Raw genomic sequence first — 60,948 nt, 5'->3', positions numbered from 1 at the left:
GCAAGAGTTATTCAACTTTGGATTTCGAAATTAACATTCTGACATTGTTGTTTGTGTTAATACTGGTTTCAAGTTAGACGAAGTTATCTACAACTTCGAAGTTATGACTGTAAACATTGATGTGGGGGCAAAGTCTCGAGTGCGACGACTGTTTGTTTGATGACAGGAGATATTTTAGTCTTAAGAAAGTAGAACTAACGGCACAGGTGTTGGGGCCAATATCATCGACGTACGCCAGCAACTGTATACTCCCTCCTATAGAAGATTGTACCTTCTCTATTCAGCTCTGCTGATCCAATTATTTTCTCCAGCAGTAAATTGAAGAAGTCGCACGATAGGGAGCCGCCTTGTCTGAAACCTCGTTTAGTATCGAACGGCTCGGAGAGGTCCTTCCCGATCCTGACGGAGCGTTCGGTATTGCTCAACGTCAGTTTGCACAGCCGTATTAGGAGGCAAGCGATCTTTTTGAACATATATACCGCCCTTCAGGTCTTGTAAACGAAAGAAACGCGCCTGAAGAAACACTCACATATTTATTGTAATCCTAACGAATTTTCTTTTTAATTTCAATAAGATAGTAAGATCTTGCGCTGGATCTTTCTGACTTCAAACTTAAAAGGAGATAAAAAAAATATATATTTTAAGTTTCCTACAAGGCGTTCTCTATGCGTTAAAGAAACACGTCTGAAGAAACACATCAGCATTTTCAACCAAATTATTGTAGGCCTCTACTACGCCACTAATTAATCACCAAAAAGTTTATTTACTAATATTCCATTTGTTTCGGTGAGATGCTGTGAGTGCAACTGACCTTAACCATTGACAAAAACATAGTGCAGAAATGTGTTTTCCCGTGAAGACAGATGCCGTTAGAGCTTCAATAAGCATATGCACAAGCCGTTGAAAATGTGACTCAACATTTTCGAAACGCTAAACCGCATGAACATTTGCGGCTGCTGCACACGCGGGACTCCAGTTCAAGGCGCCAGGCAACACAGTCAGTCCCTACAAATGCGCATGCCATTGCGACTGCAACGTATAAATTCAATTCACGCTCAACAAAGTTGGTAATCTCATTTTGCGTAGCGCGTCAAACGCATTGTCTTCAGACAATAAGAAGGTACACTGAAGAAAAAATCCACATCAATATGGTAATGTCTAAAGTTACTACCAAAAACTCTAAATATTGTATTTATATCTGCTTACTCTGCAGCAACAGCAACTTTTACTTGTTCTCATCGCCAGCTTTGCTACATGTCGGGCTGGCTTATTGGCCTTGTCACCAGAAGATTTCCAGCAAGCGGGTGACATTAAAATCGCCACCATTGTGCATAACGCACCCTCGGCCGTCTCCCACACCACATTCACACGTGTGCATAACCATCGTGACAGCAGCCTGACCACGCTGCCACAACTCGCCAGCACAGCTGCCACACAAACGACGGAGGTGCATCAGCCGAAGCCGTCCGTTGCCAGCCAACCCGTCTACACGCCGCAACAGTTGAGTGTCTTCCCAACGACAATTATAAAGCATGAATTGCCAAAAGCTCCGTTGCTAGACAGTGCTGCGGCTACAGCCGCAGCGGGCAACGGTGGAACGCCAATCATCAACTCATTGACACATACGCCGGCACATTTGGCCTACTCTGCACGGCCCGTAGTGTATCAGACGCTTCCGGAAATAAAGCCGGTGCGAAAAATTAGTTTTGAGGAATCAGTGCCTAGTCCAAGGAATAAGCAATACTACGGTACCCATTAGCATTGAGAACTGAAATAAAGTAATGCTATAGATAAAATAAAATTCGTATTCAAATAAGCTGGAGAACTTTATAATGAATTATAATATTATAGTTTGGAAAGAATTTAGAGCAGCGCAGATGCTCTATGCATAGTTTTAACTGAAAGCAGAATTATGTAATCTATTGAAAGGAATAGTTTCGTAACCGTAGATTAGGTTAGGTTAGGTGGGAAAGGCATTGATTGCTTTATATTGTTGAAAGGAGATACTGGGAGCAGTGAGGTCTCTCACCAAAAGTTGTGCTTTGGTTTTCCGAAACCGTAACAAAGCCAATACGTCGCGGAACCTATTCCATTTTCTATGTATCGAAGTTTAAGGGGAAGGTTGGAGAGGGGAAGGTTCGGAAGCTCTTAACTCTTGTTTCAGACTGCCAGACTACTGTAGTGTCTTTCAAACGGAAATGGCAGCCACCAAGGTAGATGTCCTCTCCGGAGTGCTTTTAGGGAGGTATACATACATTCACTCCGATAGCAGAGCTGCTATACTGGCCTTGAGTTCGCTGAGTATGAGCTCAAAGCTAGTCAAGGATACATGACCTTACTAACAGTAGGATGCAGCTAATTCCATATTAAACCTGTCTGGGTTCGTGGCTACAGCGGAATCATTGTAAATTGTAAAGCTGATGAGCTAACAAAAAAATACACTCATACACAAATTTCATCAGAACGGAAACAAGCAGGAGTTCTCCTGATCAACACCCAGCACTTGTGGGGTTACTAAAGCCTTATGGCCGCAAATGGAACGTAAAAGGTCCATTGTACTGCTAACTCTTAGCAAGGCTCACGTCGCCGCAATGATAGACGTCCTAACTGGACACTGATTTTGGAGCACTCTTTTTGTCAATGTTGCAATAAAGACCGTCCAGCTTTCGCAAGGCTAAGGTTAAAACATTTCGGTTATCATACTTTTAAGGAACTCGGCGAATTGGCTCGAATTGATATTAGAAACCCAATAAATTCGTAGCAATTTGTTATTCATCCATACCTAGGAGTTCTAGACATCACAACAAACAAGAGTCTTTAGCTGTCCAAGTGAGACTTCTCGTGACCTCACGAGATCAGTCAATTTACCTAACCTTACCTTCGTAACCAGAGATGCATTTTAATAAAAATTTGATCAAACAAATGAGTAACCAGAAAACGGCCTGGTTTGACTCTTCAGACTATAAGAAAAAGAATTGCGTTCATCTAAGATTAGTGATATTGGTGTTCTAAACCAGCTTGAAAAGAGAGAGCTTATTAATATTTATGATAGAAGAGAGAGCATTTCGTCAATCTCCAGTCAATCGTACAAGCTTAATCTTCTTTTTCAACTTTAGGATAAGTTAGAACTATGGACATCAATTATTGACAGCTATCAGTTCCTATTGTTGTTGTAGAGACATAATAATTTTTCGAAAACATCTGTGCCCGAAGATAAATCCGAATCCATTCCGGTAACGTAGACTGTCATGAGAAAAGGGCTTATTAATAAAACGATTTGAATAGAGTTTAATTTTGTTATTCCAAAAAATATGAACTTAACGAAAATGTTGAAGCCGAAAAGCATGTGCGAACTATAATTTTGAATTTTCAATTTTTAAATAAATTTCTTACAATATTATCAGCCTGGAACACAGTAAGCAGTTTCAAAAGATTTTAAAGTAAATAATAGCTAGATCAGCGATGAGAGCATCCATTGGCTCATTGTTTGTATTTGTAGTTGGCACTGCTGTTGGCGATGTTTGCATTCGAGGTGACGCTAGCGCTGGCGCTTGCACTCGTCTTTGCATTACCTGTACGGATGACCGTGGTTTCAGGTGCGAAGATGAGCGGGGTGTGATAGGCGCGCAATACTTGTGACGTGATTGTACGCACTGCGGGTGCCACAATGGGTGTGACCACACGCGCATGCTTGTGCACCACCGTCTGACTCTGATGCGACACGGCGGTTGGTATTTTCTGCACCACTTCACCCACCTTGGCAAGAGTCGGCTCGTGAATGGTTATTGTTTCCGGTGCGATAACAGTACGTAAGCCTGGCCGTGTCGAGATGGTAATAGGCAGCGAGAGGGTCTCCGCGGGCAAGATTTGATGTTGAATGGATGCTGTGGAGCTGCTGCCCGACGGTAATTTAACTGAAGACGATACACGTAAGGAGGAACGCGATGCCGATGCCGATGCAGAAGCCGAACCAGCAGAAGCGACAGCTTTTAGGCGTGCTAGGGAGGATGGAGCCGGCGCTTTAGTACCTGATACTGGTGCAGAGTTCGCTATTGCTGTGACTGATGCGGGCGCAAGTGGTTCCTGTTGCTCTCCTGTTGCGGGGCCCGTCACGTCGTTTGTCTCCTCGTCTTCACCCGATGTGACGGCGTTCGATTGTAACTGTTGTTGCTGCGGCTGTTGTGGATATTGGCTTTTGGCTGTCAAGGATAATGTCTGCGAGGGCTTAATGGCTGCGCCGCTGCCGATGCCGCTGCTGATGATGTTGTACAGACCGTCCGGCTCTGGTGAGGCAACACTGCACACAATGCAAGTGCTTAGTAGTAGTGGCAACTGCGGATGGAGATTTATGAGTTGGAATATGTGTATAAGCAAGAGCTCTTAAGTTATTTAATTAAGGCTCACCAATTTGAACATTGTTATGTCGCACAATCTTTCAAAATGTTTGCTTTAGAAAATACCAGTGTCTTACTGATGCTCCAGCATTGTTTTCAGGAAGCTTTTATACTCATAAAATGCCGTTGCAGCTGAATGATTCCACGTCAATCGTTCGCACAGAACGTCTTGGTATTGGATTTCATATAAATTTATATATGCGCTGGAAGTGAAATAGAATAATGCTATATTTTCATCGCCTCAGTGGGCAAATGATTGAAGCTTTCAATAGTGGGTGAAATTACGTATCTATAACCTGTTTGTGTATTATGCCACTGACACAATAAGTGTGATATAATTTTTACAACAACATAACTTCCACAGTATTGCATACGTGGTTGATATCGCAAATTTTGTCATTCCGGTACAGTTTTTATTTATTTTTTGACCATGAAACAAGTCCTTTTTTACTTCTAAATATATACTATATATAGCCGAGCCGAGTTTACAACAGCGCGCCAGTCGTTTTTCCATTTCGCTGTTCGGCGCTATATTTGGAGACTGCAAGAGTAGCCAGATCCTTCTCCACCTTGTCTTTCCAACGGTGTGAAAGTCTTTCTCTGCCTCCGACGGCGGGTTCTGCGTCGAATACTCTCATATCTGGAGCGTTTTCATTTATTCAGATGACATGACCTAGCCAGCGTAGCCGTTATCTCAATGCAAAGGAGCATAAGTCAGCCGCAAAACCTTTTTCTCGAAAACTCGTAACGTCGACTCATCAGATGGTGTCATCGTCCGTGCCTTTGCACCATATAGCCGGTAAGGAATAATGATACTCAATTACCTATTCAGTCCAGAGTAGCACTTGGCAAAAATTATTCTGCATTTGGTTCCTAAAGAGACGAAATTATCTACGACTTCGAAGTTATGACGGTCAACCGTAACATGAGAGTCAAGCTGCAAGTGCGACGACTGTTTATTTTAATGACAGGGGATATTTCGTCTTCCTTATCCAGCCTGGAGAAAGCAGAACTAATGGCGCGGTTGTTTAGGCCAATGATATCCATATCATCGGCGTACCCCAACAGCTGTACACTTTTATAGCAAATTCTACCTTTTCTATTCAGATCTGCAGCTCGAATTATGTTTCCAGGGATATATTGAAGAAGATAGAGAGTCCCTTTGTCTGAAACCTCGTTTGATATTGAACGGCTCGGAGAGGTCCTTCCCGATCCTGACGAAGCTTTTGGTATTACTCAACGTCAGTTACATCGTATTAGTTTTGCCAGGATGCCGAATTCAGACTTCAGAAAGACATAGCGACATAGAAACAGCTTCTTTTCGTGCTATCAAAAGCATATTTTAAATCGACGAAGAAGTGGTGTGTGTCAATCCTCTTTTCACGGGTCTTTTCCAAGATTTGGCGTATGGCGAATATCTGGTAAGTTGTTGATTTTACAGGCCTAAAGCCACACTGATAAGGTCCAATCAGTTTGTTGACGATGGACTTCAATCTTTCACACAATACATTCGATAGAACTTTAGATGCGATGCTAAGGAGACTTATCCCACGGTAGTTTGCGCTGATTGTGAGGTCTCTTGTGGATTGGGCAGAGCACACTTAAATTCCAAACGTCAAGCATGCTTTCGTCCAACCATATACCTACAGTAAATATTTTCGAACTTCAGCGTGGTTTTATACCGTATATACTCGTATTGGCCAATATGTGAGTTATATTAATAAAATTGAGAGACCGTGATTTTTATATAACAGTGCATATTTGTGTTTAGAAAGAATCAAATCGGGTGACAACTCGCCATAAAACTTACAGGCTTTATCTAATTGAAGGTACATTTAATAAGTAAGAGTATAAAATGTTCGTTTAAACCCGAGCTTAGCTCTTCTCTACTTGTTTTTTTTATTCTTTAGTGTACATTTTTTTTCGCTTTCGAGGACTATTCGATATTTTGCAGAAGCACTTATGTATTTCAATCGTCGAATCACTTCTCTAACTCGATTTTTGGAATAGCCTATGACCTAATAGCCTCTATCAACGATGCTTATATATCTAGTAAATCGTTTTTGTTTATCGCACCATCACTCGTTACAATGATACTGGTAGCATCGCAAAACGCCATGGAGGTGGTCATCAAAAGACTGCAACGTCACGTGAGATGGTTCGGAAAGTGAAGAAGCGACTTCAGTGAAATCCACGACGAAGTGCCAATCAAATGGCTAAAGAACTGAAAATATACGACCGCAGCATCCGCCCATATTGGAAAATGAGCCTGTGGTCAAACCTTACAAGTTCCAAGTTTTGGAGGCTGCTTTGAAGCCGTGGGCAATCAAACATTTCGGTCGCAAGCCATGGATGTTTCAACAAGACTCAGCACCATCTCACAAAGCGCAAGTGAGCCAAGAATGGCTGAAAAACAATGTTCCGAACTTCATTACGACCACACAATGGCTTTCGAATTCACCAGATGCGAATCCAATGGATTATTCTCTCTGGGCCATTTTGGAGAGCAAGGTCCGAAGTAAAAAATACACCAGTCTCGAGATGCTGAAGAAAGCCATTGTCCGTGAGTGGGCCAAAATACCGGCAAGTCACATTCGGGCAGCTTGCGATTCGTTTTTTGACTGTCTCAAGGCCATAGTTAAGGCAAAAGGTGGTCATATCGAGCAAAAGTGAATTGGTCCTGAATTTATGATTATTTTCACACATTTTGTACTTTAAAATAAATAAAAATAATTTTCCAAACCGAATTTATGGCTTTTTTAATTCGTTACACTTCGAGTGTCGGACCCTCGACAACACCGGCCTCTGGGTTTGACAATCACCTATGAAGTGCTAAACAAGTGCACCCAGAATTACAAGCCAAACGTGGTCCTATAAGGATTCTATGAACCACAAACTTAAGGCGAACATATTTACATACAATTATGCACAAGAAATTCAGCATAACACATTCATTAACTATTGATGAGGTATGTAAATTTAATACCTCTTTTATTGTATTTATTATTGATGTCGCGACATCCACATTGTTGAGTCTGTCGTTATGTTCAAAACCATAGTCACAGCCGTCTGCGCCTTTGTTTTTTGTTTCTCCCACAGTAACAGGCAACACAATGTCTCTTCTAGAAAGGCTCATAAGCTATATACTTTTAGACATAATTTAGGATGTTCATACTTAGGTGCCACAAAAATATCACACATCCTCATACAGACATAGGTACACACGCCGAATTTCTTCATTACCTTTTGTTACACAAAAATATTACGAAACATTTGTTATGATAGATGATAAAGCTAAAAGCAAAATGAAGTTGAAAATATGTTCATGTAAATATGTCTATACGCCCACTTCAAGGCTTCAATTTTCTCAAGCGCATATCTAAATTTCACGTTTTACCTGTGTATAGTCAAAAATGTGTCTGTGTTATGCAAAGGTATCGGTGTTAAACGGTATCGCATCGCAAAAATTACATGCTCACATACTCATATCATGACGGATATGTGCGTGACCCTTAAGAAATACTCACATTAAAGGGTAAATATTGACTTCAACAATAATTTCATCTAAAAACGGCACACCATTATGAAGCTTTCTTAAGTCATCTAATAAGTTATGATAAGTTATGAACAAGCGAAGGACACCTTCGCAACGGGATAGAAATTGTAGTTAACTATTTAGCTGCCATCATATTTTAGAAAACTGTTCAGTATTTCAAAAATTAAATTATTATCGGTAACGAAAAGGCAGACGAAATGGCAAAGCTAGGGCCCTCTTTAGACGAATCTGAGGCGGAGTGAATATCAAGCCCACTGGGAACGATCAAAACAGAACTTTTTATGCAAGATAGCAAAGCATATATGGCCCAAATATGACAAATATAGAACAAAGGAATTATTAAATAGGTCCAGAAATACATAGCATAACCCCTTGAACAGCATGCGCTAAAAGTAGGCCTGCCATAGAAGAATATTTGTCACAGCTGCAAGCTAAAAAGGAATAAAGAAACGGAACTCGAACACAAAAAACTGGGAACCCAATAGGCATTACACCTTAAATAGTTGTCAACAAAAAGCATTGCGGACATTACTAGTTTTATTGAGAGTACCAAATATTGCGGTTTGAGCGTAACAATGAAACCGTTCCGACGATGGTCGGGTCTACGTAACCCGAACGGAATCTTATCCAGCCGAGGACTGCCAACTCGGCAGATTTCTGCCACTACAACAAAAACAACATAATGATGAAATAGGAAAGCAAAAGTAAAAGAACCGACGATACTGCATCAAAATTGAAAGTTGAACGCTAATTAAGCCCATGTGGGCCGCACTCCTACCTTCTTATATTTCCTTAAAACATCTGCATTTTTAATTAAAATATACATTTTTTGTGTCAGAAGATCGCTACTAGGGCACGAATACGATTCTTCAAAAAAAAATTAACCCTGGTCGGTCCAACACCGAGGTGTTCATAGTTCTTTTGTGTCGAACTACCTTCTGCACTTTTTAGAATAAGTTAAACTTCACATAACCTCGCAAAAAATTATCTAACGATGTTAAATCACAGGGTCTTGGAGGCTGCTTCTCAGGCCCAAACTGTCATTTACCTTACGTTCAATGCTGTTAAAGGAATGCCTAACCTTGTTATCATTGGCAACGAGTCACTTTGTGGTTAGACTAGTATGGGTGCCAGGTCACACCGAAATCGCAGGTAACTGTAAAGCTGATGAGTTTGTAAGCAAAGGTAATGTAGCAGTAATCAGTAGAATGTTATCGAGTCGGTGCTCCCTTCATCCCGTGGTTAGCTGGGCCTCGCGTGAGCTTGGTCAGCGCTGGGCTACCTTTGCTTTATGCGCTTACGCAAGTTCCTTTTGGTCTAAGATCAATCGTAAGAGATCCTCGTATCAGTCGATTGCCGCATCATTGTTATCTTACCGGACGCCAGCTGCAGAAGCTGTATGGAAGAAGTTGGACTAGAAACATCTCAATATTTCTTGCTTGATTGTCCAGAGTTACCGACATCAAGGCTTAAACACTCGGTAGCCCATACTTTTAGGCATCCCACCAAACTGGTGGGAATAGAAATTATAAGCCTGTGCATATTTTTATTGGCCACTAGGCGCTTAGTTGATTTGTAATATCGAACATGATACGTTCCACTAACCTACTCTTACACTGTAAAGTTTATATTGTATATTTGTGTCCTTCTGGAATTAGAAGTTTCCTTAATCGTTTTATTCTCATTCTAGTATATTGAAAACTTTATAAGGCTATTACATAACTACCATGTGTCTAGGGAGTACATTCATATATAAATGGTTTTTAATTTAAATCACCCATCAAACTTGCAATACCTCTGGCATCTATCTGTTATATAAACTCCTCGCATTTGAGTCCACTAAATTTAAACAAAGTGATTTATATGGAAGTCTTTATAATTGCACTCACAGAAGCTGGAACATTAATTAAAATAATTTACCTAACCACAATTCTCTCAATTTCAATGAACATACCAGCCACGCAACGATGACGTAAAAGAATATAAGAAATATTGCGTTTACGTAGACGCAATCACCATACAGTGCGTTCAAAAAATAACCTTTTTTCAAGTATAAAATCGTTTTAAAGTATATTTTCTAATAAAACGTCATAAAGGTTCAAAATTTTAACATTAAAAAACTGCAAAGTATTTAAATATGAGTGAAGAGGTAGTCTGACAATTATGGAGAAATTGGAAACATAGATGACAAGCCAGAAAGAAGAGGAATCACGCGACATCTAAAAGTGCGGACAACGCTATTGTTCTTCTTTTTGAGGAGAATTCACTGCTCAGTCTAAAAGAAGCTAAAAAATTTTTGTTTCCAAAAGGGATTAAATATAAAGGGGTTCCCTAAATTCTTAAAGAAAAAACACAGAAACTTAAAATGTTTGAAGAATGTTTATAATCATGCGAAAGAGCATCTTTGGCATTTGTTTTTTGGAGATTATCTCTTTCAAATGTTGGCCGCGCCTACGTCACAGATGGTCTATTCGTTGAGTCCACTTTTCGATGACACGTACAAGCGTTTCAATTGATAACTGGCGAATTACAAACGTGATCTTTCGCTGCGATTCCTGAATGAAAGCGATATTGTTCGCATAGACTTTATACCTTACATATCCTCACAGGACCAGCCCATAACATAAAATTATCTACTCACCACAGGATTCACTCAATAAATCCATTGATTGTTGCGATGTGTGTGAAGTAGGGCCATCTTGTTGAAACCAAATGTCGGACATCAATTTCAGACATCAAATAGTCGGTTATTATGATGCGATAACGGTCGCCGTAGACGGTTACGTTCTCACCGGCATCATTTTTAAGGAAATATGGACCATTGATTCCACCGGCCCACAAATCACACCAAACCGTTGTTTTTCTCGATGAAATGGCAGCTCTTGAATCTCTTTAGGTTGCTCTTCATCCCAAATGCGGTAACTCCTTGTTGAGTATTATTAGTTAGTAGTTATCCAATAATAAATGCTGGGACTCAAAATGGGTAATGGTGAAGCAAATAATGCGCTCAGTAGGCCGATTATGTTAACCATAAGTTGAGCGAAGCGCGCGAAACACATTCTTTATAGAACTTGAATTTTCGTAACAAAGTTGATCGATTTGTTAACGCTTTTCAGACGTAAGTCTTTCCATGATGAAATGGCAAACAATACCGAACAAAAATAACTTGAGAGCTTGAGACGACTCTCTCGTGATTTGAAGAAGACTATTCATAAACAAATAAGGAAGGGCTAAGTTCGGGTGTCACCGAACATTTTATACTCTGGCATGATAAAGTGATAATCGAGATTTTATTATCCGTCATTTACATATTTTTCAAATACCGTATTTGTGTAAAGTTTTATTCCGTTATCATTATTGGTTCCTAATGTATATATTATACAGAGAAGGCATCAGATGGAGTTCAAAATTACGTTATATTGGAAGAAGGCGTGTTTGTGAACCGATTTCACCCATATTTCGTACATGTCATCAGGGTATTAAGAAAAAAATATGTACCGAACTTCATTAAAATCGGTCTAGTTGTTCCTGAGATATGGTTTTTGGTCCATAAGTGGGCGACGCCACGCCCATTTCCAATTTATAAAAAAAGCCTGAGTGCAGCTTCCTTATGCCATTTCTTCCGTAAAATTTAGTGTTTCTGAAGTTTTTTGTTAGTCGGTTAACGCACTTTTAGTGATTTTCAACATAACCTTTGTATGGGAGGTGGGCGAGGTTATTATCCGATTTTTTCCATTTTTGAACTGTATATGGAAATGTCTGAAGGAAACGACTCTGTAGAGTTTGGTTGACATAGCTATAGTAGTTTCCGGGATATGTACAAAAAACTTAGTAGGGGGCGGGGCCACGCCCACTTTTCCAAAAAAATTACGTCCAAATATGCCCCTTCCTAATGCAATCCTTTGTGCCAAATTTCACTTTAATATCTTTATTTATGGCTTAGTTATGACACTTTATAGGTTTTCTGTTTTCGCCATGTTGTGGGCGTGGCAGTGGTCCGATTTTGCCCATCTTCGGACATAACCTTCTTATGGAGCCAAGAAATACGTGTACCGAGTTTCATCATGATATCTCAATTTTTACTCAAGTTACAGCTTGCACGGACGGACGGACAGACGGACGGACGGACAGACAGACATCCGGATTTCAACTCTACTCGTCACCCTGATCACTTTGGTATATATAACCCTATATCTGACTCTTTTAGTTTTAGGACTTACAAACAACCGTTATGTGAGCAAAACTGTAATACTCTCCTTCGCAAGTTTGTTGCGAGAGTATAAAAATGATCTGAAACATGGTATGCGCACGTTGTACTAAATGCAAAAAAGAAAGCTATATTGTTACTATGGATTTGGTATCACAGGGCGTGATGCCAATCCAATAGAGAATATTTGGGCTTTAATGAAAGCCAAAATATCAAGAACATAGCTAAGGTCCTTAAAAGATGTTGTTTGGCTACAACATACCTGGAGGTCGCATTCTGTGGAATATGCGGAAAATTTAGTTGCAAGTTGCCATCACAGATTTCAGGTAATAATTCCAACCGGTTTAAGAGTAGATTGGAGGAAGTATTGAATAAACGAGACTTATAACGAAACAATTTCCTCTAATTGCAAAATATTTCCCAATAAACGCTGCAAACACTTTAGAAAACGAAAACGGTACTTTTTGAACGCACTGTAAATATGTATAGATAAGTATTTAATTAAGTTTTATGGTCGGAACATGTTGTTAGTGAGCAGAACTGAGTCGACTGATTTCTATATTTAGAAGAATCCGACAAGAAAGAAACTCCATAAAAGCCACTGGAAAAACAAGCCATCTTCCTCACTTGACATAATTTGTATGAAGGTTTATGCGGATTACGAGAGCTTAATTATGCCGCAGGACAAACATAGCAGACAATGTGAGCGAAACTGAATGCATAATGAGAAGAAACCACATACATAGATAATTTACAAAACATTTGTATGCATTTTATTTACAGAATTCCGGATTTATTGTTTTTTCCAAACGTACATTTATGGGTCGCAAAAGGGAATAAAGTGTGGAAATCAATTAAAAATATTCGTCCAATAAGCCGCACGTCAGAGTTGTTGGCAATTTATTTCTTAAATTCGGCAGAGGTATAGACCAGCGGCTGACCAAAAGCGGAGAATCCATAAGAGCGATAGACCGGTGCCGGGAATGGAGCAGCCGAAGCGAACGAGCGCACCTGTACTGGAGCGTTGGCGTGAACAAAAGCGGCAGCTGGACCTAAACCGAATGGTATTGTGCGCAGTAGCGGTGTGTGTTGCAAAAACGGTGCGGCAGCAGCAAAAGTTCGAAAAGCGGGTGTGGCATATGAGCGGACGGCAGGTGTCACTAACGGTGTAATGCGTTGAGCTTTGCTATGCACAACTGTTGAACTCTGATGGGAAACAGCAGTGGGTACACTCTCAACCAATTCGCCCACTTTCGCCAAGGCGGGTTCGTGCACTTCAACATGTGTGGGTTCAGCAACAAGCGCGGACTTGTAGAGCGGCAGCGCGGCTGCCAGTGGAGCTGGCGGTAGCACGGCTAAGTTATCGGATGCTGCATTAGCCAGCGCACAAACGAAGAGGATGCTGAACTGAAATAAATAAAAATTACAGAATAGTATAATTTATTTCTCTTTCTTTCGTGGTTAATATTTTAATTCTAGCATAAGTTGAAGTGTTTCAAGAATACTTAACAAAAAGTTAAATTATTTTATTGAAAGGCAGTTGATATGTCAACAAAACATTCGCAGTTCAGATAATCAGATACTAAAAAGAACCAACGACCATAAATCGTATGGCCTTGCTGAACCCTCTGCTTGAGATATATTGTCAAAATTAAGGGTTTGAGTTGTTCTCTATACCAACCATTCTAAAATTTTACGTCAACTCAACTAATTACCTTCACTTCTTAAAAGTTTTACTTCTTTACAAGAACGAACCAGATCGATCATGATGTGATAGACGGAAGACACATATCCAGTGTTTTAAACGTGCCTACGCTCCGAGGTCCAAACATCGACTTGGACCACTATCTTGTTGCAGCCAAGATAGGCACCCGCGTCTATGCAGAAAAAAACAGTAAAAACAAACGTTCAGCTGCAAACTCTACGGAAAAGCCAAAAGAACATCTGGTAAGATGAAGAGGGAAGAGAGGCGCATTTGCAGACAAAAAAGAAAAGAGAGACACCGAAATACGTAAGTACGAAGAGCTTGGCAAGCTTGCCGACAGGGTATGTACGAAAATTCAACGAAATGATGCGGCGACTGACAGAAGGTTTCAAGACCGGAGCACCCCAGAGGTGATCTAGTGACTGATGCCCAGAGCATACTAAAATTATAAAGGGAACACTTCTCCAGCCTGCTGAATGGTAGTGAAAGCATAACACCAGGAGATGATGAACGAACTCCCAATCGATGACGATGGAGCAGACGTTCCATACCCTTCTGAAGAACAACAAAGCAGCGGGAGTCGATGGATTGCCGGCCGAGCTTTTCAAATACGGCGGCGAAGAACTAGTAAGAAGCAAGCATGCACAAAAAGGGAGACCACACAATCTGCGCCAAGAAGAAGTTGAGAAGTAAAGTCCATTCACGACGAACAATCCGCGAAAACGAAGAACGAAGTTAACACTGGTTAGATCTCATTAGAATGAATCGTGGGACAAGGCTACATGAACCTATGTCAAGATCGAAAGAGTGCTGCCAAATTTTACTATGAACTCCAGAAAAGCTAATAACATTTTAGAAGACTAATCCAATATATTTTGGCTAATGATCCGAATATGAAACAACGCCCAAAAACACATAAAATATCGAATAGTGATCAGAAAAAGATAGTCTGATCACACATTTACAAATTTCGAAAGAACTGACAGAATCGTCAACCAATAACGACGCACACGGATTCTAAAGTATGCAAAATTGTATTCCTCCAATTCAGTTCGTTTTTTTCGAAAGTACTATTTTCAAAAAAAAAAAAATTATTCCTTAAAATTAATTTAATTCAATTTTATGTGTAGCACTCACCACTTTGAACATTTTTCCTGCTAAAAAACAAATTGGAATCTAAATTGTCTTGAACTAAGTTTCTTACTAGAAGCGTACACTTGCACTGATTACCTGCCACAAGTTTCTAGCGCTTTTATAGAACCCACTGATACATGCGAAAACCAAAACAGAAAGCAAAAAATTTAACTCCTAGAATTATTTTAAGAATGAAACTCAAGTGGCATAAGAACAAGCTGAGCTGAAAAACCTCCGCCGGAAGACAGGCCTCTAAGCTTCAAACACGCGCGCCATCAAGATAGCAAATAAATCCAAATGATCATATTTCAGCCACAACAATAAACTAACAAACGCTACAAACGAAAGAATCGCGCAGAAATCCTCTTAAGTAACGCCATTGTCAGCGCCGAAGCTTTGTGTCGGTTGGACGCGCAGTCCTTTTGGCCACGAGCTGAGATTTCACTTTCGCTGATTCAGTTAAGAGCATCAATGCCGATTCTACAATTACGAATCGTAAACCAACACCTCCATTGACTTGTCCTAACCAATGCTTTGCGGTTGGTGGGTGTGTGCCTAGGTTCTATGCTCAAGTGTTGATAGTTAACACTGATTGGCAAGAGCGCAAGAGCAATTGTGTGTCACACTTCAATCGCTCGACCCAAAGTCATTAGTTATTGTGGCAATCGTAGCGCGAATACCTCAAGTTAATACCTAAGGGCTTCCTTTGGAATGCACATATGGTCTGTAGCAACATCATCCCGAGTAATATGGCGTTGAGTGTATTCCATGTAACGCCTACGCTTCAAATGATCACAATCACAACTCAGCGTAGACACACCGCTGAGTGTTGAATGCGCGCACAAAGCTAGCGTTGTTGTAGGTTTTTGCTCTTTTTGCAAACTATCGGCTTAAAGAAGTCCGCTCTAATCCTATTGGATCGATTTAACACATCATGCAAGGGCATTGACAGCTGAAGAAACACTTAGAGAAATGATTGCGACTGTAATGTTCATAAATGTATAAACTTTCATTCATTATACTCGTATGATGCCAATTTCAACAACAGAAAAATCTAAGTCCTTATCCTCATGCGCTTTGCCACACTAAGATTTATATTTTTAATCTAGCGTAACAAGTATCACGAAATGGGTGTTTCTCAAAACCTTAGTTACATACATAAAGTTGTATTTGTATGTGTTTTCTTATGACATATTCCTTGTGAAAATAATAATTATGTAGAGATAGCTTCACACATTTTCAAACACCTTTATAATTGAAGTATGCACAGTTCTGCATACATTCTGCAGGCTCTCGTACACCTAGAAAATATTACTGTTTGTTGGGGTTTGCATGCCAAACACATTATTGGTACCGAAGATGAGGTCAACGTTACCATCAATGATGAGCAAGTGCCGAACAACTATTTCGACCTTCACGTAATATCAATAGCTCATCATAACAGGTGACCCTAACAAGATGACGGAGCAACAAGCCTTGCAGCACTTAAAAAAATCACTACGTAGTGACAAACGTTTCATGGCCGAATAATAACGTGAAAAGTCAGACCCATTTAATCATTTATTTAACTTCTTCACGGCAGCCATATTAAACCGGGACTGGAGCCTTTGCAAATGGTAAGAAGTGTAAAAATAAGAATTTTTCTATCACTCATACATATTCCGGCTAGTAGCTGCATTTTACACTGGGCACCTTCACACCTGTTCAAAATGGGTATAGCCGCTCCTGCAAACTGTCGCTTTCGCGACATGCAGCCGAAGAATCTCATTTTAAATTGCAATGCAATCTATGTACACCATTTCAAGGCTCTTGGAATAGGAACCACACTAACCATCTCCTTGGAGTCGGACTTAATTTTACTTAGAACCTTAGCAGGAGGCAAGATTCCCATTTTTTTGAGTTCGCTATCACTTGGGGCTTTGTTTTCAGCATTTTCGCAGTCTTTTAGTTAGCTTTCCTAGCAACTATGCTTTACGGTTCCTTCATTGAACTTGGTGTCCTTTGTGTCAAAGGGTAGCAATTAGTCCCTTGTGTTGTCTGTGTGCCTAATTGAGACGCTGGTGGCGACTTTTCAGTGCCTTTAACTCTGGTTGATTTGATATAAGTGACTTTAAACTGGCCAGTTAAACTTGTTCTCGCCCGAGTTTTTGCCGAATTAATACATGTCCGTTTCGGTCGTTGTTCAGTCTCCTCCTCTACTATTGGTTCATCAGTGCACTTAGTGCGGCCTCTTTTCGACTGAGTGATCGGGTGAGATGCCAACTATCTCACTTCACTTACTACTTGTTTATGCAGTTTACATATTTTGTCTATTATATTTCGCATGTGCTGACTTACAAAAGTGTCTTTGTTTATGGCCGTGGAGAGAAATTAACTCATGTATTAGCTCTCCTAGAGCGGAGGGTGCGTTTTTTTCTTCGCTCATAATTATCTTGAGTTCACTGTTAATGATGTGACAGTTGTGTCTTCAAGATGTCATCGTTGGACAATACTAAACTGAAAGCTCTTTATAAAGGAAGTCGGTTCATATCATTCTGGAGTAGCTAAACTCCTTTTAAAAAAATAATTGCATACTTTTCAAGGAAAATTCCCAAGGGATTTAATCCTCAGGAATTTCCGAGTACCATTGCTGTAGAAAAAGCTGATAAAATGTCAGCTAAATGCAAATCGGCAGATACCATTTCTGGTAACAAGGAAGAATTTGGCAATTTCACTCGGAGCAACAAGACTCCCCGATCGCAACTAACCCAAGTTGGCATAGCAACTTCAATGCTCTGTGTTATGGGTATTATAGTCTGTCGGTCAGGCGATCGGGGAGTCTTGTTGCTCCGAGTGAAATTGCTAAATTCTTCCTTGTTACCAGAAATGGTATCTGCCGATTTGCATTTAGCTGACATTTTATCAGCTTTTTCTACAGCAATGGTACTCGGAAATTCCTGAGGATTAAATCCCTTGGGAATTTTCCATGAAAAGTATGCAATTATTTTTTTAAAAGGAGTTTAGCTACTCCAGAATGATATGAACCGACTTAATTTATAAAGAGCTTTCAGTTTAGTATTGTCCAACAATGACATCTTGAAGACACAACTGTCACAAATCTTAATTTTAATATTTATAACGAGTGAGTTAACTAATATTTACTCTCGCATTTAAAATATTCTAAAAAACACTATTCCTCACTATCACAAATACTCTCATAGCAACTACCTGGAGCTGATTGTGCAATTATAATCCTGTAGGGTTAGGGACACTGGCTACAAAGTAAACAGCAAAGGGCTTTGGCCTTTGCTTCACTCACAGCTGGACACCGCAGCGCAATGAGCTCTCTCCAAAAAGACAAAAGAAGAGATTTAAAAATAATGCATCCACAATGTAAGAAGTGTACGTCAATCACAACAGTGTTGCCAATACAATGTCAATACACTCAATACTCGACGAACAACAGTTCATTAAGGCCAATATTGCTATTGTGCTTTTGGCTTAACATTTTTGCCTCATGCCGCACGTATAATATAATTTTTTCCACACACATAAACAATGAAGCACACGCGTCAATTTTACGTATTTAAATATGACTTTAGGCTTATGAAATTTCAAGGAAATTCAGTGCTCGGTAACAGACGGTAAACAACACAATTTTATGGCCGCTGGTCAACTGCCTCGAGGAGAGTAGGATGGCAATACGTAACAATGCAAGCAGCAAGCACAACAACACACGGCGCAGTGTCGTTGCACTCGCAAGTGTCAAGGATATCTCAAAAACAACACGCAGAATTACAATTGGCGCCCAGTGCCGTTCGGACAGTGCATTTACAAAAGCGCCAGCGTTTTTGTTTACTGGAACCATAGCATACATATAGGCGCGTGCAAGGCTCTCTGTGTGTGTTTCTATATCAGTTTCCATAGAGGTGAACGCTACTATATATTCGTAGAAGCATAATTTTCCATGCACACATATCGAGCGTTTGGCTGTTGTCCTTTCACCTGCAACATTCTGAGAATTTCCAATGAAAACTTAATAAACAATTGAATAAATTGACCTTTTGCCCGTATATTGGCGAGGGGTAATGAAAGCATATGCACAAAAAGCATTCACACTGGTCAACAGCAGGTCACACCGGTCGGTGTGAGGCGAAAGCAGTACTGGCATCTCCATGGCTTTTGTGGCAGTGTACATGTCATTAGCCAACGCTGGTTGGAAACAAAAAACGTTGCTCTGATTTGACTACACACTGATGAAGACTTTGAAGCACATATGTATGTACGGTATGAGTGCTATACAAATTATCTAGAGAGAATTTAAAGGAATTTTGTTCGATTGACTATGGTTTCAATGAAATTTTCAGATATTTTAAGGGGGTATTCTGGTCTAGACGCATGAATTTTAGGTATTTTTTACAATAAGATAAAAAAAAAGTGAAAGACATTTTTAGTATCCATTTTTTTATATGTTTTTTATTGGCATTTTAATAATATAAAAAAAATTGCAAGAAAAAAAACCAAAATTCGTCGAGAGTGGGGGCTTCAAAAAAAAACGGTGCGTCCTGGTTGACGTGATTTCAACCGTTGTAGAGATCTAAAACACAAAAAACAAGAAGATTCTTCATTAGTAAGGATGTTGTTATCGGCTTGACCTTTAAAAAAAAAAATAACAAAATGGTGTCAACTAGAAAAAAAAAATTGTTTTGACCCGATTTTTTCGACCTTTTCGAATTTTTTAAAAATACTTCAAATCAAATTTTTAGAAATCCACGCCAGATACGATAGAGCATTGTATAAAAAAGATATGTATCTACCAAATTTCAAAGGAATCGGTTTAGTAGAACTCAACTCATATCATGTCAACCACCTAAAAAAAAGTAGTTTCGAGAAAAACGCGTTTAAAGTTTAGGAGACACGGTGACACTAGTGAACACGGACGCCACGTCACAAAATCGGCTGTATCTCCGAAAATAAGTCGAATTTTGAAAAATCCTTCCACGGTCATATTTTTGAAAATCTAAACTTTCAAAATATGCAAAAAAAAATCTATTTTTTCAAAATCCTAGACCAAAATACCCCCTAAAATCACTTTAGTTATTTTTCACAAATTAGGCAGAAATCGAGGGTTTTTTGGGAAAATCCTTGTGATTTTTTCATCGGAAAGAACATTGGCAACAGTGTAAATAAACTGAGAAACATACTCATATAAAAATCTAAGTAAATATACCTCTAAATCAATTTTTAAAATCCATTTTCGAAATTCAGTTATTGCAGTATGAAAAAATATGAGACTAGAGCTGTGATATTTTCAAAATGTTGATATAAAAGACAAATCGAAAGAGTTTTTTTATTTTTACTTTATTTATTATTATTTTAAGGGGATGCTTGGGTTTCCTCGGGTAAAAAAACAGCCTTTTTTCAACAATTTTTTCCTCATATAAAAAATTAAATATTTTATTAATATTTTTTATTGTTACAAACATAAACTATTAGCAAAACAATATCTGAAATTTTTGGAAAAAATATTTTAAACTCGGCCATTGCGACGCCATTTCCGATGAATCCTCAGAAAAAAGATGCGCCAGCGTTGGCAGGATAATTCCTTCGTCAAAGTCTTTAAGAATTGTATCTTAAAGACCTGTGTAAAATTTTATGAATATCGGTTGAGAAGCTCTCGAGGAATCTTGCCAGCCCACTTCAAAAACACAGTTTCGAGAAAAATGCGTTTAAAGACGGCGCACTTAGCCCAGCCAGCCTAGAGCACACATGTTCTCAAGGCTGTATCTTCGAAACTATTACTCGGATCAACTTGAAAATTTAGGGCAATATTCATGAGAATTTAATATGACAAAAATTTGTTTAAACCCGTAAACCCTTAAGGACACACCTAGTGTGATTGCCGAAAAAGGCGATTTTTGGCAATTAAAATTCAAACAATTGTCAATTTCAAAGGTATATTTATACATTTTTTTACAAATAAATTTTATATTTTGCGAGTTATATGCGATCTCCCACGGCGCTGGAAAACATATCCTCCACTGCTATAATGATTCCGAATTACTCCATGGATGACCTAAAAACAAATCTAAGTTTGTTTTGTAACATTAACCATAGTAATGTATCAGTAAACAGATATAACTAGGACGCCGCTGAAATTTTGTGTATTTTCTCAATTTTAGATCAAGAAAGGAAATCCTGAATCGCTTTGTTTTCACTTTTCGCTTATTTATTATTATTTATTTATACACCAACTTCAACCCTTTTCGGAACATTTTGCAGCACATGCAAGTTTTTCATACAACGTTAAAGTCATTTCATTATATTAAATTCATATATTCTTGAACGTGTAAAAACTGCGTGTATGTTAACATTAAAATAAACTAAACGGTGCTTTCGACTACACTTTAAATGCAATAGGAAGGGTCATTTTAATGCATTTGTAAATAAGACCGAATACTGTTGCCATGATTGTACTGCTGCTTGACACGTTCGAACACAATAACCATTATATAGACGCACAGAATATCAACATTGAATGTCCTTCGCAATTGCTGTTATCATTTTGTAGATATATATGTATGTAAGAAAATGTCATTGGTCACATATGTAAGGAATAAAGCCAAGCAACTGAGCAAATGAAACGAATTGTGCACAAAAGCTATTATATATTTCCTGGTCGATAGATATCCTAAAAATGTATTGGACCATGTGGACCATTCGTTTAATGTTAGAATTAACTGCAAATATGCTTCCATGGTAAAATAGTAAGACTTTTTTATTTAAAATTGGCGTGAAAAACCATTCGTCGAAATATTTGTTTTCTAGGTTGGTATGACTGTCAGTGACATCTGTGATAAATGTCACTTCTAAATAACCATTAGTGCTTAGTATACGCTTGTCTTTCTAAAGTACATAAAGTGCAATCGGCAATTTTTTAAGATGAGTAAAATTATTTTATAAAGAAGTTCTATTAAATTTTGTGTACGGAATCAAATTTCTGTTGTCGAAACGTTTCGAATGTTTCAAAAAGCCTTTGGTCAAAATTGCTTGTGGCGAGCAAGTTTTTGACAATAAAGGAATTGGTGCTTGAGAATCGAAGATTAGCAGTCAGAGATCTTACTGGCATCGTTGGAATATCGGAAGGATCAGTGGAAATCATTTTGAAAGATCAATTTGGTCCTAAGAAAGGTCCTGGTGAAAGCACGATGGGTTCCAAAATCCCTAATTTTTTTCGAAACAATGCTTTCTGACTACCCGGATGTCACAAAACATATTATTACTGGCGGTAAGTCTTCTGTGCTTACGTCCGGAAAACAGACGATCAATTGGCCGAATATCGTGGCAAAGATAAGCCGAATTCGAAACGCAGAACAAAAATCAAGGTTATGTTGACAGTTTTCTTCAATTATCGAGGTAAGGTGCACTCCTAACTCCTTCCGACTAGCCAAGCTGTTATCAAGGATTTATTTGAGTACTATGTGGCGTTTGCGCGAAGCTATTCGTAAAATGAAACGGGTTGGTTTTTGCACGACGATAATGCACCGTTGCATACTGCGATGATTCTTCGCAAGCTGTTCGTTAAATTTGGAGTTGAAGCTATTAAATCGCTTAAATCAGGCGATGAAGGCTATTCCGGAAATTGACTTTAACAACTGTTTCGATAATTGGAAAAAACGTTCACACAAGTGTATTGGGGTCAAGAGGATTACTTTGAGGGAGACAATGAAGAGTGGATTAAGAATTTTAAGATTATGAAAAAGGCTTACTATTTTTTACTCATAGCAGTATAATACATTATAGGAGAAACTCAAGACCCTAACTCATTGCATAACGATCATTGCTCGTTTTGCGATATCAATAACTGTACGATCTGTCATCGAGTGTTTATTTAAGTTAGAAGAAATAACAGCTATTGTGAAAGAAATAGAAAAACTGTTAACCCGAGCTGCACTGAAGCTAATAATACCCTTCACTGGTACGTTTCTTATACCATAAACGGGTATGAAAAGATGTTAATCTAGATTGAATTTTGCTATACTGGTCTGATCCGATATGGTTGGTATAGAGTTGCCTTGGCTAATAATTTATGTAAAATTTTCAAGAATCTAATTGTGATCGGAATCAAGAAGAAGAATTGTGATCGGTGTGTTGAAATGGCAGCCATTTGCTAAAGGGTTCCAATATCGACAGATCCCGATTAAGTTGCACTCTTTTTCAAAAAGAGTACCGTCAACAGCTATATTTGGACACGCTTGGTAGTGCGAATTCCGATCCCACCTTAGCATTATAACAAGGGTTTAAGAGTTTGGCATGCAAACAAGTCAACAATCAACGGAATGGAGGGAAAAAAACAAGCCAAAACCCAAAAAACCACGTCAAAGCCGCTCAAAAGTCAAGGTGATGTTCATTGTTTTTTTTTTTTTTTTTGATATTCGTAGTTTGATGCAGCAGCTTTTTGGCCATTTTGAGGCATTTGCCTGAGAACGGCTAGAATTATGGAAGAACAATTCATGGATTTTACACAATCAACCCGTATTCACCAGATTTGGCTCCGAGTGATTTTTTCGTGTTCTCCAAACTGAAATTGCCTAACCCATTTCAGTCATCGAAGAGATAAAACAAAATTCGCTGAAGGATCTGAAGGCCATCCCAAAAAGTGCTTATGAAAAGTGTTTCGTGAGGTGGAATCGTTGGCATAAGTGTATTACATCTGGTGGGGATTACGGGCGACGAAAGAAATATTGATAATTTTTTTTAGAATTTCTCGGCACTTTTTTGTTAAATGAAATGACAGCAACAGAAACTACCATACCGATATTGGTCCCAAAAGAAATTTTTAACATATGACCTTCAATTTAATTATACTTGGATTTTCAGAAAAACCATAGTTTATTGGAATTACGTTATTCGCTTTTGAAATACTTTTATGTAAATTTACAAATAATAAACCCACAGGTAACGTGGAGAAGTAGCTGAACTTTTCGAACATCTTCAAAACGACATTAAACTCGTAATTTTAAAGCCACCGGCAAACCGACAGCAAAACAACTATATCATTGCAAGCAACACAAACGCTTGCAATTGACAGGTGAAAGAGACCAATGCACAAGCATTTCCAGTAGAAAGAAAGAAAGTAAGAAAATCGCACAAACAAAAGCGATTTATCTGCTAAGAATTGCGAATTGAACTCTACTAGCAGTAGATAGTGCACAATAGCCTTGGCTTACATTGGACTATGCAAAGCGCAGCATTCAATGTCAACAACACAATTCAAGGTGATTGCAAGTAAAGGCAAGTTTTAAGCCAACCAAAAGGAGAGTTCAACACTGCATTTGTGTAACCAAGAGACATTATTGATAAGCTAACTTAAAGGAAGGAAGGCAGATGGATATGAATAAGAAACGCTTATTACTTAACTCAAAGAAAAATATGAAAAGAGTGCGAAAGAACATCTTTGCTTGCGACAAATTGAGGCTAAATCCGAAGTTCGAACCGTATAGTAGGAGCTTAACAAAGAATACTTCAAGCAATTTGGGGAAAGTTAAGGCAGTAAGGCCTGTAACGTTGAACGGAAAGGTATAAAATCGCTCGCAACTGCCTTCAGCTAACCTCAGTCTCTAGATGCCCTATCGTTGATAGTACAAAATCGACAAGCCCACTCGTTTATTTCGTCATATTCAACAATTTTTTATTAATACTTTTGAAATGAGGTAACAATATTTATATTGTTTAGGCTTCATGTGTTTGTGTGAATTGTGGTCCATTCGAAGAAGACAAAACAAAGACGCACACCACCTATTGGCTGTGCGAGGCGGAGAGCAACACTCAAGTGGGCGAAGTGTTGTTTGTCCGTTTTCCGATATTTGCCGTCATAAGAAGAAGAATGAAGAAAGAACTGCGTAATATACATTTGTAAATGCATGTATGTATGTATGTATGTATGTGTGTGTGTTCCATTTGCATAGGATAGGCAGTTACTTAGAGCTGGAGGCGCTCTTTCGATCAGACGACGCAACTGTCAATGGAAATTAGTCTTAAACGCTCATTTACACACCTACAGACTTTTATAGATGAGTACATATTCAAGTATACTATATATATGTGTGTATGTATAGTATATGAATGAGTTGCTTGCAGGACACCCTTTGTGGTTTCGCTCATAGCAAAGTGTCAAAAAAATCGACGGAAAAGTTTTTCACAGGGCCAATATTTATTTATTTGCTAAGCAACGTAAACAAGAACTTTTTGCACTACATCAGGAAGTGCTGACTAGACAAATGTATATGAGTGTGGGTGTGGTTGACGGCTTACGAAAAATGCGCCGCAAAATATACAGCAAAAGTAGGTTACTCATTTTGTGTTTATCCCAGTTATTTTTGTCCAACCTCAATTTGTTGATTTACTTATGCCAATTTTCGCAAACAAAAACATAAATCTATGCAGGTGTGTAGAGTGAAGCTTATTTTGTAAGCTTTTGCTGCAGAAACGCAGTTGAAGCGTGAAGTTCGCGCCTAAAAGTTGACACCGCAATGTTGGTAAACAGTCAAGGCCTGCTGCAAGTCGACAATGGAAAGATTTGCTGTAAATGTGTTAATAAAAACAGTAAACAAAAACAGTTATTTACTTCTGCTGTTGAAATATACAAATATGGCACTGATTAAAGCTGTTTGGCAAAAGTTACTACATAGTTTTTGTGTAGCTTAAAGAGTGTGAATAAGAAATAAAAAACTTATGGGGAATTGACCACCTGATCAGAAGGAGAGAAGGGGACGTATGTAGGTCGGACACAATTTTTCCAGCGCTCAGTGCTCTCATGGGAGCTCAGTGTTCTGCGATATTTTTTCTTATTAATTCACTATAATTATCATTATGAGTGACAATTGAGCGGTTTTTCATCCGATTTCACCTATTCCTAAGATGATTCGAAAGGATTTGGCCATTTGACGCATCTGCCATTTCATCATGGAAAGATATACGACCCGACAACGAATCGAAATTATTAAAATTTACTACCGAAACTCAGAAGTCTCAACTTTAAGAGCGCTACGTCCAACTTACGGTCGTCATAATCGTGTGACAGGACAACAACAATTGTGGGTCTAGTGGAAAAATTTGAATCAACAGGCACAGTACAAAATTTCCCTTGCCAATGAGACAATGAAATGCCCGTAGGGTCGAGCATATTGCTACAGCTAGCACATGAATTGAGGAAGACCCAAATCAGACTCTCACACGTCCTTCTCAAGCGTTGGGCATCTCTGTGACGTCGTTCCGGCGAGTTTTGCGAAAAGATCTTGGCCTACATTCTTACAAGATCAAATTTACGCAAAAACTGAAGCTGCTTGACCAACCGGATTTCCATCGAAAAATCATCTTCAGCGATTAGGCTAATTTCTAGCTAAGTGGCTTCGTCAATAAGCAAAATATACGTTATTGGTCAGGCAGCAATCCACACACTCCATGAGTCATCATAGTATCCCGAAAAAATTAAGGTTTGGTGGTTATACTGGAGGATGGAGTCATGTGTAGAAGTTCACGCAAATGAGGAAAGTTCTCTGATCGCCATTCACTCAGCTCACGACTTCCTGTCTTTGACCAAATATCCTCTGGGTAGCCTAAGACCATCCGTTTGAAGGCGAAACATCCCCTCCACAGGGTTGTGCGTTGGGTTTGGAACCCGCCACGTAAAAAAAACACCCCCAATGAAAGGAAGCAACAAGCCCCGGATGATAGACCCCCTTTTGATGACGACCATGGCGAAGAAACGACTGGCGTGCTGTTGTTAACTCGGCTATTATCGCGTAAGCGGTGTCTACGCAAATAAAGAAGAAGAAGAAGGTTATACTGGCCGGCTGTTACGTCATACATAGATCTACTTATCCTTAGTACTGCCATATGGGGGTTCAGTTTAAATTGAGCTGAAGTACTCGCCAGACAAGACTTCAAATCTCCTTTTTTTGCGAACTTTAAGAGAGACTTGATACCTCATTTAGCCCCTTGAACTAAAAAGCTTCTAGATCAAGTGAGTTCTTGTTAAGGCTATGTTCTCGTTACTTATGTACCTCTGGCTCGCATGTGATGTCAGTATGTGGTGACTTGTCATTATGCGAAGAATCGTCCTGCAGCCTCTGTGAGAAGCATATACTTCTGCGAGAAGCATGCGTCTTTTTCTGCGAGGGTTTTGCACATTATCTTGGCGATACTGTATGTCCTTAAAGCATTCCATCCCGCCCCGATCCTCTGCTAAATAACTGCTGCATTTCTTATACTGCTTCGGTAGCCAGACGGATGGCACTTTTAAAAATCTCATCAACTTTCATTTCCCGGAGTTCCGTTGTGGCCTGAAACCTAGTATATACATATATACTGATCCTTGCTTCTAAGGACATTCTCTGTTGCAACGCGATTTGATATGATTGTCGTTTTTGTTGTTGTATCGGCAGTATTGAAATGATTATCTTAACTGCCGCCTGGCTGTTCACATACATATGTGTATAATAAACATCTCTATATTGTTTCGTACGTCGTTAGCTATCTCAGCCACTTTCCTGGCCGCAAAGGCTTCCACTTAGCAGAAACTGCATTAATCTGACCAATAAAGGTTCGCCTAGCATCCAGCTCAGAGCAATAGATTCCGGCTCTCACTTCATTAGTAATTTTTATGCGTCTATATAATGGTACTGGTCCATGTTGTGGGTTCCGCTGGCGAGTCACATGCTCCTGCGTCATCTACACTCTTTTAGTCCGACTTGAAGCCTTCTCTACCAAATAATGTGTGGGGGTATGCGGTCTACTTTATCCACCAACCCCCTGCTTATAGATTTTGCTGCAAAGCTTTCCACTGCAATGTTCATTTGTAGCAGTTTGAAGAACCTTTCTTTTCATTATAAGAAAATCATCATCCAACTACTCTTTTCCGCTTGAACCCACACATTGCAGGCAAATATAGAAAAGTTTTAATAAAACTTTAAAGATTAAATTCTGTGTAGTCTTCCTCCTTGCTGTTTAAAATATTTTGCTTACAATTTTTTTTTTTGTATAGTATAATACCTCTTTGTTGGATCTTTGCATGCTGAGCCGACAAATTACAGCAATAATTTAACTATTGAGGCGTCTCTAAAAACAAATTGTTATGTCTAGTTAAAAAATAAATATGTATGAGTATATGGATGTGTTCAAGAAATGTATATATTTGTTATGTCTTGGCATTAAAATAGTATTAGGATGCTCCTGTATTTCCTAATATATAAAGTTAAATAAATAATAATAAAAAAAAACACAGATACTTCAAATTTAATGGGAAATGTTTATTATCATCTATCGATGATTCCACCAGCTCACAAACCACACCAAACTGCTGTTTTTTCTAGACGAATTGGCAGCTCTTGAATCTCTTCAGGTTGGTCTTTGTCACAAATGCGCGAATTTTTCTTGTTTACATACCAATTGAGCCAGAAATGGACCGCATCGCTTAACAAAATTTGGCTCGAAAACGTCGGATCTTCTTAAAACTTTTCAAGAGCCCATAGAGCGAAGCCATGTCGTTTGGGAAGGTTGAACGTTTTCAGTTCTTGTACAAGCTGTATCGACTCTCTCCGGTCTTCGTGTACTCTCAGCTATGGCTGTTATATTTTCTTAACTACGTACTGGACGTGATTTAAGTTAATTTTTTACTTTTTTTTTTATTTTGACCAAAAAGCCCGTCGCATGAACATCTCAGGACATCAACGCCGATCCAGATTTGCTTAAAAGGATCTTAACTGGTGACGAATCATGATTTTGACATGCAAACCAGAGTCCAATCGTCTCAATGAAAAAGCTCGAGATAGCCAAGGCCATAAAAATCGCTGAAAGAGCTCAAGTGCACATCAGAACTGCTTTGAGGATGGGAAAACGGTGAGTGTATTATATCTGATCTTGAGGAGAACAAAATATAAGTTGATTAATAAATAAATATTTTTTGAGAAAAATTAAATTTTAACTCATTTTTTAAACAGACCTCGTATAACTATAGTATCAATGTGATGGAAAAAATACCTAAAACATGCTCTGTGAGTTGTGATGCCACTAGGAATCATTTTAAGCACACTGTTGTACTCAACTTCTTCTTCTTCCCTATTGACCCAGACACCGCTTACGTGGTTATAACCGAGTTTACAACAGCGCTCCAATCCTTCTCCCTTATCGCTGTTTCGCGCCCATTGGAGATCCCAAGTGTATCCAGGTCCTTCTCTACCTGGTCTTTCCAACGGAGTGGAGATATTCCTCTTCTTATGCTTCCTTCGACGGGTACTACGTCGAATACTCATTTAAATCGCTGAACTATGTCAATGTCGTCGTATATCTCATATAGCTCATCGTTTTATCGAATGCGATATTCGCCGTGGCGAAAGCGCAAAGAACCATAAATCTTTTGCAGAACCCATATACCAGGGCAGGAATAATGAGTGACTTCTAAAGTTTGGTCCTTGTTCGTCGAGAGAGGACTTTACTTCTCAATTGCCTAATCAGTCCGAAGTAATTGTTTTTGATGTTAAGATAGACGAAATTATCTACAACTTCAGTGACGTGGAAGACAAGTCGCGAGTGCGACGACTGTTTATTTGATGACAGGAGATATTTGGTCTACCCTCAACTTAATTTAAAAAAAAAACGCTACTCACCCAATACATTCGCAAAAAAATTAATAATTTTATAGTACGGAGCCTACCTCGTTTTTCCCAAGAAGAAAATATCCGATACGAGACTCAATCAATTGTAAAAGTCCCAATGTTTTTCAAGGATCAGCTTATACGGTTGGGTGAGGCGGTATCGGTCGAAACTACGGCTTGCCAGAGGATGAGTGAACACGTTTTCTTCTAAATTACTCTTTTTAAGTGCAGTAGTATAAGTGCAAAAATATGTTAACTTATAAATTGTGTGCTTGATATCAAATCCTAATCCACTTAACCTTAAAAATCTTCTATTATCTGAGTGGCCACTTTAAACTATAGTTAAAAATCATCTAAAAGTTAACTCACCTTAATAGAGTCACCTTTTTAGAGTCCCGGTGCACATACACATAAATGTAGGTACTTATATACATATATAAATATGCCAATTCATCTGTAGACTGGCACTCATGAATGTTGCCAATCAAAGCGTCGAACAGTTGGAATCTAATCCACTTTGCGCTTGTTAGTGGAATTATCCAAATTGCTGTTAAAAAAGTACAAAAGGCAAATAAATTGCTATGATTGCACTAAATTGTGGTAATTTCCTTGAGTACTCGGAATAAAACAAGGAACTATACTGGTAAGGTGTTTTCCGAAGCATCACTTAATATTCCTTTTATTACAATGATGAAAAACAAATCTTGAAGGCGACTTCATAGTTTGTAAGGAGTTTATAAACTTCTAAAGGTGGTGCATTTACAAGTATATATAGTATAATTGACCAAACAAAAAAATTAAAGGCATTGCAGCCCATATTTAAATTTAGTTTAACCAAATACTTAATATACGAAGTTAGAGTTATTGAAGTGGGCCTGAAGCAGTAAGATTATAATTTGATTATTTGATCTGACACATCATTACAAGATGCACATCTTCTCTGAATTTCATTTAAATAGTTATCCGGCCTACCATAGTAAAACACACAATTTTGTCAAAATTTGTTTTTTTTTCATTCAACATATTGGCTTCAAGGGTGATAAACTGATTATAAAGACCCCCCAACTTTTCGATACCATCTTTGTAGTGCGATACTCTATTCAAATTTCTTCTCAGCGAGCATTCTTTTGAGATCTGAGAATAAGAAATTGTCATTTGGGGCCAGATCTGGAGAACACGGTGGATGCAAAATCAATTTGAAGCTTAATTTATCGTTTTCACTGATTGCATTGTCTTGGTGAAACAGCACTTTCTTTTTCCTCAAATACAGCCGTTTTCTCGGCAATTTCGGCTTTCAAGCGGTCCAATAACGTTATGTCGATGGTCCTTTCCTTTTCAAGTTATTAATAAAAATTATTCCATGCGCTTCCCAAAATATAGGTGTCATATAACCTTACCTGTCGACTGTTGCGTTTTCTGTCCTTTGGAGCCGGTTCATCGTGAGCAGTCCACTCGGATGACTGTCGATTGGACTTGGAGTGAAATAATGGAGCCATGTTTCCTCCATTGTCACATATCCACGTATAAACTCGGTTTCATTACAAAATCCAACCAGAATAACTCTTGCCAACAGGTTCTACTGATGGCAATGGAGAAGTAAAGTCCTCTTTCGGCGAACAAGGACAAAATTCTACAAGTCGCTCATATTTCCCGTTCTGCTAGGTTCTGCGGAATATTTATGGTTATTTGCGCTTTTACAACGGCGAATACCGCAGTCGATTAAACGATGAGCTGTAAGAGATATACGACGAAACTGACATAATTCAACGAATTAAGAGACAGCGGCTACGCTGGCTATTTCATGTCGTCCGAATGTATGAAAACACTCCGGCTCTGAGAATATTGTACGCGGAATCCCCCGGGGAAGCAGAGGAAGAGAAATACCTCCACTCTGTTGGAAAGATGAGATGGGAACGACCTGGCTACCCTTGGAATCTCCAATTGGCGCCAAACAGCGGGCTGTTTTAAGCTCGCCTACAGGGATGGTCCGGAAAGTAATAGGACTGAGTCGATTTGAAAAAAGTCTGTCGTCTCCAAATGATTGCCTTTCATCAGCCTTTTCAGGCAAGGAAAAAAAGGCCAGGGCCATATCTGAGCTATAGGGCGGCTGCGGAAGCGATGGGATGCCGATCTTGATTAAGTAGCTGTTCAGAAGAAAGGCGGTGTGAGCCGGGGCGTTGTTGTGGCGCAACTTCCAATCGGCTGCGATGTCTTGTCGGACCCGATTGACCCTTTCGTTTGAGTCACTTGAGAACTTCCAACTTAAACTTTGCGTTGACGGTTTTTCCAAGAGGAACAAATTCAAGGGCGGTGCCTTTGATGTCAAAAAAGACAATGAGCATCGGTTTCACTTTCACAAGTCTCCCAGCACGGTCTTCATCAGCTACCTCTTCCCGGCCCTCCAAAAAGGCCTGGTGCCACCGAAACACACCACTTCTTGCTAAAGCAACATCTGGGTAAGCCTGCTTGATCATATCAAACGTCTCGCAGATTTACCGAGTATCACACAGAATTTAATCGCGTACCTCTGTTCTAACGAACGCTACATTTTCGGCTTGCACCATCACAGAAACACTTTGCGCTGTTTGTCCTGACTCTCCAGGTGCGCCCAATACCGAATCCAGTCGGTGCGCGCAAGCTCCGAAGTACAGTCGCGGCGTAAGAAAACCAGTCCTATTACTTTCCGGACAAATCCTATATAACCGCGAAAGCGGTATCGTTGCCAATGAGGAAGAATAAGAAGTATGTAACACCATATCTATGTATCTTGATTAGGTTTAAGTGTTACAAGCAACCGTTAAGTGAACAAAACTATTATACTCGGTAGCAATAAGTTGCGAGAGTATATGAAAAAGAGTTTTCGAGAATATATAAAAAGCATAGATATCATATCAGTCATGCACCCAGCTGATAATATTTAGTATCAAATAACGCCTTAATTGCAGAATTAGTTGTAAATATAATTTTGTTTGTAGAATGAAATATGTTGCACTTAAGTTCAAACAATGTTAACAAAGTCAAAACAAAGAAATATATATACAATATGTACAATATATATGTATATGAGTACATACGGACATGCTGTATCTCAATGCACTTTAATACGTGAAAAGCTTTTCTGAAAATGACCTCTAATGACGCAGCGGGTGTCATTATCATTTAACTTGTTGTCCTAACGACTCACTTGTTCAATGTTGGAGAATCTTGTCTCTAACAAAGGAGTCGTACACATCTTTTGTGTATGTACGTATGTATTTATATATGTACGCATTTGTTTACAATACTGAGTAACACAGCGTTTTCAAAAAATCCGGTGTGGGTTTTAAACGATTAGGAATTAATTTATTCAAATTTAAAATGGACTTGTCAGGGATGGGCATTCACTTATTTGGATGGAAGTGGAGATGGATGGGGAGATAAGAAATTCTCCTCTAATTTATCAAAATAGTGTTTAAGGTGTTTATTTGAAGTTTGTTTTTGTTCATAATACATGCTTTTTGCAAGTATTATTTTCTTCCAATTGGTCAGGTCGACGGGACACCGACACCCGGCTGCAATGCAACTCTAAACTGAACTGAATTTAAAATTCTACCAGACTGTAGGTTTAAACTACAGCCACGACGAATATCTCCAAAGGACCAAATCCCATGAGCAGATTGGAGCGAACTCCAAGATCTAACTGCTCCCGTGGTAATAGATTTAAGTCTCCGGTCCTTATACCTTTTGCTACTACCAGTTGAGCACCCATCAAACTCAATGACTGGTGACTTTTGTCGCTTGAACTTCAAATATTTTTTCATTAGAAGGAAACTCATTCAAAACATATAATATCAGTTAAAACTGATTATTATAGCACAATTTCTGACAAGACTATGCTGAAATTTCCAGGCAAGCCAAATAACAGACCTAATGCATATTGGATTTTAGTCGCCTCTTACAATAGGCATACCTTACCAACTGCCCGCTGGGGGAACGCACGAAGACTGTAGCTTTCCAACGCATATTCGGAATATTGAAAAAATAATAGTAAAACAAATTTATAGTCATTTTGTGGCTGTGATGCTCTTTGGCACTTACTTTTTGAAGATTATCTCTTTTAAATGTTGGCCACGGATACGTCTCAGATGGTCCATCCCTTGAGTCCAATTTGCGATGACTCATTCGAGCATTTCAACTGTTAACTGGCGAATAAACCGCGTGATGTTTTGCTCCGGACCTTGAATAGAACCAGGATTGTCCGCATAGACTTTAGACTTTACGTATTCCAACAGGAAAAAGTGTAACGGTGTGATATGACACGATCTTGAGGATAATCGACCGGCCTAAAACGTGAAATTATCTGCTCACCGAAGTGTTCCTTCAATAAATTCATTGATTGATGCGATGTGTGGAAAGTGGCGTCGTCTTGTTGAAAGCAAATGTCGACGAGATCACGAGCTTAAATTTCAGGCATCAAACAGTCGGTTATCATGGCGCGATAACGGTAGCCATTGACGGTTACGTTCTCACCGGCTACATTTTTGCAGAAATATGGACTTATGGTTCCACCGGTCTACAAACCGCACCAAACCGTTGTTTTTTCTGGATGAAATGGCAGCTCTTGAGACTCTTTAAGTTGCTCTTCATCTCAAATGCTGCAATTTCACTTGTTTACATGCCCGTTGAATCAGAAATGGACCTTAACGCTGATAAAATTTTGGCTCGAAAACGTTTGATCTTTTTGGAACTTTTCAAGAGTACATAGAACGAAGCAGTTCTGGCACAAACTGCGCAAAATGCGCCAAGTCGTTCCATACGTTAGTCCGAGTTGCTGCAAACGGCGTCGAATCGACTCTCCACGGTCTTTGCGTACACTCTCAGCTACGGCTGCTATATGTTATTCACTGCGTACTGGACGTGGTCTATTCGGTCGAATATTATTCAATAATGAATCATGGGACTCAAGATGGGTGATGGTGTTGGGAATAGAACGCTCTGGAGGCTGACTACAAGTATGTTGACCATAAGTTAAGCGAACATACATCTTTTAAAGAACGCGAATTTTCGCAATAAAGTTGAAAAAAACGTAAATGTAGTTCAGCCGTAAGTCTTTCCATGATGAAATACCAGAAATACTGAACAAAAATCAACACAACTCAAGCGTGATCTGTCAAAAAAAGCTATTGAAAAAAGTGCATCTGCTTGGATCACCCGTTACTCAAGCCATCGGTTTCAGACAGACATCTTGGATTCAACTCGTTCCGTCATCCTCAGAAATTTAAATATCTCGATTAGTTTTAGGTGTTACAAATAACCGTTAGGCGAATATATGAAGAGAGGATTCCCTACGACGGTTATTTCTATGTACATTTGTAAGAGTATACATAAATTTGTATTTACATATACATATATGTATATATATAGTAAATATTTCTTTTCTGTTACCCGTGGAGTTTAATTTCCCTCATTATCTCTCTAGTGACTTTCATATGATATTTCGTCTTGCCCAAATTGGCGCCAAACAGCGAAAAGGAAGAACGACTGGCGCGCTGTTGTCAACTCGGCTTTAACCAAATGAAATTAAAATGTAATGCTTTGATATACATACATATGTATAACTATTATAAAATATTATTTCGATAAGTAACGGAATCTTAAGCTCGCGTCCGCTCGCACTTTATTCTTCCTTATTTTACAAACGCTGAGTGCCAGCGAAAATTAAATGTCGATTAGTACTCATAATAGGGGCCAATATCTCTGTGTGTACTCTAAAATGCTGAACATTACTGAAACGCCCACGGTGCTAATTGAAAGTCATGGGAACACAGCTTGAAGAGCAATTAACCTCACTGATTTGTTGCTTCATTTGCTTTGCCGCTCATTTCAAATATTGCTGCAACCGACTTGGCGAATAATGTCAGCGACATGTAAATACGGTCAAATTATTTTGGAAATCTGTCACAAATCAAGGTTGCATGTGGCCTTAACACGTTCGTAATGCTATTTCGTCGTATGTTTACTTTATAATTACCACATTTAACTACTTAACAGAGTTGGCATTTTAGACAAACGCCCACACAACGAACGTTTCAAAGGCAGCGACTGGGCAAATGTTGTAACATTGACCATAACTTTTGACCTTTCGAGCAAAAGCGAATACCATCAATATGCCCAAATGTAGCTGTCGGCGCTCAAACCCGATTTCTTGTAAGGAAATTATTATAATTTCAAAATTTATAACAAATTTATTTGATCTTGCCATTTTTACGGCGACGCGCCACTAAAAAATAGATACAATGAAACTAATATTTCTAGTTTTGCACTTTGTTGCTAAATTTAGCTAATTGTAAACAAACCAATGCTGCGAGAGTGGCAATACAAGTTGCAACATCAATAACTGCTCGAAAAACCCAGAAATTGCATAAAACAAGCATAAAATGCCGCACTGAGCAGGAAGCGAAACGATGTGAACGCCAATGCAACGAATATGCATTGCCACAAAATTGGGGAAAATCCCGAAACCAGCAAGCAAACACACGCAGAGTTAGATGTACACCAGCAAAATTGCAGCAACAGATGTTAAACAAGTAAGGAAGGGCTAAGTTCGGGTGTCACCGAACATTTTATACTCTCGCATGGTAAAGTGATAATCGAGATTTCATAATACGTCATTTACATATTTTTCAAATACCGTATTTTTGTAAAGTTTTATTCCGCTATCATCATTGGTTCCTAATGTTTATACTCGTATTATACAGAGAAGGCATCAGATGGAATTCAAAATAGCTTTATATTGGAAGAAGGCGTGGTTGCGAACCGATTTCACCCATATTTCGTACATGTCATCAAAGTGTTAAGAAAATATTATATACCGAATTTTATTAAAATCGGTCTAGTAGTTCCTGAGATATGGTTTTTGGTCTATAAGTGGGCGGCGCCACGCCCATTTTCAATTTTTAAAAAAAGCCTGAGTGCAGCTTCCTTCTGCCACTTCTTCCGTTAAATTTAGTGTTTCTGACGTTTTTTGTTAGTCGGTTAACGCACTTTTAGGGATTTTGAACATAACCTTTGTATGGGAGGTGGGCGAGGTTATTATCCGATTTCTTCCATTTTTGAACTGTATATGGAAATGCCTGAAGAAAACGACTCTGTAGACTTTGGTTGACATAGCTATAGTAGTTTCCGAGATATGTACAAAAAACTTAGTAGGGGGCGGGGCCACGCCCACTTTTCCAAAACAATTGTGTCCAAATATGCCCCTCCCTAATGCGATCCTTTGTGCCAAATTTCACTTTAATATCTTTATTTATGGCTTAGTTATGACACTTTATAGGTTTTCGGTTTCCGCCATTTTGTGGGCGTGGCAGTTAGCCGATTTTGCCCATCTTCTAACTTAACCTTCTTATGGAGCCAAGGAATACGTGTACCAAGTTTCATCATGATATCTCAATTTTTACTCAAGTTACAGCTTGCACGGACGGACAGACAGACATCCGGACTTCGACTCTACTCGTCGCCCTGATCACTTTGGTATATATAACCCTGTATCTGACTCTTTTAGTTTTAGGACTTACAAACAACCGTTATGTGAACAAAACTATAATACTCTCGTTAGCAACATTGTTGCGAGAGTATAAAAATAATAACAAACAACAAAAGACATTAACTTCAGTTGCACCGAAGCTATGATACCCTTCACAAATACAAAAGATTCCATACAAGTAGAACAAGTTTTTTTGAATAAAACAAAATCGGTCAATGAAATTCTTTAATCCTGTAAAAGTACATTCGATGACATTATGTATGGTACTTGATTTCTTTTGCATGGCCACCACGGGTACGCTTGCAGAAATGCAGACGCTGAACCCAATTTTCGACGGTTTCCAAGCTTAAATCGGCCGATACTGACAATTTTCATGTTCGATATTGGTACGAAGTTCATTAATCTTCGCTGGCTTGTTGGCATAGACCATAGACTTGACGTAGTCCCACAGGAAATAGTCTAACGGCATCAAATCGCATGATCGAGGCGGTCAATTGACTGGGTCATTTCGTGAGATAACACGTTCACCAAACTTGGTTTTCAATAAAACGATTCTAACATTCGCTTTGTGGCTTGTGATGCTGTCCTGTTGGAGCCAAGTTCATATCATCCAATTCGGGCTAAAAATATTTGATTATCATTGAGCGGTAGCGATTTCCATTCATAGTAACGTGCCAGTCTTGATCACCACGGAAGAAGTAAGTATAAAGCGCACCAAAAATTATTTTTTTTGGAAATGATATGGTGACTTATGGAGTACGTGTGGATTACTGCCTGACCAATAACGCATATTTTGCTTATTGACGAAGCCATTCAGCCAATCAATGAGCCTTATCGCTGAAGATGATTTTTCTATGAAAATCTGGGTTATTTTCAAGTTGTTGCTCTGAACAATTCACGAACATACGACGATTCTGGTGATCAAGCGGTTTCAGTTTTTGCGTCAATTTGATCTTTCAAGGATGTAGGTCAAGATCTTTTCGCAAAATTCGCCACAACGACCTCACAGAGATGCCCAACGCTTGATAACGACGTGTGAGAGACTGATTTGGGTCTTCCTCAATTGATGCGCTAGCGGCAGCAATATTCTTGGCACTACGGGCACTTCTTTAAGTCACTGTCATGAAAACATTTTGTACTGTGACTCTGGATTAAATTTTGTCCACTAGACGCTTAATTGTTGATCTGACAAGACAATTAAGACGACGATAAATTGGACGTAGCGCTCTTAAAGTTGAAACAACTGACTCCGAATTTCGGTAGTAAATTTTAATAATTTCGACTCGTTGTTGGATCGTATATCGTTCCATGTTGAAATGGCAAACCTTACTAAAGAGAAATGTCAAAAAAGCGGGAAGAAATAGCTATATCCTATAATGGTCTGATTTAAACACTTTGTTCGGTGATAATTCTTTCTAAATTTGATGAAGATATTTCGTTAAATGAAAAAGTTTTCAATACAAGGCTTTCAATACAAGCATTAGATTCCGATCGTTCCATTTGTATTGCAGTTATAGTATATGCTAAAGTGGTTCGATATGGGAGATCCCGACAAAGAAATAGTTTCTTGGAGAAAAAAGGATGTGCAAAATTTCAGATCGATATCTCAAAACTGAGAGGCTAGTTCGCATATATATAGACAGACACAGCGACGTGCTTAAATCGACCCAGCTCGTCATACTTATCATTTTGATATAAACTTGGAAGGTATTCCCACGTTTCCTTCTGGGTGTTACAAACTTCTTGACAAACTAAAATACTTTGTTCGGGGTATAATAGTAAGAAATTATTAAATAAGCAAGCGGTGTTAATCGCCTGTAATATTCGACTTCATGGCTTTGTTTACCTGAGACAAGAATGTCATGCTTCGGCTCATAATTGGCCAACTGAAACATTAAACCAGCAATGAGACAGCCGTTTGCCGTTTTTGCTTTGCAACCATGGGGATTTCCCCAACAACAGCAAATGCAAGCAAACCAAGCATTGACTCAGCGTCAGTGAAGCGATTTTGAGCGATTTTTGCCACTTGTCTATTCACTTGATTTTATTTAAATGTGTATGCACACATACATATTTATGCAAACACAAAAAATTAATGCCGAAAGCCACACGCTTTTTCAGTCAGCCGACTGCAGGTAACTCGTTTATGAAAATATATACAAAACCATCGACGGTTTGTCTAACCAAAAACTTATGCCACCGCTCAGTACCATGCACTAATGCAAATCCGAATCAGTAAAATGTTAAACCAGATGCCAGTTTATGTACAACTGCGCATGCGTGACGCTCTACAGTGATAACTCGCTACATTATACCAATATACAGTCTACTTTTTGATTGAAATGCGAAGCGAGATTTGAATTTTTCCACCTTGTAAAAGGAAAAAATTATAAATCTGTAGAGCGGAAGACATTCCCATTACAATTAAGGGGTTACATGGGTTTCCTTGGGTAAAAACGGACTTTTTTCCAAAAATTTTTTCTCAAAAAAAATTAAATATTTTATTAGAATTTTCTATTGTTACAAACATACACTGTTAACCAAGAAATTCTGAAATTTATGGAAATATATTTTTTTTAATTTAGCCATTTCGACGTTATTTCCGGTTATCCCTCAGAAAAAGATGAAAAAATATGTGTTTTGATCAAAACCTTAACTTAGAACGATGGACGAAGGAAAAAAAACTGAAAGTTGGATTTTTGGCAGACATTTTTACAAAAAATTAAAATTTCAGTGAAAATTTTAGCGATTTATTTCCAAATAGTACTACTCGAAAAAACAATCCTTCATCCAAGTCTTTAAGCGTTGTATCTCAAAGACGTATGTAAAATTTCATGAAGATCGGTAGAGCAGTTCTCGAAAAATCTTGCCAACCGACTTCAAAAACAAAGTTTCGTGCAAAACGCGTTTAAAGACGGCGCACTTAGCCTAGCTAGCCTCGAGCGCACAAGTTCTCAAGGCTGTATCTCCGAAACTATTACTCGGATCAACTTGAAAATTTAGGACAATATTCTGAAGGTGTTGTAGAATTTAATTAGATAATAAAAAATTAGTTTTTTTTTAACCCGAAAACCCATGTAACCCCTTCAGATACATGTATAATGAGAACTTCTATGAGGTATCTAAGAGCCTATTTTTTAGAGTACCATGCGAAAAAAGTATTCGTTGTTTTACCTACCCTAATGTATGTATATAAAAGGATTGACTGCGGCGAAGCTAAACTTAAATTAAGTTAATATCGAGTCACTTCTTGATGAATTGGCATGGAAAGGTGCCTCAGTCTCCAATATCAGAAGAATAGGACCGAAACTACACTCAGTTATTGGCATTCAGCTTAAGGAAATATGAAATGAATTAAATATCCATTTATTTAGAGTACTTTTTGTGGCTTCATAAATAACTGTCTGTAGCAGTCCAAGGGTTATCTCCATCTTGCTGTTCAATTTTATGACGGAACGATTTTCCTTCTTCATGGACTAATTTTTCAATCGCAGTTACAGATGGAGGTCTTGGAAACAGAAACTAGACATATAATAGTAGTATTACTATCTTGATATATGTATACCCGAGGTAATTCCTAGTTTCAAATGCTAAAAAATCAGTAACCGCGTTAACGCTAAACTAAGCAAACATATACTTAAGTATGTAAATATATGTATGTCGCTTTGTCTTTACTTGTGACTCATTTCGCTTTGATTGATCGAATATTGAATTATTTTCGGTTGTGCACCCGAGCTTGCAGTGTGCTTTGCATTTTAATGCTGGACGCGTGTATTGCAGGTAGCCCACTTGGCGTGGCGTTATTTACCAGCTATGTTTCTAGTTGTTTTCTGTTTACATATCAACTTTATTGAAGTGAAGGTCATCCATATTGCTGAATTTTGGATCAGACTTGCATGCAAATGATTTTTCTGATATTAAACTAAATACATGCATATGTTGTTTATTAGGAGAAATGCATTTCATATTTTCAAAACATAAAATATTGAATATTTCCCATACGATTTCCAGTAAACAGCATACCTCAACAACTCAGAGATAGGCTCAGCAAGTTTTTTTTTACCAAATTTTTACAAAATGTTGCTTCATCCTTAAATTAAAGTGATTGGAATGAGCCCTGGAATGGAAATACTAGTAAGAGAGAGATTTGCTGAAAAGTGTGGCATAATAATGAATTTTTCAATAATACTCATTCAAATCAAATAACAATCGAGCAAAGAGCTTTAACGGAACCGGGCTTCCGCATCGAGATATCGAGATATCTACTGTAACATACTGTAACCAACAAGATAAGTACCTGGAAGTAACATACAAAGATTTTTCGCGTCTTAGGAACTACGTCACTATATACATAAGTCTCCAAGGACTTGTAGCATTCAAGAGAACTGCTCTTCACAAGATCTTTGGAGCTGTCCGCGTGAGCGATGAAAGAAGATGAAACCACAAATTATATGCAAATCCATGCCGCCATGTGGTTTCAGCGTAATAAACAACGAATGCGCTGGCTAGGCCATGTCGTTCGCATGAAAGATGGTGCTCCAGCGAAAAGCTTCTTCGACTCGATACTCATGAGTTGTCAACGGAAGCAAGGGCACCTACGCATTCAATGAAACCATCAAGTTCTTGTACATAGCAAAGGATAGAGACAACTCCCGAAGTTTTGTGTTCTCGGCCCAGACCGACCCACGGTGCCAAAGAAGAAGAGGCAGATTGGTTACAAATAGGTCTAAATCTTGGCGATTACCTCTTTACAATCACATTATTTCCAATAAGTATTTTATTGAGGTATTGTAACAGAGTTGAAGACGAAAGCTCTGAGAGGAATAATTTAACAACCTTGCCTCATTTTCATTCACGGCGCGTTGGATTGATTTCATGAAAAAACCCTCTTTTCTTTTTCAAAGGGCATATCCATTTTATTGCGATTTCCATTTCAAACTTTTAACGTTTTTATTTTGTTTAAATATAAGAGTAATATTTTTTGACCGAATGATCAGATTTGCTTTAAACGCATAGCCTTTTAAGGACCTGGATATCATCACTAAAACAATCTTGCCATGAAAGGCAACAACCTTTCCGGGAGGTGGATAACGGCTCTAAGTGGACCCTTACAGCATGTGTATATACAGAATAGCACAAAAATGGAAGTGGGAAGAAGTAAATTGGAATTAGTCTCTTCGAAAATAGACGAAAATTCCTGCGAAAAGTCATTATCAGGGAAGACGGATGGTAAGGTAACGAAAGCAGGGTTATAGTGCGAGACGGAATCGCCAACACTAGAAGAGGAACCTTTGTTGAGTTATATTCCGTTCGGATTCCCTGGCAAGTACTAAGGTTTGGGGAAAAACACGCTAATGCAGCGAAAAAGCTTAAATCTAATCTCACTAACAGTGAGCTTAAAGCAATTCTAGAAATACATAAACTCACTAACAGTAACATCAAGCTACTTCAATATTAAACTCGTCTAAGTGTCTGGCCACAGCGAAATCGTCGGAAATTCCAAAGCCAATAAGCTTGCAAAGAAAGCAACTCATATCCAAATTCCATCAGAATGGAAATGAGCAAGTTCGTGCATTCGAGTATTGGATCTATGGGCTTCACGCGAGCTCATCAAGCCTTGGTCAACAACCGGCACTTGGGTGATTACGAAATGCTTCTGTTCCCGAGTGGAACATATAAGGTCTAATGAACTGCTTGCTCTTAGCAGGTCTCACATCGCCGCAGTGTTTGATGTCCGAAGTAGACACAGCCCGTTGGCACTCATGCGATGAGACTGAGGATTTTGGATGACGGAACTTATCAAAATTTCAATGAAGAAAATGAGGCGGAAATAGCTAGATACTTCCTCCTCCATTGTAAAGCTCTCGCCAGACTAAGGTTGACGCATCTCAGTTGCCACATTTTTACCAAGCTGACAAACTAACTGGAATTGCTATTAGCCTCCTACATAACCTATGATCCATCTAATACAGTATTTACGCCCTTTTCCGGAAATGTCCGAGACGCACTCTACTTCTTCATATGATTTTTCCAAACGCATACAAATCTGTTACTATAATTCTATGAATCACTTTGCATCAATCATTCTTCAAATTTCAAGAAAAGTTCAATGAAACTGAAGTCAAATGCCGGCGAGGAGAAAACCCGATGGTCAACTCGGCTCAAACGCTTCAAGAGAAATCAAACAGATAATAAGCTCTTTTGTGTGTTACTAACATTTAGCCTGTGCGTTTGTTCAGAAAATTGAAGTCAAACCGCAACGCATAAAAAAGTGCTGGAAATAAAAAACAAATAAGTATGCTTTATTGTTGTTATTGCGCTAATGAGATGATTAACTTAAAAAATTGACAAAATTTGTTGTGAAAAAAACCGAAAGAGTCGTTGAAGCGTCCAAACGCTGAAGGCCGCCCTGACCATACTCAACAAAACGAACACCACAAATGAATTGAGCAAATAAACAAAACAAAAACGAAACACGAAGCGAGCAAACATGCGAATGAGCTGAACGCGGAATATTCAATAAATGCTGACAAAATGAGCTCTTGTTGTTGTTGTTGGGGTTTAAATTAATAATTGTGGCACGCGCAGCCGTACAAACCAGCGAAAATGTTAGTAATATCAAACGACTTTTGTTTTGGTATTGAGCCTTTACCAGTTTCATACCCATACCAACATTATACACCTGGTGAATGTTTGATAATTCTACTATTTAGCGTCAATATCGAATGTTTCGGTTATTCCGAAAGGTGTCTACGGCCGGCGTACTTAAATCAAAACCGTCATTGGGGTAATTCTTGAATTTTCCCACCGACTCAGCTGCTGTGCTAATATTATGCATGCAAACAAATATTATATCATATACTCATACGACGGTAGCCCAAAAGGTGCTCGAACTGGACAAATTTTTAACTGTTCGTTGAATGTGATAATTCCAATAGCGATTATTTTAGATGGGCGTAACCGAGAGATCGTACCATAAACAAACTTGGCTGCCATTACTTTGTTGAACACCGTTACTCATTCAACTTGCGATAGTGCTGAAATTGCAGGAATTACGCTATGAACTAATCATTTATAAAAGAGTAAGAGATCAATACTAACAGAGATCTCACTTGGACAGCTAGGAACGCGGGATCGTTGTGGCATCTAAAACTCCCTCACTGTAATAGCTTAAACGATCTTTACAAATCGGCAAAGCACTTTGTTGAGACGGCTAATAAGAGTTTCGGCTGTGCCTTCAACAAAGGTAATACTGCCGAGATGATAATAAGAGTTCGGCTATGTCCCATGGTTCAGTAAAGGTAAGTCTGCCGAGATGTTTCAACCTCAATCTTGCAAAGGCTGGAGAATGGAAGAAAAAATGTACGGATGTTTCCATCTCATCCTCCTTTTTACAACTTTGACAACTAACATCCGAAAAGATTTTTAGCCTTACCGCTTGAATTAAACGGTATCCTGTAAGAACACCTACGATACCGTCAAGATGAACTTTGCTAAAGATCAACTTTGCTAAGGGCAAGTGGTAAAGTAGGTCTAGGTTAAAATAATTTCGAAGTTATACAGCAGCTGGTAGTCAATGAGTGCCTGCTAAAAGCACACGAAGTCCATTCATCAAGCGCTAGAAAGCAAGACACCAAGATTGGTCCAACTCGGTCACATCGGAGCGAGGTAAAGGTGCCCTCTCTAGCTGGCTTATCGGCTTCGCGGCTGCCAGTGTTTCCACACCCCAGGCACCCAACCGAATTTGGTGATCAATTAGCTTGATGCTATAGGGTTTGTCCGAAAAGTAATAGGACTGATTTTCTTCCGCCACGACTGTGATTCGGTAGAGGGCGTTCCTAGCTAACGAACAAGCGGCTGCTCAGTTGTCTCCGAGCACCTAGAGAGTCAGGACAAACATTTTCGCGCGACGTGTTACTGTGAGTGGTGGCTGCCGAAAATGCAGTGTTCGACTTCGACAAACACCGACAATGTAACATGTGCGCAAAGTTTTGAACTCAGACTAGTATTCGTTTAATTGCCCAGATGTTAAATTTATCAAAATCTGTGGTTCATGACATTATGGCGGAGCACTTGAACATGCGCAAGGTCTGTTCGAAGATAGTCCCAAAAAACGTTATTTCACTGCTATCCGAAAGCTTTTCAGTAAAACTTGTTTAACAAAAAACTGATATTAGAATACTTAAAAACTGTATTCGTTTTAGGAGTTTCTCGCTCAAAAAATATTTTTCGATTTTTTTCATTATTTCCACTTCAGTTTCGGTACTTTTCACGTCTACCTCGTATATGCTCAACATAATGTTAAACAGCCACTGATGATTAACTGATTTGAAGAGCTGTTAGCAAATTTTGAAAAGCATTTACTCTGCTTTCATTCATGAATTCGACTATTTCACATGTTTTTCTGGTCAACTTCGCCCTTTATGCGAAACGTACTTCCATTTAGTACGGCTATAAGTCACAACAGCGATTGCAAAACAGTATTGCCGCCATTAATCGTGAGTCATGATTTTATGCCCAATTTACATTTTTTGTACCTTCATGACGTCAAACGATTGGCATTGCTAATTATAGCCCGCTCGAGTTGGCCTCTTTTACATCGTTTTATTTTTTGTCTTTCGTTTTTGGTCTCTTTTGTTTTGTAGTTTGTTTTTTTTTTCTTTTTTCTCAATTCCATTTATTTTACTTTTTTGTTCGCTTTTTTGTTGAAAATTGCTTTGGAAAAATCGAATCATTCATCTTTTACACTCTCTGTGTTGACCTATTTCTTATGATGTTTTTTTTTTATTTTTATTGTAAATCATTTGTTTTGGTTTTCTTCCATGCCGTGCTGATTATGTAATGTTTTAAATGATGACTGCATATGGGTACCTAAAGCATCGTAATATTTTGTTCCCGCTTTTGGAAGTATTTGCCAATCATCATATCCCATATAAGTACAGTGAGCAGCTGTCGTTTTAAATTTGAATAAAATGAAAAAAAAAAGATTTTATAAGAGTTGTTTTGAATTGTTTGATTTGCCAGATTTAGATAGATTTGATGCAAATCTCTTTGCTTACATAAGGTGTTTTTCAGTAATATTGAATTTCCTAGAGAAGTAGCTGTCAAACCAGCCGCCATGTCTATGACAAGTTATGTAAAGACTAAAGAAAGGGAATAATGAAAAAAATTTCGTAAGGTAGCATTAGTGACCCCAATAACACAAACTCTGTTCTATCACTAAAATCCATCATAATCGTTCTAATAATCGAACCTCAAATCCAAATTTTGTGTATTTCATTTTTGACAACCGAGAAGACACAAGAGCGCATTTTCTATTAGAGTAAAGGGGCGAACTAACGACTATAACTACGCCTACTTTCCCAATTTTTAAAATCGACCCTGTGCCGATGCCAAACTTAAAAAAATAAATATGCGAAATATCGGCCAATGTGTGAGATATACATATACATACATCTATTATCTATAACCATTCGTCATCCCCCTCTAAAGTCGGCTTGAGGCAAAACCAAGATGTTTGCGAAATAATCCATTGAAATCAGGATTAAATTTCACTGTACTTAATGCCAGATATAATTTTGCAATTAATTAATAAATTTTTATTATCGAGGACATTATGTTATTAACTAACTATCGAGTGATCAAAGTAGAGGTACTTTTTTCAATAGCCTTTTTTGACAGATCATGTCAATTCTGTCTGTTCTAAGTCATTCTGTCATGTTATTTTTGTTCAGTACCGTTTGGCATTTCATTATTGAAATACTTAGACTAAACAAAGTTTACAAATTGTTCAACTTTATTACGAAAATTCACGCGCTTCGCTCTACTTATGATCAACATAATCGGCCTACTAAGCGAACTATTCGCAGTACCATCACCCATCTTGAGACCCAGCATTCATTATTAGATAATACTCAACCGACATCCACGTCTAGCACGAAGTAAAGAAAATATAGCAGCCGTAGCTGAGAGTGTACACGAAGACCGTGAATAGTCGATTCGGCGTCGTTCGCAGCAACTCGGACTGACATATGGAGCCACTTGGGGCATTTTACGTCGAGATCTTAAATTGAAAGCGTATAAAATTCAACTTGTGCAAGAACTGAAGCCGCTCGATCTTCCCCAGAGACATCGCTTCGCTAAGGGCTCTTGAAAATTTCCAAGAAGATCCGACGTTTTTGAGCCAATTCTCGAAGCGATTCAAAAGCTACCATTTCATCCAAAAAAAAAACAACGGTTTGGTTTGGTTTGTGGGCCGAAGGAATCATCGGTCCATATTTCTTCAAAAATGATGCCGGCAAGAACGCAACCGTTAATGGCGACCGTTATTCCGCCAAAGGTAAATGAGTAAATGACTATTTAATGTCTGAAATTGAAGCTCGTGATCTCGGCGACATTTGGTTTCAATGGATTTATTGAGAGAACACTTTGGTAAGCAGATAATTTCACGTTTTGGGCCGGTCAATTGACCACCAAGATCGTGTGATATCACACCGTTGGACTTTTTCTTGTGGAGATACATATGTAAAGTCTAAAGTCGATGCGGACAATCCCACTTCGATTCAGGCCTTGAAGCAAAACATCGCGCCTGTCATTCGTCAGTTACTAGTCGAAATTCTCGAACGAGTCATCGAAAATTGGACTAAACGGATGAACTATCTGAGACATAGCCGCGACCAACCTTTGAAAGAGATTGAAAAAATATATGCTATAATTCATAATAATCATTCCCCATAAAATTTGAAGTTTTTGTGTTTTTTCTTTACAAAAGTAGGGAATCTAGAAATGGATCTCACTCTAGCTCTTATATTTCAAACGAATAGTGTTGGCTCCGCAGATTGCAGAAGTGTAGTATTGTTTGATTAAAAGAGGACCGATAACCAGAAAAAAAGTTGTCGAAAATATTATTATACTCTCTAGCTGGAAAAAATGAATTGACATTTAACTTGGTCGCGTCCGATTATCCATCTGAAGATCAACACCTCCATAATACATGAAAGCAGACACTTAGCTGTAAAGCAATTTAAAAAAATTTAAATATTAGTTTTTTTAACTAAACTGCGAGTAACTTTACAAATGACAATATACCCACCGAATCTTATAACCTCACAACTTTTTAAGTGCTCCAAATTTCGTTTTTATTTTGGCCATTTCGCTGTTTTGTTGATTGCATCAATTCGTCGCTGTTGAAATCTCATAAATTGTTTTTGTGGCCGCATTTCCTTTCATTGTTCGCACATCTACACACCGTGACTACTTGCAATCATTTTCGCTCATGAACTCTAGTAGATATTACTTGTTTTATTATGTTTTCATCTTTCTCTACATTCTCCCTTCCTTCAAAAACGCACTCGGTTGCCCACTGTGTTGCCTGTAAACACATACGGACATTTTGATGGCTAAAAACAACAACAAAGCTAAACATGTTGCAGCTAAAACTTGTGAATTTTATATACACATATATTTATTGCTGATTTTTTACAACAAAATTGTTTTATTGCCTGTACTAAACTGTTTGTTGTTTGAGTTTGTGTGAGGATGGCAATGGCGCAGGCGCAAAAGCACTTACAGAGAATTTGAATGGAAATACAAAAACATAACATTTCCACATAAATTATGTAGTAATTAGTTATACTTTTAACATAAATATGGCATAAAATCTTAATCAGCTTGTGTACGAACATTATATAATTCAGTACGGTGTGAACTTGTATGATTTTAACCAGAGATAGCAGTGCATTCCCTTCTTTGTTTTGTTGTAAATAGGAGATACAGTTGTTATACTGGCGTTTTGGATCATTTAGTTAGATGTAGTCGTACATAAAGTGGGAATAAGTCGGGTTCAAAATTAAAAGTCATACAAAATGCACTAGAAAAGCCAAGAGGAGCTGCAGCGTGATCTTAGAAAGCAATGCAAAAACTCAGCTTGAGTTTCTTACAATAAAAGTCTTCCATAAAGTTTGGATCATCGTTTGGTTTAGCAATGTGTAGGGGTGTCTATAGTTCATTAGACTGCGTTAACTTACGAAGGCTTTTGTCGCTCGAACTTGTAGTTTGATGGCAAAGAGGCGAGAAAGAAAACCAAGGGACCGAGCCGCTCTGTGGCCTTGTTTGTAACAATTCGTTCCAACGCAATTCTGCAATCCTTCCATTTTGAAATTCGAACCCGTGTCACCCGTGTGAATGGCAACACTAATGGAGAATTTTCCAATAATGAGCAATATAGTTCCTTGTATGTTAACCCAGTCATACGGCACACATCAGTACGAACTTCAAAAACTGTATAATCAAATTGCAATTTTCGGGTGCGGTATATGTAGGAAGTATATACTATCGGCTTTCTGCCAAACTGGTCAAACTGACAAATTTCGAAATGCTATTGCAATATCTGCTATAATAACCCCGTAAAGTAAATTTCAGAAGTAGATTTTAACTTTCGAAAAATTACTTCCACGGTCATTTTCTACAATTATAACTTCGTTGTTCACACTGTGAAAGCCACATGCCAAAAATTATTATACGAAAAAAAGCAAGATAATTATGTCCACAATATCAGAAAATGTGGAGAAAAATGTAAAAAAAAAGTTGCCAGCATTCATAAAATGCAAACCGTTATAAAATTTTTTGTTAACGGCATTCGCAATAACTATTTTTTTTTTCTTAATTTGCTTATAGATTAATTTATAATTTCTCAATTTTCCCTAATTAAACTGTGCGCTGGATATTGTGAAATCCGGAAACATGATTAGAGTAACTCTTAACATCTTTACATCAAAATACACCACATTTCTGCTTTCTATATATGTATCTTTCTGGGTAGTCCTGCGTCCAATTGTTCCAATTCACCTCAAACAGTTTTTTGTAGGTAAGTAGAATGGCTGTCTGACGACGCGCCTAGGTCTTTAGAAGGGCCAGGGTGAAACCACAGGGACTAAAATGGCCTTACTCTATTGTCCCCTCTCTGAAGCACCCAATGCTTCTAATGAAGCTCATCAGTATACATTTTATCGCCAAGAAATTATGCCGTAATTGAGTTACAATGAGTTACCCGAGTACCCATTGGCGCCTACCATCCTTTTAGAGCTTTAAAGTATTGTAACTGCTTTATTTAACCTAGCATCTAAGATTAGTTTCAATAAAAGCCCTTTGTTTACAATTGGTCCCAAGTAGCTTTCCCTATCCCCTATCCTTAGCGTGGTACTACTTAATAATAACTACTAGAGTTCTGCGTTCAGATTTCGACATGTAGTGCCTTCTTTTCTAGATCAAACAACATTTATTCAATGTTAAGATTCAGATAGGAGATAATACGCCTTCTGATGGTTGGACAGATCTAACCATCATTGAAGCTCTCAGCCTTAAAATTATTGCCTTGCCCATGATCTGTTCAATCCGTTTCCAGGTTCACAGATGCCTAAAACTTTATGCGCGCTCAGAATGGCATTGGGCTGGTTGTTATTATCATTCTTATTCAATGAAGGCTATGAGAGTGGATTTTTTTACCTCCAGAGATTTTTCAATCTCTGTACCACCTGTGCTTAGGGCTATTTCTGTGAGTTTCCTTTCGAATTCGCATACTCCACAGACAGTTTTCCTGAGTTTAATTTTTATCTTATGTAGATTTCTATTAGTTTTTCCAACGCAATGAGGGAAGACTATTGGTCTGAAATTCTTTGAACTTGTATGTAAGCTTATATCCCTTGACTTTCCTTCATAACGTGGAAATATAGTTCTATTGCAGTGCTACTTTAAGAACGGTGACTAACCAGACTTTTATGTGGCTCTGAGACTGCTGTAATTGAGTCGAGAATAAACAGTCGAATCCCCAAATGGGCCGAGGCCCGAAATATAGTAATCTGTAGTACTAGATTCCAGCATAGGAAAATTCAGCAACGCACCTGACTGTCTCCGAGTCGAAAAGTCATCAAGCAGATCGATCACAAGGAAAGTTCGACGGCGTGAAGCTGCAATCACAACGGACACCCGAACGATTTTCTGCTCGACTATCACTCCTACTTTCTAAGAGCACTCATCAGTACAGCTGCAAACGAAACCATTAGTTTTCGAAAAATGTAAAAGGACGGCTGGTATGATGAGGATTACTGTGTCGCCGTGGAGGGATAACAAACTACCTACCTCGCCACGCTACAATCGACCACAAGATGTGCGGGATGTAACAGACACCGAGAGTTGTAAAGGGAAGCGAGACGCATTTGCAGACAAAAAAGAGAGAGAATGAAATTTGTGAGTACGAAGAGCTTAAAAAGCTGGCCGACAGAGTTAATACTCTAAAATTCTTCGAAAAGATGCGGTGACTAACAGAATGTTTCAAGACGGTAGCTTGTAGTACCCTCAGAGGTGATTTAGATACCAAAAGAGGTTTCAAAAAAAGTCGACTCCCTATTGTCCGACTTCTTCAATTTATTTCTGTAGAAAATAATACGAGCTGCAGAGCTGAATAGAGAAAGTACAATCTTTTACAAATGTGTCTATATATATGTACTACAGTTAATATTTTCAACACGAATACACAGATGTCACAATTTGACATAAATCTGACAGATCGAGGAGCATCACTTGTGCACTTGTTCCACTTTGGCAAGGCAATGCCTTAAACATTTGGGTACACTACGGTACGGAAAGAGGTATTGAAATTGAGGCAACAGAGTCTACCGGAATTTGCGCCAAGGTGCAGGCTTCCTAAAGGATGACTACTCCTAATAGACGTGACGGTATCGCAAATATACATTATTTTGTTTTAAATTAAATATTAATTGTAAGCTCAGAAGTCGACTATTTTAATCTCAGAAATGTTGCTTTATCAAATGCCTTTTTTTTACTTCAATCAATCACCAAACATTAATCATAGATATTCGAAAAACCCGAAACTCATATTATGCATGAACACGATCGGCAATAACTAGCGGCCTCTAAGTATTCGCAGAAATCATACAGGCAAACTACCAAGATTTGCTAAGCAAAGGCCTCGGCACAAAATCGCCGTGTACACTTGGAGGCTCCTCGTGACGTCACTCTCTAGGGAGTGCATGCCTCCATAAAAAACCCAAATATTTTGAGAGACAACAACGAGCAATTGTTAAGGGCTTTAACTGAAATGTGCAGAAACTAAACTATTGTCTTTCTTACTGGCTTTGCTTTGACTGCCTATTCGTTAAACGCCGTTAAGTTGCAGCTTTTTTTATTTTTTATTTTTTTTGAAAATGCTTTGTCTCTTCGCAGTTTTACTCACTGAGCTTGCCGGCTTAGCTCGCCGCAACTGCGCGGTAGTGGTATAAAATGTTGTGTGAGGTCCAAAACAAAGTCAGTCAAGCAGCCAACACCAGCAAAGCGCACAGCGCGTTCGACAGAAAAGGAGCCAAGGATTACCCTTTTCATTTTGTGCATTATTACATAAGGATACAAACAACAGTATTGTGGACAAATTAAGCATTTACGAGTGTTAAGTGATATTTATTTTTATTTCGAAACCTAATTCAGGCGAAACAAGCAAGAAGGTGAGTTTGGCAGAAAGCAAAAATTAAAAGTTCAAAAACCAAAAACAAAAAACAAAAACTTTACGAAATTATGAAATGTGTAAAACAAGCAAAAAGCGTTAATTGTGTCAACAGTGAAGGTAAAAGGTGTAGCAATAGTGAAAAAATTGTATGTAAAGGGCGTGTCAATCAAACCGCTTGAATAAAAATCCTTAAATATAAGATTTTATTTCAATATGAAAAAACAGTGTGCAAGCAAACACAAAAACATAATTTGTCCAGCATTTATAAAAACATATGAAATATTAAAAAAAAGTTAACAGTAAAAGTGCAAGCGAAGTTGCAAGAAATTTGTAGTTGCCATTGAATTCGAAATGACGCGCAGTTGTTGCATGGCGACTGGCTGCAAATTCGCAGCGCGCGTGTGAAATGCGAAATTAATGCGCATAAATTTCTATTATGCATGATCACTATCGAGGAGAGCGCTAAACGAAAGACAAACTAAGGAAATGCAAACTGCCAACAACTACACGCTCTTTAGTGTAGGTTTAATGAACTGAACAATGAATGAGTTGCGAAAACCATTTTCAAATATTTTCAAATTTTTTTGCATATTTTTCTTATTTGCTGGCAGCCAAAGTGGAATTATGAAATATATGGACACAGTTGTCATAATTTGACATAAATAGACTTAAAAGGTTTTATTTGTCCAAGTGATTAGGAAATACATAAATTTAATGCAAATTTCGACTCTAAATGGAACCCGACAAAGACATGATATTTTTTCCACAAAGTTTTAGCTGTCAATATTACTTACCAACGATTAGTGGAAAAGCATTTCGGTTTTAGTTTTTGTTTTGAAAATTAAAAATTTAAGAGATCTGTGTCAAATTGGCTTATAAAGGGTTCCCTCAGTAAAATTAGACATTTTTTAATTCACCAAAATTTCAAAGGACAGTCCTACCAACTTAGAAAAATACATTTTTTCCAAATATGCCAACGATTTTTCCAGTTCACGAAACACTTTTCCTAACCACTTTTTGAGATGGAATTCAGCTCCTTCAGTGAATACTATTGTTTTATCTCTACAATCGACTGAAAACGGGTGCCATTCCGGTGAATGTTGACTTGCTTGCATGACTCATCGGCAGTTATGAAGGCTCTTCATGAATGTAGGATTCGAATTCGCACAATCAAACATGTCTAAAGATACCTGTTTAAGGTACTCTTTTTGAAAAAAATTCAGCTTTATCGGGACGAGCCGAGCAAGAACGCGTTTCAAACCCAAAATATCCGCTAAAATCATTCGAACGGTATCCTTCATTTTTTTTACTATTTTCATCAGTTTGAAGAGATCGAAGGACGTCCAGAACGAGGCATCTCTTCAACAGCTTCACAGATGTCCAAAACTTAATGCGCGCTCTGAATGGCCTTAAGCTGGAAGTTATTAAAGGCGTATTCTATGTCTATGAAGACAATGAAAATGTATGCTTTTACATCCAGAGATTTTTCAGTATCTGTTGCACCTGTGCTTACTGCTATTTCTGTGAATTTTCTTTTAGAATTCGCATACTCCATAATTGTCAGTTTTCCTGAATTAAATTTCGACGTTCCAAGGTTTTTAAGAAGAATCAAGAAAGGCTAATGGCTTTGTAATTATTTGGAGCTTATGGCACCTTGACTTTCTTTCATAACGAGGGAATATAGTATATCTGTAGCGCTCATTTAAGAATGATTAGTAACCAGACTTTTATGTAACTCTGAGACCGCTGTAATTGAGCCGGGAATAAACCGTCAGGTCCCGGTAATTTGAAGGACAGGAATGATATCTATCACTACTCCACTATCAACCATTTGGTTTCCAGAGCTGCCTGAGGAAGGCCTACGTCCAGAACGAGACATCTCTCTCGACAGTCTTTAAAGGCTTTGTACCACTCCTAGGCTTGTGTTTTTGATGTAACTGAAGCCTTTTCCCGCATTCGCAACGATTCCGCACACGAAATTTAGTTAGAAGTACAAAATTTTAGACAAATTCTTTGTTCGATATTTTTATTTATTGTAAAACTCGCAAGGCAGTGTACCGACTGTAACACCCAGAAAGTAAAGTCGGCTGGATTGATTTAGCCATGTCAATTTGTCTGCCTGTCACATATACGCGAACTTGTGCCTCAGATTTTGAGATATCGTTCTGAGAATTTGCAAACGCTCATTTCGCTTCAAGAAACTGCCCATTTGTTGGCACCCCCGATATCGAACCACTATAGCCTATAGCTGCCATACAAACTGAACGATCGAAATCGAGTGCTTGTATGGGAATCTTTTTCATTTGACGAGATATCTTCACGAAATTTGGAATGGGTTATTATCTAAGGTAACGGTGCATTATTCGGAGAACCTTTTCAAATAAATTTTAGATATAGCTGTCATACAAACTGAACGATCGGGATCAAGTTCTCGTTAGGTACATTTTGTATTTGTAATTTAAATCGTCTTTTAAGAAAGTTACAGGGTCTTTCTATAGAGAATTATTATTTATCATTATTAAACGCTATTTTTAAAATTTGAAGGGGGAAAGAATTTGTAAGTCAGGAATATGACAGGGTGTTTCAATAGAGATATATTTTTTTATTTATCATAAATATATTTTTTTCAACTTATTAATTTTGACGAAATTTTTAAAATTAAAAAAAGGAAAATATTAGTAAGCCAGGTATGTTACAGGGTGTTTCAATAGACAATGTATTGTTTTTTTTTTTTGAAATTTCCCAAAAAAAATTGAATATCTTGTTCAATAACATTTTTAAAATTTTAAAAAGGAAAGTATTAAAAAACAAAATTGTCAGTATTAAAGGGTTAAATATACATTTTAAATATTAAAGCACACATTTTTTCTAAAATTTTCATTCCAACTTAAATCATGCATATTTTGCGCAATTCGAAATTCAAAACCTCAACTGTACATTTCTCGCACAATAAAATGCAACTCGGCCCGCAAAACACAATTACAAGAGCGAAATTTTCAAACCGTAACGGGCCAGTCACCGGATCCAGCGCCCGTTGCAATATTTCCATAATTTGTTTTCGCAAAATAAGCCGTTATATACGCAGCGTATACATGTACGTTTATGCATAACGGATGCGATTGCATAATAAAGTGAAAAACAAAAGTAAAATTAAAAAAAAATAAAGGCATACAGACAATGAACTATTAAAACGATGCTTAAAATTCAGCTTAACACATGCACACTTACAGCACGCAGCTAATATGCAAGCCGTCTTTATGAGCATCCGTAACGTTTTTCGCTCCAGAAGACATAATTAAATCTTAAACCCACACACAATCATAGCAACAAAGCCAAAAAAATAGACAGTGAAACCACCAGCTGCTTGATGCCTTGAACCCCCACACTCAGGCCATACACACACATACACAGATACACACTTGGACATTTACCCATTGCATAACAACGCCAAAAAGCAACAACCGAAAATTGTCAAGCAACATAAGTCATCCAGGTCTCCGACGCATTCAAGTAAGACACAAGAAAAGGTCTGACACAAAAGCAACACAAAAGCAACAAGGCCAAGTAAAAAGTCACGACTTCTCCCCTATGCCATTTGCTCCGCTTGACGGGCACGGCGCGCAATCGCTGATTTGCTCTAACACATGTAGCGGCGCCGTTCGCACTGTGCTGCATTTAAGGAGTTAATCCACAAATCACACGTAACCCTCATTGTTTGTCGGTACTGTGTTTTGCAAAAAAGTTCATGTTTTCTTTTCTTATTATGCAAATGACTTCCCGCGCCAAGCCTAAGCGCTTACATCAGTCCGAGCGGTTTACACTTCCTCCGCGTCGAGGTTAAGCTAAGAGTAAATATAATACACACGAAATGCAAAGCGGCGCCTTCGCACCTGGTGTACATCCGCACTCCACTTTTGCGACTTGCAACATCACACCAGTTAATTTCTTGCTGTTGTTGTGTTTCTTTTTTCGTTTCAAGCTAACGACCTTAAAACGAAAGTAAAAGTCTTTCGCGCCTTACTTCGTCCACAGCGCGCACAAGCAATTGCTACCTCAAGCGTGACTCACTGCCCGTGCTGTGCCGCTCTGAGCGCTAAGCTCTCCGCAGCAATGGCAGAGAGCCGGCGAACCGGTTGCTGGCAATTGCCGCAATGCTTTTACAATATTTATTGTTGATCTTTACGAAAGCGCGACAACAATAGCAAAAGCCGCGGCTGCAAAGTGGAACAATGACCACAAATCTGTCTAGCGCCATTATTAATATTTAGGTTAATTAACACACTACGCGCACGGTAAACGCGTGAGCAGCGAACGAGTAGTAAAAATCATTGAACTTGTGAAACATTTCAGTTGTTACCTCATTGCCGTTTGCCGCAATCACTAATCACGCGTTTATTTATTATTTTTACACTTTTACAGCACAGACGCCTGCACTATGAGATTAACACATCATTTGGCTTTTATGGCCGCCATACTGCTGGCAGGCTCTGCTCTCAGCAACGCTGAGGAATCAACTTGGGGTGGCGGCTGGGAACCCACGAAGGAGTCAATGCTCAGCAGACGCTCAGCGGAGTCTGAGAAAACAGATGCCGCTGCAGTGCAGCCCGTAGAGGTACAGGGTCGTAATTATGGTGTGCATGAAGCGATCTACAGCAACGACACGAATACCGACATCAATGCCATTATCGATCAAATTATCAATTCACGACGCGAAGGACGTATTTTAGGCGATTACGATCAAGTGTATGCCGATGGTAATATCGATCAAGCGCTGCAACAAGGTGACGATTTGCAAGCACGCAATCTTATACGCGATAAGCTTTGCGGACTGGGTTTAATGAGTTGTGATGTTGAAGAGAAGCGTCCTTACTACTCAACCATCTACGCACAAGGTCCACCACCATCATCATTTGGTGGCGGTCCATATGGACCGGCCAGACCTATGCCACCACCCGGTCACTTCAACAGCCGTCCTCCACCACCACCCCCATCGTCTTTGAACTCTTTTGGACCACCACGTAAGGTAGGTTATGAAGGCGCTTACAAACCACCTTTCCGTCCGTCGGGTCCTGGCGGTCCGGTATATAACGGCCCATATTTGGAAAATCCACCACCATCCGCAATTGGCACGACAGGTCCAAACACCTTTAACAAACCTCCACCTGGCGCTATTATTTATGGCAGTAAACCACCAGGCCCAGTATATACTGGTAATTCCGATGCACCACCACCACCGTATGCCTTTGAAAATCCTATCGGTGAGAAAATTCAGGCTTCTGGTTCCTCCCAAACAAATTTCTATGCACATCAATCATCTTCGGCCTCTTCAGCTTCGTCTTCGAAAGTAGTTGTTGGTAACTTGAATGCCATACCAGTGTCAGCGCCTGCCGGTGGCTTGCAGCAGCATGTACACCACCATTTCCACCATGTCGAGGGCGGTGAAGCTAGCGCTAAGGTGCCTACAGTACCCATACCAATTGGCGCTGGCCAATCGATCAACACCGACTTTTCGGCTCTTGCACAATCATCGGCTTCCTTCACACCACAAACACAAGGTGGCTTCACCGAATCGAATGCATTTAATGCCGGCTATAATGGTGCATCACAAGGTGGTTTGCTCTCACAGGCGGTAGCTAACAGTTTCGGCAACTACGAGAAACCCAACACTGACCTTTACAAACCTACAGGAGGTTTAGGTAGCTTTGGTAATGCTGGCGCACAAGGCGTATACGAACCAACTGGTATATCTGGTGGTCAAAGTGGTATTTACGAACAAAACGCTGGCGCTAGTGGTTTTGGACAGAGCGGATTTGCGCAATCATCCAATTTCGGCCAATCGAGCAATTTTGGACAATCCAACAACTTCGGACAGGCCAGCGGCAGCTACCACAGTCAGAATCCCGACTATTATAAGAAAGAGTTACAAAACTTTGGCGGCATTGGTACTTCGGCCGGTTACAACGGCATCGGCAACAGTTTGGGTGGTCAATACCAAGGTGGATATGATACGTCACGTCAACAAATCGTGGATTGTCAGTGTGTGCCATTTAATCAATGCCCTGCTGCCGATCGTATTGGACGTAAAGAAGATTTGATTTTAGCCATCGATCCGCGTAATTTGGGTAAAGACATTGAAGCTCTGGGTGATGAAACTGCAACAAATGCGACCGTTAGCGCAACTGAGGATAAAAAGGAAGAAAAGAAAGAACAGAAAGATGAGGAGAGTAAACGCAGCAAACGTCAGGCGACGGCCGAAGATAAACAGTCCGATGATGGTGCAGCCGATCTACCGCTGGATGCTGAAGGGGTAAGTGTAACAGAAAATCCTATTATACTAATACTTTTTTGTTGTTTTGATAATTGTAACCCGATTAATTTCGTCTCTAAAAATCCGCAAAAATAAACAAAAATGTATAACCAACTAATTGGCAGCACAGGTTAAAGCCGCATCACTCTACTACGTTCCACAAGCACATTCATAAACCATATTACGCGTTGCGCGATACACGTCCCCAGCAACCAAACCAGCCGACTTAAAAATATATACATAGTTCAAATTGGTCGCAAACAAATTGGATACTTTGAGACTTATGAAATGAATAAAATTAAATCTTGTGGTTTCAACATTTCTTGACGCGCTCTCAATGTAACTAATCACACTAAAAACTCTCCATCTCTAACTGCACTGCCAAAGCATTCATTCCATTCGGTTGCAAGTCGCACGCGTACTAAGCATGCCAAAACAAAAACCTCACACACGCGCCATCCGCTCTAAACCTCTTACCATTTTACTCATTTCCTATTTTTCACTTATCCCTCCCCAAAAACATCTACCATGTATAGCGCACTGGCATACCCGATCTGGCAGCCATCGAGCTCATAAAGCGTAAAATTCTTCCCACATATGGTGTATCATTTGGATTGCCTTACCCCACCGGTGGTGGTGGTTATCCCGCAAATCCACAAGGCGACTTTTATCCAGCACCGAATCCGCACTTCGGTTCGATCGGACCGAATGGCTTGAATTTAGGTCTTCTAAATGTAAATCCATTGGTCTCCGTACAGGTGCAGAAAACCGAGTTCGGAGATAAAGTCGTGAAGCCCCTAGTTAATCTTCATGTCACACCAAATGCGAACATATTTCAAAAAGTCAGTGAATTATTCAAGTCAAAGCCTGAATACATTCACAACACACATTATCATCATCACGATCATTACAGTAATTTTGAGCATGATCATCATTCACATCCGCATGCTGTTACCGCGCCTGGCCCCATATATGACGCCTCACTGCCCAGTGCCACTATTCTCGATGTGATACCAAGCAAACCGATTTACGAGCATCACAGCACAGTAACGGCACCGGCAAGCACTATAATTAATACCGGGTTCCTCCACCAACAGCAACATTTCGCCACACAGCATACATCTTTTGGCACAACCTCCTCAGCAAACTTCTATCCTGGGCCTTCTGCTGTTGCTGGACATGCATCCTATCCAACCACCGGTGGCGCGCATTTTGGTGGTACGATTCCAAGCGGCTTCGGCGCTAGTGGTCACGGCGCCGCTCATTTTGGCGCTTCAATTTCAAGTGGTCCCGGCGTTAGTAACCACGGCTCCGCTCATTTTGGCGGACCAATTCCCAGCGGATTTGGTGCAAGCGGTCATGGCGCGAATTATTACGGCGGCTCTTCAACGCATCCTGATTACTCCATCGGTTATGGCTCTAGCGGACATGGTGGTGAGATTTTCGCCGGTGGGCATTACAATGAATACGAAGAACGTAGTTCCAATCTCAGTGTGGCCTTCAGAGGGCCAGTTGAGCACAGCAGTAAGCAGCATCATTTGAATGCATTGGACAATCGTAGAGGTAAAAGCCTGCGTTATGAGCAAAGCTTACGACCAATACCCACACAAGCGCCTGGTGCGGCTGAAGGTAGCGACTATGTGACATTTCCACGTGATCGGCGACGTCGCGATGTGGTTGAACATGAGGAAGCTGCGGAACGTAGAGAAAGTGTATTGGCGCGAACGGTAAAGGCAGAACAGGTAAAAGCGGAAATCCGAAAACGGAGATGTTAGAGACAGAGTCATATTAATAAAACTGATATATTTCTTTGTGTGTTATGTCATAAGTATATGTATGTATATTAACTAGTTTACTTTACTACTAGCGCGCTTATTATGGCAATCGTCCAGTTGAGAAGACTTGCCGCGTCAACGAAGTCTGCTGCCGTCGTCCATTACGTCCAGCCCCACAACAACAACTTGGTCGCTGTG

General features: G+C 39.0%; 4 protein-coding genes across 4 annotated transcripts in view; 2 read left to right on the top strand and 2 right to left on the bottom strand.

Moving 5' to 3' along the window:
- Positions 1-1,148: 1,148 nt before the first annotated feature.
- LOC120777175 lies at positions 1,149-1,759 on the top strand. The gene is made up of 2 exons (XM_040108334.1): positions 1,149-1,163; positions 1,214-1,759. The coding sequence occupies exons 1-2, from the start codon at positions 1,149-1,151 to the stop codon at positions 1,757-1,759; spliced, it is 561 nt and encodes a 186-aa protein (XP_039964268.1).
- Positions 1,760-3,282: 1,523 nt separating this feature from the next.
- On the bottom strand, positions 3,283-4,490 carry LOC120778964. The gene is made up of 2 exons (XM_040111038.1): positions 4,405-4,490; positions 3,283-4,332 (listed from the first exon to the last, which is right to left on the bottom strand). The coding sequence occupies exons 1-2, from the start codon at positions 4,414-4,416 to the stop codon at positions 3,481-3,483; spliced, it is 864 nt and encodes a 287-aa protein (XP_039966972.1). The 5' UTR covers positions 4,417-4,490; the 3' UTR covers positions 3,283-3,480.
- An 8,461-nt stretch (positions 4,491-12,951) lies between these two features.
- Positions 12,952-31,125, bottom strand: LOC120777174. Its single transcript, XM_040108332.1, has 2 exons — positions 31,027-31,125; positions 12,952-13,564 (listed from the first exon to the last, which is right to left on the bottom strand). Exons 1-2 carry the CDS (start codon positions 31,123-31,125, stop codon positions 13,058-13,060), a joined length of 606 nt encoding a protein of 201 aa, XP_039964266.1. The 3' UTR covers positions 12,952-13,057.
- A 21,457-nt stretch (positions 31,126-52,582) lies between these two features.
- The window catches only part of LOC120777819, a 9,226-nt gene continuing 860 nt past the window's right edge, over positions 52,583-60,948 (top strand). The window contains exons 1-4 of the mRNA XM_040109356.1: positions 52,583-52,666; positions 57,088-58,378; positions 58,472-58,975; positions 60,843-60,948. The exon at positions 60,843-60,948 is cut by the window's right edge and continues 190 nt beyond it. Of these exons, the coding sequence (XP_039965290.1) occupies positions 57,104-58,378; positions 58,472-58,975; positions 60,843-60,948 (1,885 nt within the window). The 5' untranslated portion in view covers positions 52,583-52,666; positions 57,088-57,103. The remainder of the gene's footprint in view (positions 52,667-57,087; positions 58,379-58,471; positions 58,976-60,842) is intronic.

The sequence above is a fragment of the Bactrocera tryoni genome, chromosome 5, assembly GCF_016617805.1.
Source record: "Bactrocera tryoni isolate S06 chromosome 5, CSIRO_BtryS06_freeze2, whole genome shotgun sequence".
Lineage (NCBI taxonomy): Eukaryota > Metazoa > Arthropoda > Insecta > Diptera > Tephritidae > Bactrocera > Bactrocera tryoni.
Note: the sequence above shows the minus strand (reverse complement) of the source record. Positions and strands in the feature narration are given on the sequence as shown.

Bases quoted from the DNA above. Each gene is read 5' to 3' on its own strand.
- LOC120777174 (XM_040108332.1), bottom strand. From the start codon at position 31,125: ATGGCTCCATTATTTCACTCCAAGTCCAATCGACAGTCATCCGAGTGG. The intron at 13,565-31,026 runs GTAAGGTTATAT...TATTTATTTCAG, and splicing joins GAAAACGCAACAGTCGACAG to TTCAGCATCCTCTTCGTTTG.